General features: G+C 39.1%; 5 protein-coding genes across 7 annotated transcripts in view; 2 read left to right on the top strand and 3 right to left on the bottom strand.

Annotated features, from left to right (window-relative positions):
• Nucleotides 1-17,153: 17,153 nt before the first annotated feature.
• LOC121745585 (glycerol-3-phosphate dehydrogenase [NAD(+)] 2, chloroplastic-like) lies at nucleotides 17,154-20,023 on the top strand. Its single transcript, XM_042139541.1, has 9 exons — nucleotides 17,154-17,505; nucleotides 18,063-18,199; nucleotides 18,291-18,396; nucleotides 18,465-18,666; nucleotides 18,746-18,833; nucleotides 18,930-19,077; nucleotides 19,205-19,354; nucleotides 19,433-19,582; nucleotides 19,662-20,023. Exons 1-9 carry the CDS (start codon nucleotides 17,197-17,199, stop codon nucleotides 19,674-19,676), a joined length of 1,305 nt encoding a protein of 434 aa, XP_041995475.1. The 5' UTR covers nucleotides 17,154-17,196; the 3' UTR covers nucleotides 19,677-20,023.
• Nucleotides 20,024-20,749: 726 nt separating this feature from the next.
• On the bottom strand, nucleotides 20,750-39,343 carry LOC121745103 (probable inactive serine/threonine-protein kinase scy1). 3 transcript variants are annotated; one of them, XM_042138883.1, is made up of 21 exons: nucleotides 39,123-39,343; nucleotides 36,690-36,788; nucleotides 35,116-35,267; nucleotides 34,723-34,795; nucleotides 30,714-30,836; nucleotides 29,489-29,597; nucleotides 28,540-28,619; nucleotides 28,267-28,348; nucleotides 25,843-25,982; nucleotides 25,653-25,763; nucleotides 25,408-25,524; nucleotides 25,227-25,316; nucleotides 24,656-24,709; nucleotides 24,466-24,540; nucleotides 24,278-24,353; nucleotides 23,965-24,064; nucleotides 23,470-23,539; nucleotides 23,332-23,399; nucleotides 21,900-22,009; nucleotides 21,531-21,788; nucleotides 20,750-21,234 (listed from the first exon to the last, which is right to left on the bottom strand). In XM_042138883.1, the coding sequence occupies exons 1-21, from the start codon at nucleotides 39,246-39,248 to the stop codon at nucleotides 20,897-20,899; spliced, it is 2,451 nt and encodes an 816-aa protein (XP_041994817.1). In that variant the 5' UTR covers nucleotides 39,249-39,343; the 3' UTR covers nucleotides 20,750-20,896. The 3 variants fall into 3 exon arrangements, with proteins under 3 accessions (XP_041994817.1, XP_041994818.1, XP_041994819.1); XM_042138884.1 differs by having other exon boundaries at nucleotides 36,679-36,788; nucleotides 39,123-39,139; XM_042138885.1 differs by lacking the exon at nucleotides 39,123-39,343 and having other exon boundaries at nucleotides 35,116-35,152; nucleotides 36,690-36,787.
• A 13,733-nt stretch (nucleotides 39,344-53,076) lies between these two features.
• Nucleotides 53,077-55,445, top strand: LOC121743401 (WRKY DNA-binding transcription factor 70-like). Its single transcript, XM_042136701.1, has 3 exons — nucleotides 53,077-53,526; nucleotides 54,294-54,395; nucleotides 54,928-55,445. Exons 1-3 carry the CDS (start codon nucleotides 53,201-53,203, stop codon nucleotides 55,403-55,405), a joined length of 906 nt encoding a protein of 301 aa, XP_041992635.1. The 5' UTR covers nucleotides 53,077-53,200; the 3' UTR covers nucleotides 55,406-55,445.
• Nucleotides 55,446-64,866: 9,421 nt separating this feature from the next.
• LOC121745840 (probable inactive receptor kinase At5g58300) lies at nucleotides 64,867-66,213 on the bottom strand. Its single transcript, XM_042139786.1, has 3 exons — nucleotides 66,084-66,213; nucleotides 65,786-65,886; nucleotides 64,867-65,677 (listed from the first exon to the last, which is right to left on the bottom strand). Exons 1-3 carry the CDS (start codon nucleotides 66,211-66,213, stop codon nucleotides 65,069-65,071), a joined length of 840 nt encoding a protein of 279 aa, XP_041995720.1. The 3' UTR covers nucleotides 64,867-65,068.
• A 4,466-nt stretch (nucleotides 66,214-70,679) lies between these two features.
• The window catches only part of LOC121744867, a 4,268-nt gene continuing 3,572 nt past the window's right edge, over nucleotides 70,680-71,375 (bottom strand). Inside the window, exon 3 of the mRNA XM_042138544.1 lies at nucleotides 70,680-71,192. Within this exon, the coding sequence (XP_041994478.1) occupies nucleotides 70,923-71,192 (270 nt within the window). The 3' untranslated portion in view covers nucleotides 70,680-70,922. The remainder of the gene's footprint in view (nucleotides 71,193-71,375) is intronic.

Genomic DNA, 71,375 nt, shown 5'->3' with positions numbered 1-71,375 from the left:
AAAAGCCATTGGATATAGATAATATGCATGTTGTGGATGTAATTAACCCCCTGGTCCAAGAATTTCTTGAGACATAAATGATGCAGGAACAGGTTGAAAATTCAGAGTTGAGTCACTCCATCGGCAAGGAGGTGGCCAGTTGGTGTGAGGCAGTCAACACACTGGGAATGACTGATGAAGAATTAGCAGAAGCAATTCTGGAGTTTTGTGAAAGTCTAGATTTTGCCAGGTCTAAGGAATTAGCTTGTGTCGCTAGTGGGGAACATTTACCAGCACCTAGAGGATTAATAACCAGAGAGCAAAAGAAGAATCCATTACCCCAGGAGATAAGTGCAACAAAGAAGGAACTGAAGACATTGCCCCCAGGCCTCAGATATGCCTATTTAGAAGAGAACGGGATGTTCCCAGTGATTGTCAACAGTAACCTAACCAGAGAACAGGAAGAAGAGTTGCTGGAAGTCCTCAGGAAGAATAAGACCGCTATAGGATGGACTCTATCAGACCTGGTGGTGATCAGTCTTGATCTCTGCATGCACCATATCTGTCTGGAGGATGGAGCCAAACCTCACAGAGACCCACAGAGGAAGCTGAATCCGAATATGAGAGAAGAGGTTCTTAAAGAAGTACTCAAGCTGCTATCGCTGGGTATCATATATTCTATTCCAGACAGCAAGTGGGTAAGTCTGGTCCATATGGTACCTAAGAAGTCAGGCATCCAAGTGGTTACAAATGAGAAGAATGAGTTGGTGCCCACGAGATTAGTAACCAGGTGGCGGATGTGTATAGATTACCGGAAATTGAATGAGGCTACGCGGAAGGACCACTTTCCGTTACCATTCATAGATCAGATGCTGGAAAGATTGGCAGGCAAGAAGTTTTTCTGTTTTCTGGACGGATACAGTGGATATTTTCAAATTTACATTGATCCGGAAGATCAGGAGAAAACAACCTTCACATGCCCATTTGGGACGTACGCATATAGGAGGATGCCCTTTGGATTGTGCAATACGCCAGGCATTTTTCAGAGGAGCATGATGAGTATTTTCTCAAACCTGTTGGAGGAGTGTATCGAGATTTTTATGGATGACTTCACAGTCTACGGGAATTCTTTCGAAGCTTGCCTAGCCAATTTGGATCGAGTGTTACAGAGATGCAGAGAGAAGAATCTGGTACTAAATTTTGAAAAGTGCCACTTCATGGTACAGGAGGGAATTGTTCTAGGACATGTGGTCTCGGAAAAGGGTATTCAGGTGGTTAAGGCGAAGGTAGACGTGATCTCAAGGCTTCCATATCCTACGAATCAGAAAGAGATAAGGGGATTTTTGGGTCATGCTGGATTCTACCGGAGGTTCATTAAGGACTTTGCAAAAATCGCAAAGTTACTTACCCGCATCCTGTAAAATAACGTAGACTTCAACTTTGACGAGGCATGTCAAGGGGCCTTCCAACTTCTGAAAGAAAGACTTGTATCAGCCCCTATCATTAGAGCTCCAGATTGGAATTACCCTTTCGAGGTAATGTGTGACGCCAGGGATTACGCGGTCAGAGCAGTCTTAGGTCAAAGAATTGAGGGGAAAAGCTACGTGATCTTCTATGCGTCCAAGACCTTGAACCAGGCCCAGAAGAATTACGACACTACAGAGAAAGAGATGCTAGCTGTCGTGTATTCCTTTGAGAAATTCCGACCATATTTGTTGGGGTCAAGGGTAATCGTGTTTACTGATCATGCAGCGTTAAAATATCTATTGGCAAAGAAGGAGTCTAAACCACGATTGATCCGATGGGTGTTGTTGCTTCAAGAATTCGATTGGGAAGTTAAGGATAAGAAGGGTATGGAGAACAAGGTGGCTGATCATCTCAGCAGAATTTTTCAGGGAGATATTGAAGAGGCTATACCTAGGTGTGCACAAACCGAACCGGACCGGCGGTTAACTACCGATTCGGGCCCGCCGGTTCATGAACCGGAACTGGGACCGGAATCGGCGGTTTGAACCGGCCGGAGGTTTCACAGTTCATAAGGGCCGGTTCAGGTTCGGCAATATATTGAACCGTGAACCGGTGGTTAGAACCACCGGTTCAAAGGGTCAAATAGTGTTTCGTAGGTTAGGGGTTCGTAGGGTTCAAGTAGGGGTTTAGGATAGCCGGCGGTTTACAGTTGGAACCGGCGGTTTTCGGATTGAACTGCCGGTTTGGGAGCCGGTTTCCGCCGGTTCCAGCAACTTTTCAGAGGCTAGGTCATAGATTCAGTGTTTAGGCCTGCAAAAACCGGTCAGAAACCGCCGTTTTCGGTCAGAAACTGCAAGTTTTCTGACGCAAACCGTGGACGAACCACCGGTTTCGGGTTGAACCGCCGGTTTCGGCGGTAAACCGGTGGTTTTCGGCAGAATTCAAATTTTCAAAAAAAATTTTATTTTTTTTTATTTCATCCAACTTTACTCCTATAAATACCCCACTTCTCCTTCGTTATTCCTTGCCCCATTCTTGAGTTTTTAGAATTTCATTCTCAATCTCCATTTCTCTATTCTCTCCTCATTCTCTCTAATGGCGCAAGTTTAATTCTACACTTTCTACTCACTACTATATTTGTTGTGCTCATAATTTGCCACTTCTTTTATACTTCATACATATTTCATTCCAAGTCCATATTACTTTCATTTATCAATATATTCAATATGTCTTCTTCTCGTGGTGGATCGGGACGTGGTGATTGGGGCAAGGGAATAGCCCAAGATCAAAGTACTACGCGTCCCTCAAAATCTCGACAACCTAGTCGTCGAGATGTTATGGAAGAGGTTTCCCGAGTGGCAGCCGAACGCATGCAAGTAAGTAATGAAAAATTTGTTTTCCAATTCATATTTCAAAATTTCATTAATTTTTTTTTACGTTCATACTTTTAACTTCTACGTACATAATATTTGTAGATGGAAGAAGATCATAGGACCGCCATGCTACTTGCTGAAATGCAACAAGGTGGGGCCGTGGGGGTAGGGGAGGTCGTTCCCAACAAGATGAGGAGTTCGACGTTACTATATCGTCGGACTCGGACAACAACGAGGATAGATTGCATTCTCGTATTCCTTCTAGCACCAGCGGAAATGAGGAGATGCCTCCCCCTCCACCCGCTAACCCGGCAAAAGCTTTGAAATCGGACATTTTTGTCAAACACTACAAGAAGGTCCCGGTGGTGATTCCAAGTTCTCACGATCCGAACTCTCAAGAAGAGACTTCGGAGTTTCATGTTTACTGCAACTATTGCGATAAAGTGTACAAATGGTCCGTCGGTGGTGGATATGGCACCCTCCGTCGCCATTTGGTGACAAAGCATCTGGTAGAATGCGGCACTACCTCTACCCAAAGCCAACTAAACTTCCAACCCGCCGGCTCGGGTTCGTCAGGTACGCCTCTATTTAAATATGAGAAAAAGAATTTTGATGATACAATGACTAGATGGGCGGCTATGAAGCATTTGCCCTTTAATGTTTTTGATGACAAAAATTTTGAGGTTACTATGCAAAGTGGTTTGAATGTAGCAATCAAAAGAATAGGTAGAATGATCGTGCAACGATCTACCGTTCGGCAATGCTTGGAGAAAAAGGTAGAATTATCACGTTATTTAGTTAACTTGGGTCACAGGGTGAACATTTGCTCAGATGTTTGGACGAATTGTTTTAGCCGTCATTCATACATGGGTATTACGGTTCACTTTGTGGACAATAGTTGGACTTTGAACAAGCGTTTAATTAGTTTTAGAGAATTTGAAACTCCACACACTGCACCCGAAATTGCTTCTTTGATTATACAAGTGTTGAATGAGTTTCAGTTATGCAACAAGATATTTTCTATTGGTTTTGATAATGCAACTGCCAACACCGCAAGTATCGCCGATTTGATTGCGGCTTGTACACCGGTAATTTGAGGTAAGTATTTTCATCAAAGATGCATTTGCCATATTTTAAATTTATGTGTACAGGATGCGCTTGAATTATGGCAAAAGCATGCTTCTCCTATTAGAAATGCAGTTAGATTAATCCATCAAAAGCCACCTATTGGCAAAGCATGGAAGAAATATTGTCATCAAAAGAATTCAGGTACACGAATTTTACTATGGATGTGTCTCATAGATGAAATTCGACATATGATTGTCTGAATTCTACTTTGACACATAAAGATGTTTTATGTGATTTTTATAGAACTAATCCCTACCGTGATTTATATCTTTCGCATAGTTGTTGGGGATAACAGTTTGGCTTTATTTAAATTGTTCAAATATTTTAAAAATGCTACTGTTGAATTGTCGGGTGTTTATTATTGCACTGATGTTCGTGTTTTGGAGCATTGCATGTACATATCCCTTGGTTTTAAAACTGCAATGAAAAATGCCTCCTCTTCTCCCGAGTTAATGTGCATTTTGTATTATATGATTGAAAAATGGCTCAAGTATTTCAGTGAGATTCCTAACGTGTTTTTGATTGCAAAGGTATTGGATCCAAAATGGAAATTAGCAGGTACCTCTAGAATTTTAGATTTTTATTATAACAACTTGAGTTCAATTGATCTTGGTCCCCTTCAAGCAATCCAATCCGATACCAGTGACGAATTTGGAGTCGACCTCTCAGAAACCTTTCAAATAAACCTTCCGGACCGGTCAGTTGTGCAACAAAACCTCGAGTTTAACTTGCGCTCTCTCTACACCGAATATGAAACCAAGTATAACACCACTCACCAAGTCAGAAGACCCCCTCCTTCACAACATAACTATGGCTTTGCATTTCAAGCCGATTATGATGACCCCGACGCGCAATCCCAACTAGCCGACCTATACAACTACAGCACCGGCGGAAGGTCCTCAGGTATGGTCAGTGAATTAGATTTATATTTTGATTCACTCTTTTCCTTTGGTGATGAAGGTCCTACTCCTCCCGCCCAAATCGACGTCCTCGATTGGTGGGGAACCCACGAGAATGATTTTCCCATCCTTGCTTCAATGGCCAAGGAGATTTTTTCTGTTCCGGTTTCCACCGTAGCCGTCGAGTCTGCTTTTAGTGTTGGCTCGCGCGTGTTGGATGAATCAAGAAGTAAGCTCTCGACGAAAAATATGGAAGCCGTGATGTTACTTGATGATTGGGCCAAAGCTGACGTCCGAGAACAAGAAAATGATTGGGATGATTGTCAAGAGGGATCACAAGATGAATTCACCGGGGATGAAGCTTAGGCCAACCGTCAACCGCCGCCGGCCAAGCCAAATAGGTAAGTAAGGTAAGAGAACTACGTGGACTTTGATTCCCTAATGCAAATGAGCAATTGGGATACGTAGGCACCTCAACTTAAATTTTAAATTTAAGTTGAGCTCAAATCCTTTTTCTTTTATTTCTTTTTTTTCCATTAATTTCTACTTTAAAAATATGCAAATACAATTACATAATTGTATTTGTATATACTCTAGTCGATGAAGTATATTTCTCTATACGGCTAAATGAGGGAAACTTTTGACAATTCTACTATAATTGTTGATTGTTAGACGAAACTCAACATTTAAAGTTGAATTGCTAAAGGTGTCCTTAATTTGGTTATGTAGAAAGATCTTCTTCGCCGGTTAAGAGTATATATAATACACTTATACGTTTAAGAACTTCAACGTCGTTCTTGTCATTTGTAATTAGTTGTTGACTAGTAGTCTCATTTGTATTTAAATTTTGTTTAAGACTTCAAGACCGGCACATGTTTTCGATTTATAATTGTTGTAACTTGTAAACATGCAGTTTCAATAAAATTACAACTTTAGTCGTATTTTTTTCAATTTTATTTACTCACATTTCATACATAAACAACTTTGAAAGTGTAATGTAATTTGATTAAAAATTGAATAGTTGAAAAATGCAAAAAAAAAGTCGACGAACCGTCGAACTGGCCCGGAACCGGCGGTTCAAGCCGAAAACCGGTGGTTTTGAACCGCCGCGTAAACCGCCGGTTTTTTGAACCTGAACCGGAACCGCCGGGAACTAGGCGGGCCGGTTCAGGTTCAAGCATTTCCTGAACCTTGAACCGCCGGTTCGTGAACCAGAACCGGCGGTTCGTGACCCTTGTGCATGCCTAGCTATACCAGACGCATTCCCAGAGGAGCATCTGTATTTCACATGAGAAACCTCAAGCCTCATTTGTTGGGATAAGGTAATGGCTGCGACTGGAGCTGGAGTTTCTGACAAAGGGAAGTACCCACTGAATGTGGAACCATGGTTCGCTGACCTAGCAAACTACTTAGTCACACGGGAACTGCCCAGCACTCCAAAAGTTTCCCGGGCCCAGAGGATGAAAATCAGAAGTGAGGCCAAATATTATTTTTGGGACGATCTGTATCTATGGAGAATGGGGTCCGACCAAGTAATCAGAAGATGCATTCCGGAATGGGAGCAGCGAGACGTACTAGACCACTGCCATGCACTGGCGTGCAGTGGGCATTTCGGTCCTAGGAAGACTGCTCGGAAAATTTTAGACAGTGGATTTTATTGGCCGACATTAAATAAAGACGCTTACGACTACTGCCAGAATTGTAACCGGTGCCAGCAGACCGGGGGAATTTCTACCCAAGATGAGATGCCCCAGATCCCAGTGATCGTCTGCGAAGTTTTTTGACGTCTAGGGGATGGACTTCATGGGTCATTTCCCATCCTCCTTTGGTAACTCATACATTTTGGTGGCAGTAGATTACATATCAAAATGGATAGAAGCCAAGGAAACTGCCACCTGTGAGGCAAAAGAGGTCACGAGGTTCCTCAAGGCAAACATTTTCAGTAGATACGGGGTGCCAAGGGCGGTCATTTCTTACCAGGGAACGCATTTCTGTAATCAGACGATGAAGGCGCTAATAAAGAAATACGGGGTACATCACAGACTTTCCACTCCGTATCATCCGCAAAGCAACGGTCAAGCAGAAATCTCTAACAGAGAGATCAAAGGAATTTTTGAAAAGACCGTCAACCCGTCGCGAAAGGACTGGAGCAGAAGGCTAGATGATGCGCTTTGGGCCTATCGTACTGCGTTTAAAACCCCCATCGGTATGTCGCCGTATAGACTGGTGTTTGGCAAGATGTGCCACCTTCTTGTTGGTATAGAGTACAAGGCCTATTGGGTCGTCCGAGAAATGAATATGAAGCCAGAGGTCTGTGGAGAGGAAAGGAAACTGCAACTGCAGGAGCTGGAGGAGCTGAGACTCGAGTCTTACGATGCCGCAATGTGGTACAAAGAAAAAACTAAGTTGTGGCACGATAAAAATCTCCGGATGAAGGAACTGCAAGTCGGGCAGAAAGTACTCCTTTTCCAGTCAAGGTTGAAACTCATGCCAGGAAAACTGAAGTCCAAGTGGGCAGGACCCTACACCATCGTGAGCCTTAGAGCTAACGGAGCAGTGGAGATTCAGGGATGTACTCCTAACTCTGTTCCTTTTCTGGTAAATGGTCATTGAGTCAAGAGGTATAGGGATAGTTCATAGTTGTGTGTGGTGGAAGAAGTTCCACTGCGCCTGCTCCCCACTATCGCCTAAGTGATTGAAGGTTTTAAGTATTCTTTGGGAATTCTTTGGTCAAAGAAATTTTCAAGACAAAACCTAATTCCCGAGAATACTTAAACAGTTTTTTTGTACATATTGTGAATATTTCTTTTTACGTTCTCTTAAGAAAACTCAAACAAAGTAGAAAAATCTTTTCAACCCAAAAAATATTTTCGAACCACCGAATAACCCTTGGAAGGTCAGTTGAATTTAAAAATGTTTTTCAATCTTATTTACTTGACCTGGGAAATTCGGTGTTTCAATCTTTTGTTTAATTGTTTTTAAGTTTTGTGTTGAAAGGACAGCAGTTACACGGTTGTTAAGCAGAAGGGGGAAGTTTCAAATTTGAAATTCAAAATTCAAAAGGAAGGATACTGCAACACCACCACCAAGAGGAGCACCTCAGAATCCTGGTCCCCGCAGGGGCCAGGGACAGAATTAGTCAAACACCCCCCCCCCCCCCACCCCAGAGTAACCATGTAATTTTTAGTTTTGTTTTCAGTTCTTTTTTGTTTTTTCAGCTTTAGTTTTTTTAGTAAGCATGTTAGGTTGTTGTTTCTGTGCCTTCTCCCACTTAGGCCATGGCTTGGCCTAAGTGTTAGAAGTTTGTATGCCTAGTATGTTCTGTTTCTTGTGTTTTTCTTGCGCTTCTTCTTACACTTAGCCCATTGCTTGGCCTAAGTGTGAGAAGATTGTTTTGTTTTTGTTCGGTGTGTGTTTGTCTTCTTACACTTGGCCCAATTCTTGGTCTAAGTGTGAGAAGTGTGTGTCTTGTTGTTTTTCTGTTTTTCTGTTTTGTCACCACTAACTGGCTTGCTTTCCACTTCATGAGGATTGCTTGGGGACAAGCATAAATGAAGTGGGAGTGGGGAAGCAGTTAGTGCAGTCAGTGTCTTGTACATATTATGTTAGGTCTAGGAGTTGTTAGTTTTTTTTAGGTTCTGTGTTTTGCATAACTGGTATAATAGATAGCAAAAGCCCCTTAGGAAAAGTAATTGAAGAGGAAATACATGTTGATTTGTGAATCCTTCTTCCTTAATAAATCTAAGTCAGTTGGAAGAAGTAAGGACGATAGAAAATGTCTGAATTTAAGCTTACTGTGAAGCCCTCTTTAAAGTGAGTTATAAGCCTAGAGTAGAATACTGATAAGGTTCGTTTCATGCATTGATTTTGGGTGATATTACATGTTTTTTTTGGGAGATAATGCGCAAATTTGAGATTAAGTGTACAGATATTTGTTGGGTCAAGCAGATGCTGCAAATTGACCGAGCAGATGCAAAATGAGCAGAAAAGGAGTAAAAGGTGTCAAAAATCCGCTAGGTCAAAGAGAATTATCAGGAGAGCAGGTGCGTGAAAAATCTGTCGGACCCAGGAACGCACACAAATTACCCGGGGCGGGGAAAATGGAGTAGAAAAGGTGAAGAAAGGAGCAGATTTAAAAGATCCTATTTTAAGGGTACAAACGTCAAATCATGAAGAACATACCCTAGGGATTCGAGCTTGAAGCCTCCCTATATAAAAGGACCAACATGAATGAAGAAAGCAGCGCTTAACGCTATGGTAGTTAGGTAGGAAGTTCTCGGTAGCGCTTAACGCTACCATTCTCGTAGTTTAGGTAGGAAACTCTCATAGGCGCTTAACGCCACCGCTTTCTTAGCTTAGTTTAGTTGAGTTGCTGATTCCTTAGCTTAGTTTAGATAGTTCACTGCTTTCTTAGCTTAGTTCAATGGTTTTGACGGTGGAATTGACGACTCTGGCGTTGGATCCTTGTTTTCTTTACCGCTTTTGAGACTATGTAGTTAGATCTCGAGTTTCATCGGAGGAATTGATGACTCCGCCGTTGGATCTCGACTTATTTCCAGTTTTATGAAGCTTTGGTGTTTATTTTCATGTTAATGATGCTATTTACTCATGTTTCTTGGATGCTTTTCGCAATTGGTGGCTTAGACGTTTAGATCCATGATGTTTACATGATTTCCAGTAGGTTAGAGGTTGAGATCTAGTTGTTCACGTGTTTGAATTTTGAGATTTGTTAGTTTAGGTGATGCATGCAAGGTTAATCTGTGTTTATTCCACTTTCTGCTTGACCCAGGAGAGTAGATCTGGCAGTTCTAGCTTGAATTTTGTGTTTACGTCTCGTTTTGAAGCATGCTCAGTTTTGTTCTGTATTTCTCGTTGGATTCATGAAGAAGATGAAGTTTGCTGGTAGTTAGGATCAGATCTGCATCTGCTTGTCCTCTTTTTGCTTTTACAGCTTTTCTGCCAGCCCCAGCCAGTTTAGGAAAAATGGTCCCCACTTGCCTTTGCATCTTTGTCTGCCTATTTTAGGAAAGTCTTTATCTTGATTGGTAAGTTTCAATTGTTTTCTTGAGTTGCTTTCATATTTTATTAAAATGATCAAAAATGTTTTCGTGTTTTATTTTCCCTCCGTACTTCTTCAGTCTCCTAGGTCAGGTAGATAGTTCCAGTTTAATTCCGCCAGGTCAAGTAGATTAGAGTCTTAACCCACTTAATGAATGTGTGGCAGTAGCCGACCCCATTTCTATTTGTATCGTAGAAACAATCTCGAGTAGGTCCCTAGTCTCTGTGGTTCGACCCCGCTCTTGCTGCTTATACTTTGTAATATTTGTTGCATTAGTGGGAAATTATAAATCTTGTTGAAAGGAGGAACACGTGCACACGACACACATGCAAAAAACCTCTCTTCAAATACTTTCTACTAAACACTTAAAGAAAAAGAGAGTGGTTGCCATTGATACTAGAGGAGAAATGACATAGATAGTAAGGACTAAAGGCAATAGGAATAACCATTTTGAGCTTTATTCTTTCGAACCTGCTGAACCTGCCTCACTGGAAAGGCACCCCTTGGTGAACTCTTTGGGCCTGTACAAACTAAATCCATTTGTTGGAACCTTTAGCCTTCAAGCCATGTGAACAAAGGGGCAGGGATGGAGTAGCTCGATGGTAGGGGTATAAGACAGATTGAGAAGCAAAGGAAAAAAGAAAAAATATGTTAGAAATAATAAACAGGCAAGGAAAGTTTTACCTGACCCGAGAAAGATAGTTAGGATATGGGTAAAAAAAAGAGATATACAAGTTACTAGGCCCAAGAAAAAAAAAGAAGTTGGAAAAATGGGCAGGAACAGTTTTACCTGACCCAAGAAAAAAAAGAAAAGAAAATTTTTGTGGCCCAGATAAGTAGGGAAAATAAGGCTAATTAGCCAAGGGAACATCTCCAATATGGTGGGAAAGATAAAATCATACATGGGAGTTGTTACTAAGCTTTGCCCCTAAGTTCACGTGTCCGTGTCATGTTTCATCTATACTGTTGAACTTAGATCTTTAGGATTCTCACCGTTAAACATTGTGAACCCCTAGCCCCATTACAATCCAGTGAAAGACCTTAAGGAACTATTCTATGGCATCAATCTTAAGGCATCAATGGTATGGCAGAATGAAGAGCGAATGATCATTACGTCCCTGGTGAGGAATGAGTGATTGTGTGAACCTAACAGAAGCAAAAATTTTAGGCTATCTTGACGAACTGACAGCTTGACTAAGATAGAAAAAAGGGAGGGGGAATAATCTGAGGCTGTAAAAACTTGGATCGACCTTAATCTTGTGGGGATGGCTGCTAGAAAAAAATACCAATTTATGCGTTTCTATGTTTTTCTTTTCTATGTCTTGTGTTTTCTGTGTGTTTTCTTTTTCTGTGTCTAGGTCTAGTAGTTTTTTTAGGTTGTTAACAGGGGAGGATGCATTGAAACTTGCCTTATTTCTTTTTCTTGCCTTTCATACTTGAGGACAAGTATGGTTTAAGTGTGAGCAGTTTGATAAGGCTCGTTTCATGCATATATTTTATGTATGAATTTTGTGATTTCTAAGGTGCTAACATGCATTTATAAGTCCAGGTGCGTGACAAATCTGCCAAACCCAGGAATGAAAGACGATTACCAGGGCAGAGAGAATAGAGAAGAAAAGTGAAGAAAATGAGCGAATTCCGCGAGGGTACAATCGTCAAATCAAGATGACCATTGCCCTAGGGATTTGAGCCAAGCCTATAAATACCAGGAAGCTTACAAAGAAAGAGGAGAGGACACGAAGTTAGAGAATTTTCCTTAGTATTTTTAGGCTCACTCTTCACACACTCACTCGCGCACTTGGTTCCATGAAGATTTGGGGTAGTTAGTGGTGGTTTGTTTTTGTTCAGCTGAAGGTGTAACACCACTCCGAGAAGGAGTAAAGAAACAATTTACTTTCTGCACGTACTCTTTCCTCGTCGATTTCCTTGTCGGAAATTCAGCGATTGCTTTGTGACTCATTTCAATTTATGTTTAATCTAGTTTAAATTTCTGTTTTTGTTTGATTTTGTTGTTTACTGCTCTGATTTCTGCTTTGGGTGCTTTTCGCAATTGTTTTGTTGATCGGAGCTGAGATTGGTGTTGATCGGAGTTGGATTTCCGAATTGAGGTTGAATCGGAGTTGGGATGATGTTGAGAATGGTGGATCTAATTTGTTTCGTGTTGATTCTGGTAGATCTAGCTTAGATTTTTGTTAATCGTTCGAATCTAGAATACGTGTGTTCGGATCTGCATGGAAAACTCTGTTACCGCTTGTTTACTTAGTCCAGTAGTTTAGATCTGATAGCTTTCAGTTTAATTGAAGTGTTCGGCGTTTGATTTGAGGTATCCTCTGTTTTTCCATGTCTACTCTGTTCATTCAGTGCTCGTTTGTTGGAGAAGATGAAGTCGATCGGTAGTTGTAATCGTACAGCTTTAGTTTGTTAATCGCAGCTTTTTGTCAGTAGATCATTCGAGTAATCTGTTTTGCTGTTTACTTTTGCTTGCCTTGTGTTTGGTTTATTTAGGAAACTCTTTTACTTGACCTAGGAATTTTGCGAATACTCTCAAATTACTGTTTGATACAAATCATGCATGCATTTACGTTTTACGTACTTTCAATTCTCCAGATCTGGTAGTTAGCATAGACTAGATTTTATTTCCCAGGCCTAGTAGTTTAAAACTCGACCCTCATGTTGCGTGGCAGCAGCCAAACCCCTCCAAAAGTTCTCTCTATGCATTCCAACCCTTCCGTCCTCGTGGATTCGATCCCGACTTCCCTATACTAACCAATAGTGTAGAGGGTTGAGGTTTTAAGGCAAGGTTGTTACAACAACGACTGTATTCTGAAGGTTCACGATCTCCTAGACCCTGTGCTCTAGTGAATCCCCTGGACCTAAGAATTAGGCACACACACAGCGTAACGAAAACTTGCAGCTTCACATCACGTTTGAGTGACACATTCTGTGATGATTTAATATAACTTGCTACATAATCGTGAGAGGAGGTTGGCGAGTTAGGTCCACTTAGTAGAAACTACAATTAGCTTCCCTTAAAACGACACTGTTAATTGAGAGTGAGGACTTTTCAAGGGTCTTAGGAGCTTTAAGGAGTTACGGATCTAGGATTGACGCCCCTAGTGTTAGTAATCTACGTTTGTATCATATGAGCATAAATTAGCCGACTCGTTCTATCAAAGTAAGAACTGTGCTATGGTGTTGTAGTTGGAATTTGTATAACCATAACTGTGAACGAACATCCCTGGAATTCTCCTATCTCTCATATATTTATCTTTGTGATTTACTTGCAATTAATGGTCTGTTTACTTTATTTGTTTTTGCTTAATTAAACCAAAACTCTTGTTTCTCTAGATAGTATTTGATGTTTAGTACATGATAGCCAGTTGTAATTATATTCCATGTGTTCGATATCCTGGTACTGGCCTTTAGCTATACTATTTCTGCCTTGTATACTTGCAAGTAGTTGTAGTGCTAAAAATAGTGCATCAAGTTTTTGGCGCCGTTGCCGGGGAATATTATTGCTTTAAGCTGAAACAAGTGCAGCGGCCCACTGTCCAAGAGTCAGAGAATTCAGATCAACCCGCAGTGACTGCTGGGAAAAAGCGGCGAACAGAAATTGCCCTACTTTTTCTCCAAGACTTACCATACTTTGCAATCTTTTTCCTTGTTTGAAGAGGGACGAAATTTCCCCTATAAATACCTACTCAAGCTTCATCAAAAAGAGATTTTCTCTTTGCAAAATATTTCCAGAGCTTAAAAGTGAGAGTACTTCATAGTGCAAGGGGTTGAAGAAGGAATCAAGACGAAGATCAAGGCTACAAGGATTCAACCTTTGGGTTTTATTTGTTTTAGTTCTTATTTTCTCTATGACTTCCCTACCACCTATGTTTTTAGTTTTTTCAATTATGTGTAACTAAACTCATAGGATTCTAGAGATGTGTTAGTAACGACTTTGGTTATACAATTCCATTTTCTATTTAATATTTGTTTTGTTATTACTTTGTTTCTTAAGTAATTGGACAATGTTTCACGTTTGAGTGACACATTCTGTGATGATTTAATATAACTTGCTACATAATCGTGAGAGGAGGTTGGCGAATTAGATCCACTTAATAGACACTACAATTAGCTTCCCTTAAAACGGCACTGTTAATTGAGAGTGGGTATTTTTCAAGGGTCTTAGGAGCTTTTAGGAGTTACGGATCTAGGATTGACAACCCTAGTGTTAGTAATCAACGTTTGCATCGCATGAGCATAAGCTAGGTGACTCGTTCTATCAAAATAAGAACTGTGCTAGGTTGTTGTAGTTGGAATTTGTATAACCATAACTGTGAACGCACATCCCTATAATTCCCTTATCTCTTATATTTTATCTCTGTGATTTATTTGCAATAAGTTGTTTATTGCTTTCAATTGTTCTTTGTTTTCAAAAATTCTCAAAACTTTCGGTTTTCCAAATAGTAATTGAGTTTTAGCATAAGGTAGTCAGTTGGTGATTGTTTTCCCCATGATCGATATCTCGTACTAACCTTTAGCTATACTAGATCTACCTTGTATACTTGCAGGTATTTTTAGTGCTAATAAAAAGTGTATCAATAGTACATAGATAAATTATACCCATGATTCTACAAAGAATCGAAGATGGCTTGCTCCTTTTCTATGTGAAGATCTTTAGTACTAGACCACAGATGTTATAACTGTATCCCAAACTTATATTTGATCGTAGGGTGGACTAAGCTTATCAAAATATATAGGACTTAAATAGAGAAGAGACAGAATCCCACAAGGTGTGGGAGAGAAAATTTCGATCCCTACTCTATCAGAGGGACGAAAATTATGAACGGTGTACTCATTGTCTCTCATATATTCTCCTTTTTATAAAGTTATGTATTTGGCCAGACATGGATCTATGGGGATTTGGATTCAGGCCACATCTATTTGGCTTAAAATAATTAAATTGAGCCCCAATTTAATCTAGGCCTAAATAGAATATTATTTCGCGTCAATACAGTATAATAATATTGACTGTTAATCCAAATCAGAAATTACAAGTAATTCGGGATTCCTCGGTGATTTAATTATTTCTCGTGCTTAAGATATAAATGTCAATTAAAGAATTGAAGTCTGTTATTGACTTAATTATTACTCCAAGAGTGGACTTTGTAAGAAATTTTTATTTATTATTTGTGGATAAAATTCCAACTAGCTAGATTCAGAATAATAAAACTTTATTTCAAGCTCCTCTTGAGAACATTATCAAACCAAATTCACTGGGGCGCGATTCAACATAATAGTCATCCTAGCATCGCTAGATACTAATCACCATTACCTAAAATATCAAGATTCTTAGAATGCGAAAAATTTGCACATTTTGATAGATCAAAGCAATGCATAATTAATGTTGTATGCTCAAGGCTAAATACATTGATTAAGAAATGTTGGTAATCGAGACATTCGTCTTTCAGTAGATAGCAATTAAGACATGTATCTCTGTTAGATCCGTTCAGTGTTATAGTGCCATCTTATTTCGTTAAGGCTTGAAAATAAACGAACTCACATTTCAACCCTTTCACGATAGGTAGTCAGGTGTATCTAGGTTTTTTTTTTTTTTTTTTTTTTTTCAATTTTAGGAGGATCGACGATGGTTCCCCATCTACCCTCCGATGTGACTCGGACCCCCGACCAAACAGTTGGAGGTGAAGCGTCTTACCCCGTAGGTGCGCTTCGTTGTCATGCTGGGGCCTGTGCCCAAGGAGAAATTAATCCCCAAATCTGCACTTCCTAGGATTCGAACCTGCGACCTCCTAGGAAGTGAAAGCTCCCTGATATCAACTCCCAAGCCACTAGAGCAGCTTGGTTGGATAGTCAGGTGTATCTAGGTTGTGAAACTTGTTTTTCCTTTTATCAAGAACTGATTGTGTTACCTTAAACTGAACGACGCCCACAACCAGTCTACTTAAAAAAAGACTCATACTCGCTCTGTTACATAGTAATAGAGTCATTTTGGTACGTTCCATAGTAATAGAGTCATTTCCGTTTTTAGTAAAAGTCAACACATTTCTCCACACCTACTTTACTCTCTCTTACTCTATTCTCTCTTCATCTCTCTACCTTTTTCATTTTCCACTTTATTCTTCTTTATTTTAACTCACCTAACATAATTTTCTTAATCTCCGTGCCGAAAAGAAACGCCTCCATTACTATGGAACGGAGGAAGTACTTGTTTTGTTTCTTATACATTTAAATATGTAAAATATCCATTAAATGTAAATACATAACAAATTGTAACTAAAATAATCTGTTTTATTCATTGAAAAATAAACGAAGAGTTTTTACATTATATAAGCACTCAAAAAATGCTTTACAATAGTATACAAAAATTCTAACAATCTCTCATTTATACTCAAGCATGCTTTCAAGTATACACTAAATGAATGCAAAAATACCAAAAATCTCCCACTTATATTGAAAGCGAGTTGAGGTCTCGGATTAGGTGAACTCCTATTCCATCCACGAGACGCTCGAACGTCTGGGCTGGTAGTGCCTTTGTGAATGGATCTGTCAGGTTGTTGTCTGACACAATCTTGAATACTTGAATGTCTACTCTCTGCACAATATCACAATGATATGATATTTCCTTTTTATATGTTCGTTCGCTTTGTAAGCTCGTGGTTATTTTGAATTTGCCACAACATCATAATTAAACAAATATAGTGTGTGAATACACATAAAGTTGAACACATGTAAAGAGCTACATGAGTAAATCTCTCAATGGCTTGAGAGCATTTATGTCAAAAATATAAGGAAAAAAGGTAAAATAAAAAAAAATGCGAACAAATATCAAACTCTAAATATCATTCACGGTATTTTTAAAGTTCAGGGACTGAGTATGTGCAAACCCCAACACTGAGAAACTATTTTGGTAACTCATATTCCCTCCATCTGTCAAAAAATGTCTGATTTTGCTATTTTAGGATATTCGTGATTTAAAGTCATATTTGTTTTTTTTTTCATTTTAGGTAAGGGGACACATCATCACATTCTATTATTAAATTAATATATAAAAGTAAGGTCCATTTTTCACTAACTCATTTTTTTATATAAAATCAGATAATTTCTTAAAATCAGTAATAAGTTAAAATGAGAATATAAATAGCAAAACACTTAAGAAAAAGGTGAAAGAGAAGGGATTTGTGAGCGTGGACACGTGGGGTGCAGATATTAGATAAAAGAAGGCACATCAATATGGAGTATTTGAAGAAGTGAAATCAGAAACAAAAAAAAGGTGCTGCAAATGGCTGCTTCACTCTTCGAGCCGCCATTTTCACCCAACAATTCACTCTCTTCTTTCCCACCATTCAGACGCAATCCCAATAGGTTCTTTCTCCCTCTCCCCCGCTCCTCCACCGCCGCGCCTCCCATCTGTCTCTGCGCCGCCGATGACGTCATCGTCCCGCTTCCCCCGCAGCTGCCCGCGGACGAGCAGAGCGAGAAGACCAGAGACCGAAGAAAGGTGGTCCGTGTGGCGTGGGAAAAGCTCCTCCGGTGGTCCCGCTCATTGCGCTCTAAGGCCAAAACCGACGTTCTTGAACGCACCAAAAAGGTCTCCTTTCTCTTCCATGTTTTATTATCTCTTGTCTTGTGTTTCTATCGGTGAATTAGTAATTCTTGTTTTCTAAAAATACAAACTTTTAGAAACACGAGTTTCAATATAAAATTAGTAACAGGATTGTGCAGTTCAATTCCTAAAACGGAGAGTTTCTAATTCTAGGAAACGGACTAAAAATGAAAGAATTTCTATTTTTAGGAAACGAATGAAGTATTATTCCTTCCGCTCCTTGTTAATAGAAGCGCTTCTTTTTGGCACGAGAATTGAGTTTTGGCACGAGAATTGAGAATAGTATGTTAAATGGATAGGGAATAAGGCAAGAGAGAATAAAGAAAGAAAAATGAAGAGAGAATAAAATAAGAGAGACGGTTACTTTTTGTAAAAAATAGAAATGACTCAATTATCTTGAAACTTTCCAAAATAGAAAAATGACTCAATTAACATGAAACTGGGGGAGTATATAAATATTTTTCTTTGATTACTTATTTTCTTGTTTCTTTGGTCATTTTCCTTGTTTGGCAAAGTTATGTAGTAATGGTTGGTGGGCTTAGGTTGTGGTGCTTGGAGGTGGTTCTTTTGGAACTGCTATGGCAGCTCATGTTGCTGATAGAAAATCTCAGCTACAAGTTAATTTGCTTGTAAGAGATGCTCAAGTTTGTCAATCCATTAATCAGACTCATCTTAATTGGTACTCCGCTACATACAGTAATTCTTATTCATTCAGTTTTGTTATACACTAGGAGTAATACATATGCATGTGTGTTCCTCTTTTGCTCCAGTAAGTATTTTCCAACACACAAGCTGCCAGAGAATGTTGTTGCCACCACAGATGCTAGAGAAGCTCTACAGGGTGCTGACTTTTGCTTCCATGCTGTGCCTGTCCAGGTTGTTGCATTTCTTCTTCTTTTTGCAATTAGATTGTCTTTTTTCTTATCGAATGCCTCTTGCTGCAGTTCAGTGCCTCGTTCCTCGAGGGCATTGCTGAATTTGTTCATCCCACCCTGCCTTTTATTTCCCTCAGCAAAGGCTTGGAGCTTAATACATATAGAATGATGTCTCAAATAATTCCCCGTGCACTCAGAAATCCTCGCCAGCCCTACGTGGTTCTATCCGGGCCTTCGTTTTCTCTCGAGCTGATGAACAAGTTGCCCACAGGTGCCTTGCTTTAGGTGCTACATATTAATTACATGATCTCAACCGACTTCAACTTGTGTTCGTGTATGTGTATGTGCAGCGATGGTGGTGGCATCGAAGGACAAAAAGATGGCAAATGCTGTTCAGCAACTTCTTGCTTCTAGGAACATGAGAATCAACACTTCAAGGTTGTAATAATAGAACTAATGATTTGATCTTCACGTGCACGCTTCACAGAGTGTGTGAAATGTATGTATGCGCAGCAGTAACACCTGATGTTACAGTGATGTTACAGGGGTTGAAATTGCAGGTGCTCTTAAGAACGTACTCGCTATAGCTGCTGGGATCGTAGAAGGGCTTAATCTCGGAAATAATTCCATGGCAGCTCTTGTCACACAAGGGTGCTCTGAGATAAGATGGCTGGCAACAAAGGTTTGTTTGTTTACAAATAAAATTTCACATTCAATGGATTTGTTAAAGGCTTTTGAATCTTGGAGTTCTAGTCCTATGTGCACGTGTTTTTCGATCAATTTCTTGATTCTTATTAATCTCTAATCAGATGGGAGCCAAGTCCACGACACTGACCGGTTTGTCTGGAAACGGAGACATCATGCTCACGTGTTTTGTGAATCTTTCAAGAAACAGAAGGGTTGGTGTTCGTCTTGGATCTGGTGAAAAACTTGATGACATTCTCAGTTCTATGAACCAGGTGCCTTGAGAACTACCACTTGAATTAAACCCAAAGTTGATGTGAAGTCCTAACAAGTTGAGCAACTATGATTTTCAGGTGGCTGAAGGCGTATCCACAGCAGGAGCTGTGATTGCATTAGCACAGAAATATAAGGTTAAGCTGCCGGTGTTGACAGCAGTCGCTCGCATTGTCGATAATGAGCTGACTCCAACAAAGGCTGTCTATGAACTAATGAATCTGCCACAGGTTGGTTGGTTTGTTTGTTTATTTAATTGTTGTGAGAGAGGGGATTTTTAGGATAATCCTTTGATTTCATTGTGTGTAGGTTGAAGAAGTTTAGGGTTGGAATATGAGGTAGCACATTATACTTCATTCACACATTATTTGACATGGGAAGATAGGCTGAAAAGTTTTGGCTTCTTGATGATTACTTGTTATTGGGTTGTAAAGAAGAAGCAAGTTTTACTGAGAATCATCAATTGGGCATTAAGTTTCGAGATTCCAGTCGTTCGTAGGGATGTTATGTTGTACGTACGACCTTCAGTTGAGCCGGGATCCATGTTGTAGTTGTAGTTGTAGGTATATGCACATTACTATAAGCATCCATCATCATTCTCTTTTTGTCTTCCTCAACATCTTCCCTTTAACCAAAAACATGATCCAATGCCTTCCTTTGTTTCCTTTCAACTTTTGATGCCAACTCTCCACCAACTACTACTAGACATGCCCACGGTTCGTAACCGGCGGTTCCGGTTTCGAGAAATGTGGAACCGGAACCGAACCGTGAGGCTATTTCACGGTTCTGGTTCCGAACCGCCGGTTTTCGGCGGTTTTTCACAGTTCTGGCTAGATTTCACGGTTTTTCGACGATTTTTCACGGTTCCGGTTTGGAGCCGTCCAAAACCGGCGGTTCCGGCACGGTTTCGGTTCGAAAAATTTAGAACCGCAACCGGCCAGCGGTTCAAAATATGGCGGTTCCGGTTCAAGAAAAAAGTCACGGTTCTGGTTCGGAACCGGAACCGGCGGTTACGGTTTCACGGTTAACCGCCGGAACTGAAACCTTGGGCATCTCTAACTACTACCGTGGCACCGGTCAGTGATATGCTCTCCTCGTCGTCTTAACCGGTCTCGTACGCGTACCTAAACTAAATCAATTGGTTCACAAAGATAAAGTCCTAATCTTGATATCAATTATTGACTGTTGCAGTGGTGCTTACAACTTCTGTGAAGTGCTACTGACCACTTTTTGCATTTTTAAACTGCAGACTAATTTTATATACCAAGTAGATGTAGAAGTATAGCACAAACACATAATCGAGTTGAGAAAGAAAAAAAACAGACTGTATTGCATTACTTGACAAGTCTTCTCAAGCAATGAGTAAAACTTCTCGAGTTGAAAGAATAGCAGTAGTGTTTTTACAAGGTAAAAAGAAAGAATATGCTTTTCATTGAAATGCATTCTATTACAATTGACAAATGGTTAAAGTAGACAAATACAACACAAAATCATCTAAATAAAAAAAACACACAACATTTACTGACTCGTCTAAACTGAGGCACCTAATTTGGATTACCTGATGATGTTCTGTTTATCCTTTGAGCACCTAGCCTTGGGGCAGCAGGTTTGGCCCCTCGGCCTCGTCCACCTGACATTGGCTTGTGCCCAGCTGTAGGTGGAGGCGCAGCAATGGACGCCCAAAGTTCATCGCTGGAAGAACCACTAGATTTCAGATTCAAAGACTTGGAAGATGATTTGGGAACAGGTGCAGCGATTGCGCCCCAAGGATCATCCTCATCCACTACTTTGCTGGATTTTGTATTCGAAGCTACATCACCCCACAAGTCGTCGTCATCATCTTTACTCGCCTTCAATGTGCTCTTTTGTCTTGAATTTATAGCTGAAAAAAATACCACAATTCCAAAGTAACTTCTGTAATGCTCTCAGAAGTTTAACAGGAGAGAGGCGTGGAAAAGGCAGGATAAAGTCGCTATGCCTATTTCGGATTTCTATTAGCATAACTCCTTTCTAGAGCACATTTTATGCCATCTCTGATTCGTTATTTTATTTATTTATTGGCAAATAAACATAAATTTTTAAATGCCACACCACGGTGAACGTTAATCCCTCTACCGCTTGGCCAACACACACACTTATTATTTTCGTTAATGATGGATGTAGAGATGAGGATATTACCTTGGGTTTTTGGTGCGGAAACAGGTCGTTTTTGAGCTGCTTGGATATTTGCAAGAGCTGCTGATGGTCTGGCCTCTTCCAGTGGTTCAATGTCATCCCAGCCATCTTTGTCATTATCCTGCTCTCCACGAATCCCATTATCAGTGTCTCCCCAACCATCTGTCGACGTAGGTGATGCAGGTTGAGGGTTATCAGATAAATCAGCTAAATCTGTCCTGGAATTTACTCGGCTTTGTGCTATGTTTGCATCATCGGTCACTGTGACATCCAAATACAAATATCAGTACCGACCATGTCCACCCAAGAAATGCACAATGACAAGCGTAGGTAAAAAAAGAATTTTCCATAATGATCCAGTATCCCACGCACCGGAGCTTGCATTGGAGATTGAAGATGAAAGAGGCACGCTTGAGCTTGTTGAAACAAGGGTACTCTGTTCAGAAGGTTTGCCTTTCAGAGTCAAAGAACTCATCGCCCATCTGCATCACCATTTATAATGACTATAAGGTCTGAGCATAAATACATAAAAACTAAAATACTTAGGTAAAATTTCTGCCATGGTGGAAGGTGAACATGTATATGTTTCACTTACTAGCCAAGCATTACTTTATAGCAAGGCCAATCTACACAAACATGAGAATAAGAAAGAGTACCCATTGAAACTGAAAGCTAATATCTTAATAAAAAAGAACAGAAGGTGCACAGGTCTTTACTGTACCCCACAGCAAACGGCCACCAGACATTTGAATTAGAAAATGACACGTGGCTGCATATCTTTAGAAGAGTTACAGGAGCAACAACTTAAAGGTCATGGATGAGACTACATATGCTAAGTTCAAAACCACTTGTATTTACATATGGCACCAGAGCAATTTTCACAACAAACTAACAAAGCACATTGTTATACCACGAGCATAATAGTTTATTTGCCCTAAATTTAAAATGTGCATATCTATATCGAATCTCAATTAACTTTTCCCTTTTCCCATTCTTTATTCATAATTTAGTAACTTCACTGCTCCCCATTTAATTGATGGACGTGATAGTCATCCTTATACCATTTATCATTTGAAGTTTTATTCATAGTTATCTGTTAATTCCTTTATATATATAGTTATTTGGGATTACGTTACTTAGGGCCAAAACAAAGAGACGGATCAGGCTTTTGCGTGGGGTTCAAGTTTTTAGGTCTTTCAATAGTTATTAGTTAGCGTTGTGATTATCCGTTGAGTATTTTGGGAAAGCATCAGCTGTAGGCCTCACAAGAGGAATTTGGGGCAGCAGATCACTGTAGGGCCTCGCAAGATGAGGATGTCTTTCTGTTTTCTTGCTCAATATTTATTTCAATCAATTTCTTTCTGCTTCCTTGTTCCTTCCTGCTTCCTTGTTCCTTCTTTTATCTTTATCACCATTTTGACTCATATTACAACCATAATTGCGCTAAAAAGTAAAGATATCATAGAATGGGGATTTTTTACTTTTCTTCCACTTCATTGTACTTTGTTTTGTCGCAATGTATTAACAAATCCCTGTAACCTTAAGCCTCATAGCTCCGATTAAAATGATTTATCTCTTAGCATATTCCTTTCAGGTTCTAATGCTTAATGTGTCTATATATCGATGTGCATTATGCACGTCTACAACTGTAGTTTCAAGAAAAACATAAGAGAAAGGGGTGTTCAATAAGAAATGGTGGGATGACCTCCAATTTCTTATTCGCGCTGATGCTTATCAGACTCAGCAAAGGTGGTCTCAGGATCATTGATATATTAAAACAGAGATTTAGAAAAAGCTCACTCACCCAAGTAAACTAGCATTTGCAGGCAGAGATGAAAGTGTTCCAGCTGCACTCGTGGCATCCCCAGATGTCTGCGAACAATCAAAAGAGCAAATAAATACATCTAATTAAAAAGAAGGGTGGGGAAGAGGGGGTACAAACCTTCTCTTGGAATTGTTTCACTAATAGCAGAAATTGTTCAACAGCTTGGAATGCTTTTGACCGGACATCACTGCAACAAGCAAATGAATAACAGCACATGCAGCTCGATTAGGTATCGTAATTAAGCAAGATGAAAATGAAGAAGACAACAAACAAGTCCATATGAAACTCTTGTTGACATTATTACAAGCCACGAAAGGTATCAGGAATGCTGATGAATCATATAATGCAGAAGACAGAACCATGGAAAATTTTCCATTCAATTTTTACTAACCAAACATCACTCAAATATATTTAAGGAATTCTGGTAGCGTAAAGTATAAAAAGAACCCTAAGTCATATCAAGACATGACCCCCAGCAAGGCATGAGGTATATATTTGATGAAAGAATCTAAACAATATATTGGAGAGAGTGAGAGAGAGAGAGAGCGATTAGGTACATGATACTGATCAAGGATCCAACAAATAGATTAATCAATTAGAAGAGAATACTACCTGTCAGGGTCAATTGTCAGCACAACAATGTTTGGTAAAATGCGAGTTGCAATCTCAGTTGCATCATAATAAGAACTAGTGGCTGACAAGGCCATAATACCTGACAGGAAAAGATGTAGCATGAGTGCAGAGGAGAGGACACAAAAAAAAGAGGGGAGCCTTTTAAGTCCATGGGGATGAACATGCTGAGGAGGAACTTGCCCTAGCCAAAAGGCTAAAGACAAATACAAGAAAGACTCTAAGAGGCTAACTAAAAAATTTCCTTATTACAGAACCTGATAATATAAGGTCAAGAAAACAAGTAAGGCTCTACCTGCTCCACGGGCCGGAGAGAATGTATCACGCAAAGCTCGAGCTGTGAATGCATTTATCAACACCCTTTTCCTTGTCTGCTTTCCAACAAATCAAAGGAATCAAAGAACCAGCAAAATGGTCAAAAAGTAAGGTTTAACTTCTTAGAGGTCTACAAAGGATAATCAGGATGGAAAACTTACTACTGACCCCGTCATTAAGGTGACTAGCAATATTGCCAAGTAGTATGGTAGTATTTGTACGAATGGCAGGTTCTTCATCAACCTGCATCACAAACAAATACAGACACTAAAATCCTACCCCAACGCTTTAAAGACAATATCATAGGATACAGGCAAAACTAAGGAAGAAGTGGTTGTCAAACACATAGAGTGCAAACCTGTAGCTTCGAAAGAAACTTCAACAATGACCTTGATACTGTTCTTTGCGACAGCTGCATAGAAAATAGATAGAAGATTAATAAATTGATAGGTGGAAAAAGTCAATGAACCATGCAAAGGAAATAACCATTGTTTAACTCCTATTATCAGCCTATGCATATTAACTATTGTAATGATTCGAATTGCTATGTCTGTGCTTCACTTAAATGCAAAACCATTGTACCCTCATATTGGCATGTTAAACTGCTCAAAAATTAAATTACTATATATATATATATATATATATATATATGACAATATCATACTATAAGTTAACGGCATAGCAATCAAGCTTCAACGAAAAATCCTTGACAACCAAACAGTATCATGGACTTCAGGATTGTATCTACTCAAGAGTGGAATAGGGGATGCAGAAAAAAAGTTATCAAATAGTAACACCGAATGAGCATGATAGGGAAAATTCATCCACAAGTTTGTGATTAACCTTAAACAGACCCTACAAGTAGCAGGTGCTACTGGACACAATGTAGTTATGTATGAGTTAAACATGTACACAGAAGTTGCACTTACCTTTGGAGCCAGGACAAGCATGGACTTTAGTGTCAGTTCCCTTAGGAAAGCAGATGTATCGGAAAACCCATTCGCAACATGAGGGTAAACCTAGAACAGAACAACAATCTTCTTCACTTCCCAATCTTGTAGATAGCATATTTGAACTGTGCGCATTACAAATAATCACATAAAAGCTTACTTGCTCATCAACCATTTGTGCAGATAATGACTCTCCATATTGATCAATATGTTGAAGAAGACCAACACGAATAGCACGGTCATGTGAAGCAAAAAGTTTGATAATTGTTGGTAATATCTAAAAAGAAATAAAGTGATAATAAGTTCAATAACAAGAAATTATGTGCCCCATTTTTAGAGAATACAGCTCACACAAACCAAAGCGAGACACAAGAACCTCCCACTGGAGTATTAAGAAATAGAAACCTTAGCACCATATTCTTCTGGTGAAAGGCAAGAGCCCATTTTTAACAATGCCGTCAAAGCGGGTGCAGTAGCTGAACCAAATTCTAATGCTGATGCTAGCAACGGAAGCAGCTAGAGAAAACAAAAAATTGCAGTAAATCAGAGACAGGGCTAAGATTAACATTAAAAGATTTCAGAATTAACGAGATACCTTCTTCTGAACTATCGGGCGAGGCAGCTGGTCCGCAAGTTTTGGAAGCTTGCGGAAAAAGTTATCCTTTTCTACGCTATCCTTCAAGTTAAGGATTTCCATAAACTGAATCGTGTCCACCAACTTATTTTGGATATATTCTGTCAATACATAGCCAGACTACAGTTCATGAAAAAGATTCTACATTACGAAGTAAAGAAAGAATATGCAAAGTCATGTGCAAGAACATTCTGTGTTGCATTAATTAGGATTGCTAATCTTGTAAGAGAAGAAAAAAAAATATTCCAAGAATACAAATTTTAAGATTAGTGGAAAACTCAAGCAACACAGTGGATGCAATCTGATTAGCAGAAAATTTTCCCAAATGAAGACAAACAAAAAAAGTAAAACTCAATTAGAAGCTAAAGATTAACATACAGAGAATTCAAGGATATTCTATAGTTGGTCTTTTAATAGAAATATTAACTAATTTTATTGTTCATATACAGTTGAAAACAAGAATCAGCGGAGCTTTGGTTGGGGACGTGACAGGTTCCAGGCGTATATAGTTATTCAACAGAGCAAAGGTGCTTAGAATAATGAAATGTTACAGCAAAACCTGCCCCTACCCACCACTAAAAAGAATAATATAGACCCCCAAAAAGAGAGAGAGAACACACACAACAAACACACTCACAAAGGGAAATGAAACCCCTATTGAAGTACTCATTTAAAAACAATCTATAACAGCCTCACTTATGAATCAACTCAAGAGAGAATAGATGATCAATATATATTGTTGATTTCATAAGAAAAATCTAACATACGTTATATCCCCATTAGCATGTGATGTCAGCCAAGGCTACTCTGTTGATAAAAAGCAGGCTCCAGATGGCATCAAAGGCAAATGTAAAATGTATATCCAGTAATGAAATAAAAGACTTTGGAAAAATTGTAGATCTCAAAGAAAAAAGAAAAGGGTTTACAGGTCAGTCACAAACTTTAAAAGAATTATACTGGTACGGCGGTGCCATGGCACTATGGCGTGGCGTTCGGTGGTGGAAACGCCAACCCCACGCCGGTTTGTAGCATTTTTTTGTGGCGTCCGCCACAGGCGTGGTGCCATGGCGTTGATTTTGACTATTACCTCCAATTTTGACTTTTTTATCTCCAATTTTGAAATTTTTTTTAATCCAATTTTTTACTATTCAGCCCAATAACTAGAGACCGGCTCAAATTAACCCTTATAGACCGACCCATTAAATTAAAAAGATGACTCATTAAGTTAAAAGTTAAAATCTGAAGTAAACCCTATTTCCACCATCTCTCACATAAAATCAACTCAATGCTGCCTCCCCCTAGCCCCTGTTGTCGCCGGCCAGCCACTAGGCGCTGCTACCCACCGCCACCATGCCCTTCTGCTTCGCCCAGCACCGCAACATATACCATATTGATGAGGATGAGGATGAGGATGAGGATGAGGATGAGGATGAGGATGAGGATGAGGATGAAGATGAAGATGAAGATGACTATGTTGGGAATGATGATTAATGACTATTGAGTATTGATGATGATTTTAATTTAGACATTATTATTATTATTGTTAATTATGATGGCTTTGTGTTTTGTTGAACTAGAGACTTTGATTATTGGACTTGAATTATTAAACTTTTATATAATTGGTTGTTATTTTATGCATTATTAATTGTTTTAAGAATTTTAGATATTATATTTTTATTATTTTCTAATTTTTTGAATTATTATATAAATATATAAGTATTATTTTTATTTATTTAATTATTGACCGCCATACCGATACGCCATATCACTATGACGGTAATCGGGCAGACCATCATAAGCCGCCATACGGGATTGACAATTGTCCGGGATCCAATCAACCAGAAAAGGAGGTTTTGGCAAGGCAAGCGTCTCTCCAACCAACTTGTTTGGAAGATATCCTAATATGGTTTCCAGAAGCAAACCCGAACAAGAAATAAACCCATAACATATCAAGTTGCAGAACGTTTTTTTGTGAAGGGGGCATAGGTTCACAACATGCAATACTTGGCAAACTAAAAGGATAATCAAGCACTAAATTATATGATCAGAATAGAAGTTTTTCAAAAATTCCAAGCTACATCATATGCTGAAATGATTAAAACAAATAGTAACATACAAAGCAACAGATGTAGGATAAGGAAGATGATATCTCATTAAAGAATAATAAAATTGGTAGGTTCCAAACATTAATACTGCATGCAGGAGTAAGAGAAAAGATAATGGCGGGAGCTATAATAAACTGCATCCATTGAGATTACAAAATATTGGAAAGCTAAAAAATGCATCCATCAACATGCAGAGTACAAAGACAAAATGAGACAAACTTAATTATAACAGGACTAAACTGAAAGATGAAATCTAGAACTCAAAGTCAAAAGAACTCACCACTATTCTCTAGAAGCTTTGATGGATTCAACCTGCGAGAAGGCATAGAACTCAAGAGACGCTGATAATCTTGAAGTAAGGACTGTCATTAAAGGAAGAATAAACAATTGCTAAATGAAAATCAAACTATCAAATTAAATGGATGCTAAAGCAACTCAAATTAGTCTTTGCCTTTTTATTAAAGACAAACAATAGCAGAAATATGTTTCAAAATGACACTGAAGTTGGAAGAATGGTATGGTAAGGTAAGGTAAGGTAAATAAACAATCTCACCTTTGGAATATTAGTTGTATTCCGCAATTCCTCAGTTCTACCCAGTTTTACTCCAGAAAAGAGCTCGTAAATCAGGCAGCCTAAGGACCAAAACAAAGAATAATATTTTAATAATCCATATAGAACCTCAACACTTTTGTGTAAAAAGAAAGAAAATGAAAAGATAGCTGCATAGTGAACAGGAAAACCATATAACCCAAGAAACAGTTTTCAATTGTGGAATAGCTTCCAAATAAGGGAGGTAAATGAGATGAACTCATAAGGAAGGATTGAAGTGTAACCAGTGGCATTATTTTCAAACAGACTTTTATAGATCCAGCGTTACTAGCACTGAAAATATTTTCACGAGATTTCCCAGAGATGCACTCAATGAGTTGTACTTGTAGACAGTAGGTTTGCAAATGAGAATATGTTGGTTGTATGACCTTATGTATTGAAAAAATCGTTGTGTCTATGTATACTAGAGAATTTTGTTGGGTTCGTCCGTTCATGAGAATATTTCAAATGATAGTAGATTTGGAGATTGATTTTGTGAATTGACAATAAGTTGTGCTTCTAACTACATCAAATGAATTTCCCATTTATAACAAATAAAACGCAGAAATTTCTATATTAACCTGAAAATTTAGTTCAGATACCATCATAAATCAGCAAACCCACAATTAAGTTAAAATAAACCTTACATCACATCCAATTAATAATTTCGAGGATTAGGAATTTAGGATAAATGTTTCTTTGACTAGGTTTCTTATATAGACGAATGAGTCGTAGTTAAATGTAACAAGCACTTCTGATTCAGAGAGATCACTAAACTTCTGCAAGAACATATGAGAGCAACTTGGAAGTGCACACACACAGACTCTACTCATATTTTACTATTTTTTCATAGTTTACAGCCTCTGTTTCACATATATGCCCATTCAAGATTCCGAAATACGTGCACACTTACCCAAGCCCCAAGAATCTATAGCCCAAGGCGGAGACTTTCTGATAGCTGACCAATCTGATTTTGACAACTCCATTGATTTGTATTGGGAACCAATAAGCCATTCATATTGCTGTCTCCCGAATCGTGCAGAAACAGAAAGCAGAAATAGCCATTAGATCATCTAACATAGCCTTCAGTGAAAAAGCAGCAAGGCAGCAGCAATGAATTTTTCACTAAGCATATATTAAATGAGCAATATGCATTAGAAGGCACAACATATGTTGTCTGTTAAAATGCAGAAAAGAAAAATGAACAAGGAAAAAATAAACTTATTGCAATAAATCGCATTGTTCCAAACAGGTTCCATTTACAAAATTCCAGAAGTTCTAAATATGAATCTCATTCATATTTATAAAATTATGAACTTCTGTACGAGAACCTCTTCATATTTTCCAGCGTGAAATTTCATCAGCTTTGTTTATTTTCAGAAAACATTTCCTGAAGATAATTTTAAAAAGCAATAGCTATTTGGAAAAGGTCAATATACTCTTCTTAAATCAGGGATCGTATCAATCTCCACATATTTTCAACAACTAAACCAAATAGATTGCAGATCGGAGGTCTAAGTAACCTATTAATTATATACTAAATCAATGAAACAGTGCATCCTCTCTATTCCAATTTCCAATATGTTTTACAAGTACATTTGGAGCATGCCATGTGCGCTAATGAAAATGAATTGGTCTACTTATATACATGAACTAGATTTTCAACAATGACTGGAAAGTGGTTGGAGAAAATATCAGAAAGGACTTCTTCAAATTCAGTAATAATATTTATGACATTATCAATTCCATGAAACACAAAACCTAAGGGAAATGGGGCCAACTAAAGCTAATGCCTTCAGGCATGATTTCACATGTTTCACCAAATGCATATGTCTGCAAGGGTCAGCTTTTCCCCCTGCATACTTAGATATGGAAATCTTAAACTGATTCTGAAACAGCAGACTAGGACATGTTTAAACTAAACATATAAAGAAGGGTGACAGTAAAGCCCTTATTAACAAATTACAGATCCAGATTGCAAATTCTTTTGATAAGATGGTGTTATGAGTTGTCATAATATCATTCATATCTAGCAATCAGTTCTATTTTTCTCTTGACTAGGCCAAGAAAATTTTTAATGTCCCAACGTATTGCAGATGAAGAATGGCAAAAGAAGAGTAATTAAACCGAGAACTCACAAGCATTGGTCCTGTTGCAGCTTCATTGTTCCCATCATACTCAGATAAAACATCAAATGCATGGAGTTTCCAGTCCAAAGTTTGGGTGACAACAACACTAGCCATGCAAACATTACCATGAACCTGATGCAACCAATACACCAAAATATCATGCTTGAATCTTGATATAAATTAAGTATTTCCAATAACTGGAATTGATCACCACCAAATAGTTTTTGTCCTGGTAATACTAAACCATATTTACTTCAACAATTCTACGAAGGAAAATTTGTTAAGAAAATATGATACGGATAATGGAAGAGAGATAGTAGCCCACAAATCTAGTTGAGTGGTTAGTTTGTTCAGCTAACTAATGGAGAAGATATGGGAGAAGAAATAGGCAATCTTGTTAAGTTGTTTTTTCAGTTTCATGATTAGTTTTACTGCATTAAATCATTTATAAATAGTGAGATTCTTGGTAGATTGGGGGAGGCTTGGAAAGTATCAGTTTAGGACGAGTTATCTCGTAGGCCTCTGCGGAGGATTATCTTGGGCCTCTTCGGAGGATTTCTTTTATCATTTGTTACTTCCATTCTTGTTCATTTCCTTCTATTTTAATAATATCAGCCAAAGTGTGAGTTAGATATTCTGTCAAGCTCTCTTCATGATTGGTTAATTGAGTGACAGTCTTTACTCCTATCAATTTGGTGCGGTGAACGTGGACGATGGTTAATTCTCGGACAGAAGCCACTCTTGCTGTGGTTGGATTGGAGAAGGCTATATTGCAGATGCAAAAGACGACAGATCGAATCAAAGCTTTGAGTTCTCAGATTGAGGATTTCATGTTGGAGTTTCGAGAGTCTTTTGTGTCTCCAACGATGACGTTTCCAAAGTTTGATGGATCTGAGGCTCTTGCCTGGCTTGCACGGGCAAACCAATATTTCCTCATCAACAAGATACTTTTGGATACATGTGTCGACGTAGCCATCAGCGCCATATCCGGACCAGTAATACCCTGGTTACAATTACTCCTCATGCGTTGTTCTTCGTTGTCGTGGGACAAATTCGCACAAGAGTTGTTGCGCCGTTTTGGTGATTCAGAAGGATGGAAACCCAAGAGTGTTGCTGTTTGCAAGGAGATACCAACTATTACCACGTCAGCAATCCACACTGATATCGATACTAAAGAGATCAATAGCATGCCCATGCCCCTGCCCTTGCCAGTGCAACTGCCCATTCCACCTCCAGTTTTGGTGCCTCTACCATCTCCTACCAGTCCACCTTCACCAGCAATTCCACCTACACTATCAACGGTGACAGCACCGCTGTTGTCCACCTCCAGCCCTGATATTCTGCAGTTTCAACCTCCTTTCTTGACTCCGCTGCAGCGTTTAGTTTCTGCGGCTACTGCTGACCATACCAAACTCATGGTTTCATCGACTCCACTGACAACAGCCATGATGACAGCACCTCTGTTGTCTGCCAACCCCAATAATTTGCAGATTCAGTTTCCGTTCTCCCTGCTGCGATGTCTAGTTTCCGCTGCCCACAAGTCCACGCCTATGGTGGTTTCCTTTCCGGGGTCTCTATTCTCATCAGCAGGCAACCCATTCTCCTATCTGGATAGGCTGCAACTCCTTCATATAGTTGGCCATCTTCTATGGTTCAATGCTCTAGCTACTACCCGAAAGCATGAGTTTGAACCTCCACCGGACAAAGTACTTGGTTTCCATTTTGACCTCCGCCTTGAGGGCAAGGCTGTTTTGAGGGTGAGGCAGTTGATACGGATAATGGAAGAGAGATAGTAGCCCACAAATCTAGTTGAGTGGTTAGTTTGTACAGCTAACTAATGGAGAAGATATGGGAGAAGAAATAGGCAATCTTGTTAAGTTGTTTTTTCAGTTTCATGATTAGTTTTGCTGCATTAAATCATTTATAAATAGTGAGATTCTTGGTAGATTGGGGGAGGCTTGGAAAGTATCAGTTTAGGACGAGTTATCTCGTAGGCCTCTGCGGAGGATTATCTTGGGCCTCTTCGGAGGATTTCTTTTATCATTTGTTACTTCCATTCTTGTTCATTTCCTTCTATTTTAATAATATCAGCCAAAGTGTGAGTTAGATATTCTGTCAATCTCTCTTCATGATTGGTTAATTGAGTGACAGCCTTTACTCCTATCAAAATATGCTAAGGCTTGACTGATACGGATTGGAGGAGGGGGAGAGAGAAAGATGGTTGGGCCGGCAGAGAGAAAGGAGGAAGCAGGTGGAGAAGATTAAGGGAGAGAGCTGATTCCTATTTTTATCCTTTTCAAATATTAGTTATTCGGTTTCCATTATTTTAGCACTAGAATTGCCTAATATAGAGAGTCTCCTAATATAGAGATCATCTTGGAGAGATCATTATTGGACGAGTTTTTCTCGTAGGCCTCCTTCGTGAGGATTAGGCCTCTGCGGAGGATTTCCCTTTCTTGTTTTGCAATTCAGTTTCTTTCAATAAAGCCGAGCATTTCTGATTCCAGATTCTATATTATATTCTTGTTCATCAGCCTTTACTCCTAACAATTGGTGCGGTGAACGATGGTCAACTCTAGGGGCGATTCACGCCTAGACGGTTTGGAGAAGGCTACTGCAAAACTCAACGCCCAGCTCCAGCAGACGAACGAACGGGTCTCGGCATTGGGGTCAAAACTCGACTCCATGATAGAGGAAATGCGTGCGGGTTTCGCGGCCCTCAACCACAAGTTCAGAGCAAAGCCGGAGGACGGTGCATCCTCTGAAAATCGGGAATCTAATTCGGTGTCAGCCGGAAACAAATCAACGTCGCCAATGCCAACTTTTGGTGGATCTGAGCCTCTCGCGTGGCTCGCGCGGGCAAACCAATTTTTCCTCGTCAACAAAACATCATCGGATAGACGTGTCGACGTTGCCATGCTCGCCATAGACGGACCTGCCAAGCCTTGGAAGCAATTGCTCATTCGTCGCTGCCCCTCCTTATCGTGGGACAAGTTTGTTCAAGAGCTCTTGCAACGTTTTGGTGATACCATCACATCAGGAAGCTGCGTCACTGGCAATTCATCCAAGTACAGTAGTAAGGATCCTTTTTCTACTGTCTCTGTTGCCAAAAACCAGCCAAAAATTCCACCCAGAACCAGCAATAATTCTGCAGCTATCCTACCCATCGTGACAGCACCATTGCTGTCCTCTAGCCTGTCTACAACAGCCCTCCCGGAGATACCGCCTATTACCACGTCAACAATCCACCCTAATATCGATACCAAAGCGGACAATAGAACACCCCTACCCTTGGTAGTACAACAGCCTATTCATATTTCTGTTTTAGTGCCTCTGCCATCTCCTACCAATCTGCCTACACCAACAGTGGTGACAACACCGTTGTGGTTCTCGAGTGCTGATATTTCACTGTTTCAGCCCTTCTTCCCTTTGCTACTACGTACAGTTCATGCCGCTGCGGCTGAGCTGGCCACAATCATGTATCTACTTCTTCTTGTTCATGGGCACATTCCTTGGTTCAGCTTTTCACCTCCTGTCCAGAAGCATGAATGGGAGCCTCCACTGAACAATGTAATCGGTTTCAGTTTTGAGCTCAGCCTTGAGGGCAAGGCTGTTTTGAGGGTGAGGCAGTTGATACGGATTGGAGGAGGGGGAGAGAGAAAGATGGTTGGGCCGGCAGAGAGAAAGGAGGAAGCAGGTGGAGAAGATTAAGGGAGAGAGCTGATTCCTATTTTTATGCTTTTCAAATATTTGTTATTCGGTTTCCTTTATTTTAACACTAGAATTGCCTATATATAGAGAGAGTCTCCTAATAGAGAGATCATCTTGGAGAGATCATTATTGGATGAGTTTTTCTCGTAGGCCTCCTTCGTGAGGATTAGGCCTCTGCGGAGGATTTCCCTTTCTTGTTTTGCTATTCAGTTTCTTTCAATAAAGCCGAGCATTTCTGATTCCAGATTCTATATTATATTCTTGTTCATCAGCCTTTACTCCTAACATTGACTTTTAAGATGCATACCAATTTACAGTCGTTATTCAGGAAGCTCACAGCTTTAGATATCCGGTGCAATCCCCAAGCGTAATATTCGTCCCTGACAAAGGCAGGAGTAAACTCTTTCAACTTTTAATTCCAGAAAACATGAGGAGAGAACCCAAGGATAAGTTCAACTTAAATATCTCAAAAATAGGTTCTCAGAAATTCTGAATTGTTATAATAAGGCCAGTGATTTAAACAATTAACAATAAAAATGTTAACCATCTATCTGACTACATTTTTCCACTTTCCAAAAATCATGGCACAAGGTACATCAGATCAGAGTATACACGATTTATGTATCACCAGTTTAAACAAAAGAAATATTGTCAATAAAAAATTCTTGAAACTGCAATTAACAAGAACGATTCAATTCACCTTTGGCTGCCTTCCAGCCCCAGTTCCTTAATCTTTTCTGAAAGAGGCATAACAGGTTCAGTCACAATATAAATGGTCACCTTAGTAGTAGAACCATCTAAAGATTCAGCCTCAGTACTGTGTAAAAATGACAAAATATTTGGATGTCTAACCTGAAAGGAAATTTACATGAACTGTGAGAATAGTAGAAAGTCAGATTAGTGCCTGAGTTAACCAGATTGCATTCCAATCCCAGAACTGGAATGATATTGTAGAAAATGAAGGCATGTTGTCAAGAAAAAGATGTGAGCAGTTGCATGATCCTCGGTTGAGAAACAACATCATAAGTAAAGGCTCCAAATTCAAAATATACCATCTATAGGTATTTAAGGTATCTTTTTATCATGGGTTTCATTTATGAGAGGGTGTTTGCCCAAGCTTATTTTAGACATCTTATAAGATATTTCAAGATCTCATAAGATGTAATATCTCAAGAGCTTATAAGTTGTCTTAGTATTTGGATAATGGAGCTTATAAGTTAGACACAGAATTGTGAGTTAGAGAAAGAGAGGGGGGTAGATGAAATGGGAGGGTATATGTTTGAAGAAACAAAACATAATAGGGTTATTTTTTAGTTCTTGTAAATTAATTGTGGATTATAAGATCACAAAAAAATAAGATAGGGATTAGGGACTTGTTTTATATGGGAGCGTATGCACTGTTGAACTTAATTTTAGATCTCAGAAGTTTCCTAGTACTCCCTTTGTCCCTAATAATTCGTCACCATATGACCCGGCACGGGTTTTAAGAAATGTAATAGAAAGTGGGTTGAAAAAGTTGGTGGTATGTGGGTCCTATTTTTATAGTATATTAGTTTTATAATTAAATGTAAGTGTGAATGAGTTAGAGGAACGTAGGGTCCACTACCAAAAATGGTAAAAGTGAAAGGTGACAAATTTTTAGGAACAGACGGAAATGGAAATAGATGACAAATTTTCAGGGACGGAGGTAGTAGCTTATTTTGCCAAACACTTTTGAAGAGATTATGAGCTCCTAAACCTAAACAACTTGTAAGTTGTTTCAAAGAGCTTATAAGCTCAGCTATATACCCCCCCTTTTTGCTTCTATTTGGAAAGGTCTTAGCAAACTAGGTTAAAATAGTAAATTGTATATCATTAACAAAGGAAGATAAATTTTCAAGTCAAATTTCAAGCAGGACATCATCTATCTTTCATTTGTAATTAAGATTTTTGCTTACATCATAACATTATCATGCAAACTGTCCAGATCTATTTAATCTTAGCTCTTAGATACTTGAATATATGGCAAGTTTACAGCAAGTGAAGAAATCAGCAGTGTTCTACACACTAGTAATAGGTCATTTTGAGAGGCTGGCAATGTATAATAAGTAGCAAAAGAATTTAGTAAAATCAAACTACAAAAGGATTGAATTTCGAATAGGATATTTAAGTAAATGATTAGAAAGACACCTGCTATGGATCATGGATTCACAATTGAACAATAAACGAAGGTAGTCAAACCACAATAGTGCAAAAAGAAGAAACATCAAATAGAAATACCCACCAGAAGCTTACCGTTCGCAAGCGTTTAACACCATTACGGCCAGCAACCAAATGTCCATCGTTTGCACTGCTCCCTGAAAGAGAAAATATTGAGACAGGTGCTCCATCATCCTGTAAAATAAATAGAGCAGAAAAAGAAAAGAAAATAGTAAGAGACGATCTGAATAGTTAATGCGAATGCTAATTAAGAAGTACCAACAAATTTTCAACAAGAATATGCACAAATTCCGAAACAAAGGCACACATCAACAGTAAAATTTGTGCAAACTACTAAATGAGTGTCTTAGTCATTTACATATGCTGTAGTGGAGATGCAAAAACAAAGTAGTTTCTTAAGCAAGTGATTATGATAATCAAGATAATAAAGTTTGATCAGCAAAGTGATAACTTCTGGTCATTTTCTGTCATATCTTCAGAAAAAAATATTTTCCTAATTTCAACATATTTTTCTTTTTCATTTTGTTCATTTTGTATGTGTATGTGTATATGTGTCCTCATCAAGGAAAAGAACACAGTTCAACAACAAGAATCGGAAGATAAGATGTGTGGCTCATTTCAGAAATAAAACTGCTCTCACAGCATTTATGCATATAAGCTGACAGGAATTTGCATTAAATTCATGGTGCAAGACCAAATAACTGAATGCAACTCCTTTGCATCCATCAAGCACCAAGAAACCATCATGGTCACCCCATCTATGTTCCCTGGGTCTTCAGGTTCTAGATCATAAATTAAGGTTTTCTCTGAATATTGAAGATGCAATCCTTTCATCAATTGACTACAGTTGGCCCTGAGGGGATTAAGGAATCTTTTAACTTATCTACAAGACCTGAATAGATAAGTAGCATTGAGTTTTGCATGTTACACAGTAGGTCCAGACCATGTTTTGGTGGTCTTGATTGGGGGCCCTAAACTCAGAACACTTTATCATCTATTTGTAGGGAGAATCAGCAGCCCCACCCCCAATTTAGCTCTTACTAAGTTTTAGGGAGAATCAGAAGCCCAGATGACAAGTGCTGACTAGGGTCTTGAAATATTGTTGTGCATGAAAATGTCAATCAAGTCAAATATACACACCAATTCAGGTTTTTTTTCTACACACCAATTCAGTTTAGCCCCAAAATCGCAACACTTATATAAAATTTTAACTATCTATCATGTTAATAGAACTAACCAGATATCACAGCTACGATCCCTTTCTCCAATTCTTTAATCAACACTTACACCACAATTCAGTAGAATGAACATTACAAAAAAGACGATTCTAAAGGTTGTGGCATGTCACATGTGTGTACTGTGTAGTCATGTAGTGGTGACTGGAGTACAATTTGTGAAGCCAGGAATAATCCCTAGTCACAAGCATACCTAACTAAACAACAACCAATTCCAATATTTATTTCAAGGGACATGGTTTTATTTTGGTTTCCTTCTTTTTAAGTTGTGTATAGAAGATGGTTATTAAGAACGCTACAGTCAAATGTGCGAACAGAGAGTCAGTGACATGTAACAATTACCTTCAAGGCTTCAAAATAAATAGAACTATGTGAAGGTGAAGACAGTTGACACTAGACACTAGACAGGTAGTTCAGAAGAAGGTACGGAGAGAACTATTGGACCCCTCTAAATCTCAAGGATAAGGAGATTACTATCACTAATCTCATTTACTTAGACACTCTATGGCGGTTTTTTGGTCTAAGCCAACATACGCCATTGATAAAATTGTGTATATAACTCCAAATGGACACAAATTAGATATTAGGATCCTAAAATGGAAATTGTATTTATCTAGCCTCGTCATTAATTTTTCGTCCTTGATAAACTACGGTACAGCAAAAGGGGAATTCTATTGTGTCAAGCTACTCTAGTTTCATTAGAGACCGCAAACTTCCAGTTACACTCAAGTGAGCAAGCCTTTTACACTTATTGGAGGAACAACAAGTGAACTGCAACAGATGATCTAATACAAATTAGAATGATCCAGCCAAAATAGGCTAGAGCATTTTCAGATCTCATGGAGATAAAAATATACTCAGTCCGAATCCTTATCTCTTCAACCCCTAGTTATGCACGGTGAAGATGAAAATTTCCACAAGAGACTACTACTCTCTAATACTATTATTTTGCAATTGATCTCAGTACTTCAGAAAAATACATATATAATCCAGTGCCCTGTAGACATCCAGAGAACCACAAACTTCATTTTACGGCAATGCAAATCCGATCTAATAAACGATCAACTTTTTCCAAATTGCAGCTCGACAGCCATCCTCAAGTCATAAATTTCCAGCAAAACAAGTAAAGCCGTCCCTAGAGAAACTACTCAGCTTCGCACAAGCAACCTTGATGTCGAGGAATCAGAGCATGTGAAAAACCAGTGAAAGAAAAGGCAATTCAACTAGCAAAGCAACGTAATTTCAAAGGATGAAATGGAAGCGAGAGGGGCACCTTAGAGGTTCCACGATAGTGCACCCAGGAGCCCCACGCAGAAGAGTAGGGCTCGCCGATGTTATAGGGAAGATCCTTGAGGCCGGCGCCCGATCCGGCGACGACTTCTTTGAGAAATTTGAACATCCTCACGGCGCAATCGAGAGAGAGAATTGATTCGAGGGGAGATTTGCGAGAGAAGTGGAAGAGCTGGACACTACGGTGACAGTGAGATACAGGGGATAAACTTGTTCTTAAACCGCCAATGAATTATAGATTTATAGTAGTAATTCATAATCATCAATTCTATCATTGATGAATCCGCGAATTTATGATGGTGATGAATGCAGGAAGATGCAGATCACGACACAGAGATTTTACGTGGTTCGATTTACTGAGGTAAATCTACGTCCACGGGAAGAAATGAGGGCAGAGTTGTATTGCTTGATCTGTTTTCTTACAGCTTACAATACAGACTTGCTATTTTGTATTTTCTCTAGAGAGTGAGAGAGTCTAACAGAACTTAACCCTATCTATCTGATCTAGGTTCTATTTATACATTGAACCAAGATCGTGGCATGCAGCCATTTACTAGGTAGTGGATGTCGTGGAGATCGTGGCGATCTTGCATGGGTCCACTATCCTGCATGAGTTAATGACTGCTTGACACCACTAAATAGATCGTGGGTGTAGTGGAGGTGGAAATCCTGCATGAGTCCACTGTCTCCTAGTTCGGTCGAATACTGAGACCGAACTGCTGAATTATTGCCGAGCAGCTTTTGCCGATCTGAGAGTAGAGCTTGATGCCGACCTGAGAGCAGAGTTTGATTGGTTGGCTTTTACCGAGCTGTAGGCTGGGGCCGAACTCTTTGGTTGTGCCGAACTGAACTCTTTAGTCATGCCGAACTGATACTCTTTCTTGGGCTTTAGGCTGATGGGCTTTACTGCTGTTGGGCTTGTTTAGTACGTACTCCATCACTACCCCCCCCCGGAAAGCGAAGTGAATTACTTCGGCATTCTGGAAAAAGGTACGGGGTAAGTTGATGTTTGTCCTCGGTCTTATGAAGTGAACTCTTCTTTGACCGGACTCGTCTTTGGTCTGATGAAATAAACATCTTTGACCGGACTCGTCTTTGGGCTGATGAAATAAACATCTTTGACCGGACTCGTCTTTGGTCCTAATTTGGCGAGTTTTATCGCTCGGATCGGACTTTCCGTTGTCCTAATTTGGGGATCGGACTTTCCCTTGTCCTAATTCGGCGAGTTTTATCGCGTGGATCGGACTTTCCCTTGTCCTAATTCAGGCAAGTTTTATCGCGAGAATCGGACTTTCGTTGCAGTTCGTTTCAGACGAAGTGCTTGATTTTTAAGCCGAATTGTGGTCTTGTATCCTCTTTAGAAGCTTGGACTTCACAATCGTTGGCTTATTGCAGTTCGTTTCAGACGAACTGCTTGTTTAAGCTGAATTGTGGTCTTGTATCCTCTTTAGAAGCTTTGACTCACAATCGTTGGCTTATTGCAGCTCGTTTTAGACGAACTGCTTGTTTAAGCTGAATTGTGGTCTTGTATCCTCTTTAGAAGCTTTGACTCACAATCGTTAGCTTGTATATGTTCTAAGAAGGGGATCAGCCTTCGAAGAACAAGATACCTCAGTAACATTTGTAAGAGACGACACGCACAGAGACAGACAAAACACACAGACAAAACGCACAGAGACAAATAAAGACCAAGTAAACCAAATAAAGCACATTGACTGAACAGGACTCAAGACTGACTGACCGGACTGTCTCTTACAAATGGAACTTTTTGAGGTTGGAAATGTGCCATGTTCGGGGTACCTGTTCTCCTGACATGTGAGCCAATTTGTAAGACCCTTTGCCGAGGACTTCTGACACCCGATACGGACCTTCCCATGTGGGTTCGAGCTTGCCCAGCTTTTCTGCTCGGCTTACTTCGTTGTTTCTCAAGACGAGATCTCCCACTTGAAATTGCAGCTTCTTCACCCTTTGGTTGTAATACCGGGCTACTTGCTCCTTGTACTTGGCTGCTTTTATGCATGCCAATTCTCTTCTTTCTTCGGCAAGATCTAGCTCGGCTCTCAGTCCGTCGTCATTCATTTCTGCTGAGAAATTTAGAGTTCGGGGACTGGGTATGCCGATCTCCACCGGAATTACGGCTTCAGTGCCGTACACAAGACTGTACGGAGTTTCACCGTTGGAGGTTGTGGGTGTAGTTCGGTAGGACCATAGGACTTGAGGGAGATTTTCTACCCATTGTCCTTTGGCTTGTTCTAACCGAGCTTTTAACCCTTTCACCAGGATACGATTTGTTACCTCCGTTTGTCCGTTTGCTTGTGGATGAGAGACCGAAGTGAACCGCTGTTGAATATTCAGCTCTTGGCACCAATTCTTGAACGTCTTGTCGGTGAACTGAGTCCCGTTATCCGAGATGAGGATGTGGGGTATGCCAAATCGGCACACTATGTTCTTCCAGACGAAATCCAATGCCTTCGAGCTCGTTATCGTAGCTAATGGTTCAGCTTCCACCCACTTCGTAAAGTAGTCCACGGCAACGATTAGGAATTTCATTTGCCGAGGAGCTTGAGGAAGTGGTCCCACTATGTCTATGCCCCATTGCATGAAAGGCCAAGGGCTCTGCATAGTGGATAGATCGGTCTGCGGCATCCTTGGGATATTTGCATGGATTTGGCACTTCGGGCAGGTCTTGACGAGCTGCACTGCTTCTTGTACCAAGGTTGGCCAATAATATCCCCATCTTAGAACTTTTTTAGCTAAAGCTCTAGCTCCGATGTGGCTGCCGCACGATCCTTCATGAACTTCTCTGAGGATGTAGTCCGTCTCTTCTGGTCCTACGCACCGCAATAACGGCTGGAGGTAAGACTTTCTAAAGAGGACTCCTTCATGAAGTTCGTACCGAAGTGCTCGGCACGTGATCTTCCGAGCTTCTCTCTTATCCTCGGGCAATTGTCCTTGATCCAGATACTGCAAGATCGGCGTCATCCAGTTCGGCGAGCTGGATACTGAATGTACCTCAGCTTCATCAATGCTTCGATGCATTAATTCTTCCGCCTTTGAGCTCGGATCTGAGGCCAACTTACTTAAGGTATCTGCTCGGCTATTTTCCGCTCTGGGAATGCGGATTATCCGAAAATAGGAGAAACTTCGGCTGATGCTTTGCGCTTTGTCCAAATACTTCTTCATTCTCTCGTCACGAGCTTCACTTGTACCCAACATGTGATTTACTATGACTTGTGAATCACAATGGACTTTGAGAGATTTGATGAGCAGACTTTGCGCTAACTGGAGTCCGGCCAGGAGGGCTTCGTACTCGGCTTCATTATTAGTAGTGGGGAATAGGAACCGAAGTGAGTAGGTTACCTCGTGTCCGTCGGGAGCGACAAGTAAAATACCAGCTCCACTTCCTATCTTGTTTGAAGCTCCATCTACGAATCCGCTCCAGCAGTCCGGCGGCTCTACTTCGGATTCCAAGGGCTGTGCTAGTTCGGCATTGGCAGAATTCTTCTGTTCGGCAATAACAGGAATTGCTTGATCGAACTTTGCTTCTGTAAGAAAATCTGCCAAGGCTTGTCCCTTGATGGCTTTCCGAGGTAGATACTCGATTGAGTGTTCTCCCAGCTCTATGGCCCATTTGGCGATTCTGCCTGATGCTTCTGGCTTGGTCAAAACTTGCCGAAGAGGCAGATCGGTTAAGACGCATACCTTGTGAGCATAGAAGTATGGCCGCAGTCTCCTTGCTGCATTTACTAACGCCAGAGCAATTTTTTCCAGAGGTTGATACCTTGTTTCTGGACTTCTTAATGCTCGGCTTGTAAAGTAGATGGGAAACTGCTTTAGGCCTTCTTCTCGTACAAGCACCGCGCTAATGGTTTGATCGGATGCCGCTAAGTATAAGAATATTACTTCGGCTTCGGTTGGAGCAGAGAGAATAGGAAGCTCGGCTAGATAACTTTTGAGCTCGTCAAAGGCCTTTTTCTGCTCGGCTCCCCACTCGAATTTTGGTGCCTTTTTCAACACTTTGAAGAACGGCAGTTGCTTTTCGGCTGCTTGGGAAAGGAATCGATTCAGTGCGGCTAGACATCCGGTTAGCCTTTGCACGTCATGTATGGACTTCGGCATTGCCATGTTCTGAACGACTTGAACTTTTGAGGGGTTTGCCTTGAGTCCGTCCTTTGAAACCCAACAACCCAGAAACTTTCCCGAATCTACCAAAAAGGTACACTTTTGGGGATTAAGTTTGAGGTTGGCTTTCTTGAGCACGTTGAGAGTGGACTTGAGGTTGTGCTCGTACTCCGAAGTGCTTTTGCTTTTGACAACTATGTCGTCGACATACACTTCAACCTGTTTTCCGATTAGGTGCCGAAAAAGCTTGTCTACCATCCTTTGATAAGTGGCTCCGGCATTCTTTAAACCGAATGGCATCTTTTTATAAGCGAAAATGCCGAAATCGGTAATGAAAGCTGTTTTCGGAGCGTCACTCTCATCCATCAACACTTGGTGATATCCTTTGTATAAATCAAGAAAACAGAAAATTTCGAAGCCGATCAAAGCTTCTACTTTTTTATCTATATTCGGAAGGGGATAGCAATCTTTAGGACAGTGCTTGTTTAGATCGGTAAAATCTATGCACATCCGCCATCCTCCTTCTTTTTTCTTGATCATCACAGGATTGGCCACCCAAGAAGGATATTTCACCTCGAATAGTACATCCGCTTTTAGCAATTGGCGGACTTCGTCATGGATGACTTGGCTTCTTTCTGCCGCAAAGAGTCTTTGCTTCTGTTTTACTGGCCGGATTGAAGGATCAATATTTAACCGATGAGTGATTACCTCGGGGGGCACTCCGGTCATGTCCAACGGAGACCATGCAAAGACATCTTTGTACTCCTTGAGGAGCTGAATGGTCTTTTCCCGGAGTAGAGGCGTTCCTGCGAAGCCGATCTTGACCGTTCTGGATGAATCATCTTCGTATAACTGAACGGTCATTGAGTTCGGCTCTGAAGTGACTTCGGTCATCTCGCTTGCCTCTGACTCCGGTTGCTGTGATTGCTATGCTTGATGGTGCCGAACTGATTGTTCGGCACTTTTAAGCGCAATCTGCAGACATTCTTTTGCTCTCTTTTGATCACCTCTGATGACCGCTATCCCACCTTTAGTGGGGATCTTGATGGTGAGGTGATAAGTAGAGCAAATGGCCCGAACTGTGTTGAGCCAGTCTCTCCCCAGGATGATGTTGTACGGGGACCGAGCTTTCACCACAAAGAACTCGATCATCGTATTGGAGCTTGTAGGCGCTTTTCCCACCGTGATCGGAAGGCTGATAATACCTTCAGGGCGGGTGTCCTCCTGGGCGAAACTTTTCAGAGGAAGTGGAGCCGGACTGAGCCGAGCTGGATCCACTTCCATTTTATCGAAACATTCTTTAAAAAGAATGCTGACTGACGCTCCTGTATCCACAAATACTCTGTGGATCAGTTTGTTTGCCACTCCGGCTTGAATGACAATAGCGTCTTGATGAGGAGAGATGGCTGGGACGGGATCGGCATCTGAAAATGTAATCACTTCGTCTTTCTTCAGCCTTTTATGTGTTGGCTCCTCTTGATTGGAACCTCTGCGTTCTGCTTTTAGGGACGACTTAGTCTTCCCGGCAGGGAGAGCATCAATAGTCAGGATTACTCCATCATATTGCGGCTCGTCGTCGTCTTCGGGATCCTCATGCCTTTTCGGATCCTGAGGATTGCAGTTCGCACCTCTCGGCCTTTTGTTCTTTTTCGGCTGCTTGCTTTGGTATTTTTTTAACGTTCCTGTTTTCACAAGAACATCAATACCTGCAGCCAAATCTCGGCACTCCTCGGTATCGTGTCCGTGGGCTTGATGGAAGGAGCAATATTGATCCTGAGGTCGCCGCGCGGCCGATTTCGTCATCCGCCTTGGTTTTTCGAACATATCGGAATGTAGTTCGAAAATTTCCGCTCTTGACTTGTTTAAGGGTACGAACTGAGCGGGCGGCTTCTCAGGATTGAGACGTGGAACAAGCCACTCCAGGAGTCATCGCACCGAGTCTTCCCAGCAGCCCGATTTAAATGAAGCTGTCAAGCTGTTCTTGGCCGAGAAGCAGGAGGAGTTCTTAACCTTCCTGCAGAAGAGCCAACAGTCGGAGAAGACAACGGCGGATTCTCCCTCCTCATCCAGACATGAAAGTCACTACCGCAGTAGTGACGTGTCTTCCAGGAGAAAGAATCCTCAACCCCGACATGTTCCTGTTCCTCCTCGGTACCGGAACCACAGGAGAACTCCATCTCCTCCGTACCGAAGAAATATCGGGTTCGCCATGTACGGAGCATTAAAGACTCCGTTCTCGGACGATATCACCCGAACTCCTTTGCCGCGGAACTACCGGACACCGTCAATGACTTATGACGGGCTAGTGGATCCTCATGACTTCTTGGGACGCTATCAGTATAATATGGCGAACCAGGGTCTCAATGAGGTCCATATGTGCAAGCTGTTCCCCGAGCTGCTCATCGGGAACGCCAGAAGGTGGTTCGACAGCCTTCCTCAAGGCAGCATTAGATCCTACCGAGATCTAATGGATGCTTTCCACAGGAGGTTCTTTCAGAAAGCGGAAGCCCGGATCACTTCGGCTCAGCTGCTTTCTATACGTCAAGGTCGCGACGAAAAGATCAGCGACTTCATGACAAGATTCCACAAGGAATGCCTACAAGTAGATGATCTCAATGATCTACTTGTCATTTCGGCATTCCAAAATGGAATCCTGCCCGGAGCTCTCTACAGAAAGCTCGTGGAGTGCGGTCCGCAAACAGCTCAAGAAATGTGGGACATTGCGGACCAGTTTTCCCGTGCGGATGAGGCAGACCGTCGAAAACGGTCTTTAGACAGCTCATCCCGAGGAGACGAAAAGAAGCCCGATCATAGCGATCAGAGGCTTCCTCGCCGAACTCCTTTTGAAAGAATTCAAAGGGCACCGGTACAAGGCAGATTGAGACGTGGTCCCAATCTGCCTTGTACCGGTGCCCTTTGAATTCTTTCAAAAGGAGTTCGGCGAGGAAGCCTCTGATCGCTATGATCGGGCTTCTTTTCGTCTCCTCGGGATGAGCTGTCTAAAGACCGTTTTCGACGGTCTGCCTCATCCGCACGGGAAAACTGGTCCGCAATGTCCCACATTTCTTGAGCTGTTTGCGGACCGCACTCCACGAGCTTTCTGTAGAGAGCTCCGGGCAGGATTCCATTTTGGAATGCCGAAATGACAAGTAGATCATTGAGATCATCTACTTGTAGGCATTCCTTGTGGAATCTTGTCATGAAGTCGCTGATCTTTTCGTCGCGACCTTGACGTATAGAAAGCAGCTGAGCCGAAGTGATCCGGGCTTCCGCTTTCTGAAAGAACCTCCTGTGGAAAGCATCCATTAGATCTCGGTAGGATCTAATGCTGCCTTGAGGAAGGCTGTCGAACCACCTTCTGGCGTTCCCGATGAGCAGCTCGGGGAACAGCTTGCACATATGGACCTCATTGAGACCCTGGTTCGCCATATTATACTGATAGCGTCCCAAGAAGTCATGAGGATCCACTAGCCCGTCATAAGTCATTGACGGTGTCCGGTAGTTCCGCGGCAAAGGAGTTCGGGTGATATCGTCCGAGAACGGAGTCTTTAATGCTCCGTACATGGCGAACCCGATATTTCTTCGGTACGGAGGAGATGGAGTTCTCCTGTGGTTCCGGTACCGAGGAGGAACAGGAACATGTCGGGGTTGAGGATTCTTTCTCCTGGAAGACACGTCACTACTGCGGTAGTGACTTTCATGTCTGGATGAGGAGGGAGAATCCGCCGTTGTCTTCTCCGACTGTTGGCTCTTCTGCAGGAAGGTTAAGAACTCCTCCTGCTTCTCGGCCAAGAACAGCTTGACAGCTTCATTTAAATCGGGCTGCTGGGAAGACTCGGTGCGATGACTCCTGGAGTGGCTTGTTCCTCCTTCGTGAGAACCGGAGGTAGATGTCTCCCGAGGCCGTTTTTCAGACCTGCGAGCTGGACTAGCTTCCTCACGGTGATCACGAACGGTATTACGGGTGGTATGTGATCTGGTATGCATTTTTTTGGGGTGGAAAAAGGGTCAAAAATTCGCTTTATCACAAATTTGGTTCTCTGTTTCCCACAGACGGCGCCAGTGATGAATCCGCGAATTTATGATGGTGATGAATGCAGGAAGATGCAGATCACGACACAGAGATTTTACGTGGTTCGATTTACTGAGGTAAATCTACGTCCACGGGAAGAAATGAGGGCAGAGTTGTATTGCTTGATCTGTTTTCTTACAGCTTACAATACAGACTTGCTATTTTGTATTTTCTCTAGAGAGTGAGAGAGTCTAACAGAACTTAACCCTATCTATCTGATCTAGGTTCTATTTATACATTGAACCAAGATCGTGGCATGCAGCCATTTACTAGGTAGTGGATGTCGTGGAGATCGTGGCGATCTTGCATGGGTCCACTATCCTGCATGAGTTAATGACTGCTTGACACCACTAAATAGATCGTGGGTGTAGTGGAGGTGGAAATCCTGCATGAGTCCACTGTCTCCTAGTTCGGTCGAATACTGAGACCGAACTGCTGAATTATTGCCGAGCAGCTTTTGCCGATCTGAGAGTAGAGCTTGATGCCGACCTGAGAGCAGAGTTTGATTGGTTGGCTTTTACCGAGCTGTAGGCTGGGGCCGAACTCTTTGGTTGTGCCGAACTGAACTCTTTAGTCATGCCGAACTGATACTCTTTCTTGGGCTTTAGGCTGATGGGCTTTACTGCTGTTGGGCTTGTTTAGTACGTACTCCATCAATCATCCAATCCAATTGTATCAAAATCGTTCATTGTAAAACGTAATTAATAGAAATGTGATCAATTGCTAATTACTTATTAATAATTTAAAATTAAGTTTAATTCTTAATTATATTATTAAAAGATTTAATAGTAAATATAATGTCAAATTAGTTATATTTTAAATTTAAATAACTATTAAATAAAAGTAAAGAGTATTAATATCAATTGTCTCTTATCAAAATTATATCAAAATTTTAAATTTATGTAACTCTCTTAATTTAAATTATTTTTTTCACAAAAAGTTATCATATTAAAGGTAATTTTATAAGGATTCTAACGAAATTTGATCATTTTTATTTCAGTTTTCATGTGTTGATAAGCAAATTTTTTATCAATAAATACATCAAAAAATTACAATATAATGCATGTAAAATCTCAATAAAACTGTGTTGATATTTTCGTGTACTTGTGTTGAAATACGCATGTCATTGTGTTGATATTTGTAATACACTATTTTGATGTAAAAAGAAACACGAAAATTATGATATGATAATAGAATGACGATCTTACCCCTTTGTTGATATTTTTTCTGCTATTTATTGAAATATTCATGTCATTGTGTTGATTACCATTGATTTGTGTTCCTCCATGGTATGAATGATAATATCCCCAAGAGATGTTTGGAAAATAAATTTATTATTCAGTAAAATTAACCAGTTGGAATCTGATTTCATGAATAACAAATAAGGTTCCAAACTAGAAAATCCTAGGAAAAGATATGAAATTTAATTCAAGTCTATAATAGACAAAAAATAATAATTTAATAGATATTGACATTTTAGATATAGGAACTATTATAAATCAAAATAGAATCCAGATTACTCGTAAGTTTGGGATTGGACGGAAAGTCAATATTATTTTCTATAGTGTTACAAAATAATATTTCATTAGATATATATTAAATTATAAATTTAATTAATTTAATTAAGACATATGCAATGGGTCGACTCAAATCCAACCTCCATGGATCCCTAACCTAGCCTATATTCAACTCTACAATTAGAGAGGAATGGAAGACAACCATAGCCTCCACATTGGACAGAAACCCTAGAGTGTAGATAGTAGAGAGGCGGGGCCACTTTTGTGTGGGAGATAGATTTTTGATTCTCTCCTAATTCATAGGAGATATAGAATGTAGGGTCTTCTTCTTCACTAGATCTAAGTTTTTGTATTCATACCATCAATTCCTATACGTTTAATACAAGATTTGCCCACACAAACGGATGCACGTGAGTTTGAGAATAAGTTAGAAGATTCGAGGTATAGTACCGACACGATATGCAGAGAAGGCGAGAGCCACGTTAATTCTTTGGAGTAATACAAGATATTCATCTACTACAAAAAAAAGCGCCAGATAGTGACAGAAATTAGTGACGGCGGATGCTAGCTCAACAACTAGTGACGGAAAAATGACTGAAAAGCGTCAGTTACTAAATAGTGACAGAATATTCCGTCACTAAAGCGAAGTAACTGCCTTTATTTTTCATCATTGAGTGGATTAGTAGCTTTAGTGATGGACAAATCCGTCACTAATATTTTTTATTGACAAGCTTTTTACTGGCGGATTTGCCGAAACTTACTATGTCACTACTCTGTTAAGTGAAGAAATTTCACTGATTAGTGACGGATAAATAACGAGTTTTGTAGTGATCATCATATCACGTCTAATTTATGTATTCTATGTAATATCATAGATCTATTTATTTTACACAAAAATAGAATTAATCTCATAATCACATAAATAGATCATTAGGTATCTGTTTGTTTTTTGCATTTTTTTCGCTGCACAACCCAACAATTATAACACACAATAATACTATAGGACAAAATATAGAGTATTTAGACCACTGTATTCCAGAAGAAAAAAAAGGGATCATACAAACTCCTTGAAATTGAGAGATGACTTCAAAATGGGACCACAAAAACTTCTCATGAATGTAAAAATAAATGAGTAGCTAACCTTCTTTATTTTTAATGGAGGGATGACTTTTGCAGTGTTTGAACTTTGTCCTCTTTAGGAGAGACGAATGTCACGTGTGTCGCCAGGGGAATGGTAAAAAGGGAACGGCGACTCGAAGCTCATGAAGAAGACGATTCTAGCTAACGATTGACTATTAGGTTCAATAAAAACTCACAAAACAGAGAGATCTAAGGTTCGTGGAGTATTTTTGGATTAAATGAGAAAGAAAAAAAGATGAACGGGACAAGAGAAGTGTTCTTTATGGTTTGAATTCAAAATTTCATTTTTCAGATATAAAAAAAATACTAGTAGTAATTAGTTAAGGGATGGATGTTTAAGTGCCTATTAGGTTTTAATCTAAAATTTTTTCAAATTATTTTTTCTTTTTCTTTCTCATACATTAATCACTCATACTACAACCATTATTTTTCTTTTTCTCTCGTAATTTACCAATTACATGTTAAAACTTGTATCGTCCACTATTAATATTAGTATTGTGTTTTGATTGATTGATTGCTGTGAAGGATATATTGAACTATTTTACCAAAAATGTAAAATGTATATAGAAAAAATATAATATTTTTTTATGATTGTGAATGTATAGTTGACTACAAACATTAAAATAATATTTTTTTTAATATATTTTAAAAATTTGTATTATAGCAAGATTTGAGAATGAAACTAATCAAACATTTCATCACTCGAATAAAACGATAGCTAGCAAGTAATACTACTCCCTCCGTCCCAAAAGAATATGTATTTTTTTTCTTTTTAGTCTGTCCTATTAGAATATATATTTTCTAAATTTAGAAAAATTTCCTCTTTAATGAGATGAGATTCATTATCAACTAACAATGTTTGAATTACTTTTTCTTTCTACTTATCTTTTACTTTATTAATTGTACATTAAAACTCGTGCACAACCTAAAAAGCATATTTATGTTGGATGGAGGAAGTAGTACACAAGGGTGGTGTTCAGTGTCCTAGATAAAATAGTATTATGATATAATCTAGAATTGAGTCGTGGGATTATTTTATATAGAAGTGGTTAGCTATGACTAATGGGATGTCCTAAGGCGCGCCCTAAAGCCCGCCCTATGCACCGCCACGTCATCATTTTATCCTCCTACCCTTCCACCTGCAGTGGGGCGCCCTAAGGGGTGCCCTAAGGGGTGCCCTAAGCATTTTACTATTGTTTTGTTATTTAATTTAAATGTTTTCAAATATATAAATGCAAACTTATTAAAAAACATAACGATTAACTAAAAGAACGACAAAAAATTCATTGATTTTAAAAAAAAGTTACACGAGTTAGAAATAAAAAAAATGACTATCCTACAAAAGCCCCAACTTCCGGCTCAACTCATCGCTCAACCTCTGGAGGCGCTCGGCTTAGGCCGGATCCGTACACTTCATAAGGGCGTTATACGTATCCAACAACGTCCGCGCCATCGAGGCTGTTGCCAAATCCGCGTAGGCAAGTGTCGCCTGGATCGTCGCTGGGGTTGGGGTCGGGATCGGTGATGGGGCGGCGGCGGCCGAGGAGGATGTCGCCTTCCCCTTCCCCTTGTTCTTCGTAGCCTTGACGCCTATGGGACGCCGCCGGGAGGACATCGGTGTGCCGGAACTCTCTTCCTCCGTGCACGTCTGGTTGAGGTCCACCGGACGAGTTCCGCTTTCGCTAGTCATGTAACCACCAGTGTCGGTGGTCTTCATCCTCTTCGCCGCACCGGTGTGCAGAATTCCTCCTTGGAACTTCTGTTTGTCCCTCAAGAGCGCTCAGATGTTGAAATGCTTGAAGTCGCCGTACATGGACTGGTACGACAACAGCGCTCTATCCCGCACGTCGCTCAAGCTCTCGTCGCTTCCCTGATCCCTCGAGCACTTCTCGTACTCCGCCGCGAACAGGTTGACTTGTTTCTTCACCTTATCCCAGTGCTTGCGGAGCTGCTCCCGTTGGCGCTTGTACGCGCTCGGCGGCTTCGCCTCATTGTAGCGCTCGGCGATGCGCTCCCAGTACGCGAGCTGCTTCTGGTTGTTCGCGAATATTGGGTCCTCCGATATATCCACCCAACACCTCGCCAAGACGAGGGTTTCATCCGGCTGGTAGTTCGTACGGCCGGGGGCGTACTCTTCACAAGTTGTCAGAGGTGGCAACTTGTGCGCCCGGTGCTTGGTCCGCTTCTTTCTGGCGGGGGCGTCGGCGGCGGCGGCGCGACGGGAAACGGTGGCAGGGCGAGTTGGAGACGGCTCCATGTCGGAGAGACCGTACGAATCCGTACTGAAGTCCGGATCATACTGCGTGTTGGCGTCGAACGACCGATATTCGCCAGGTTGTGTACCCGGCCACCGTGCACCATCTCCAAATATCGGGTGTACTAGGACTTGAGTATCCACCGGAATCCATTTTATAGCGTAATTTGAGAGTTTAAAAGTTAATCAAAAAGTTACAAATGAAAAGTGAAGCTGGGGTATATATATAACAAAACTTTCGAATTTTAAAAAAAACTAAAACTAAAACGCGTTGCATCGTCCGCGTAACCCACAGTGGACGGATGATGACGCGGACGATGCCCTATCATCTGCGCTTCGTCGCGGACTAAGCGTCGGGAGCGGATGACGCATCGTCCGTCGTCCGCGGTGCCACAGTGGCGGCGTCCGCCCCATTGTGGATGGCCTGAGTTGTGAGATTGAATCTCATGAAACAAACGCACTATATTTTTAATCCCGAGATACAATATTGCAAACCGGATATAATAAGATAAGATCAAGCGAAAACAAAAAAAGAAAAAAACAAAAGACAAGAAAACTCAAACCTAGTTAACAACCGCCACCATCATTGTTTAACAAATCGCAGATCTAGAAACAAGGTCCACCAACGGCACATCTCCACCGTTGATTTAGTCCCCACAGCTGCACCCAACGGCAGAGAACTGCCGACCATGACAGGAGCCAATCCCAAAACAGTTCACTTCCAAAGCACGTAAGCACGTGACGTCGGAAAAGTGACGTCACTCCCGATTCCACGCCCATTTTCTCCTCTCCATATATTATTTGTATATCAAAATTCAAAACCCTTGAAAATTTCGAGGGTTAATCCCTACCTCATTTCGTCCCTCTTTCCTCCTCCAACCCAAACCCCCTTTTTTAAGCCCAAAATAGTACCAACTGCAATCGCAAAACGTGTATTTTATATATAAATATAGAAAATGGGGAGTTTGAATATGGATAATTTTCATGCAAGGAAAAGAAAAGCTATGGTGAAGCTGGTGAAGGGCAAGCAAATCGCTGTCCACCTTCAATCCCTTCTCCACGAACCGGTTCGAAATAGCGAACCGGTTCTGGAGCAGCAACTCGCCTTCCAAATCTACAGATCTTTCTCCGAAACTCTCTCTGATCTTAGCTCCTGCACCACCCAGATCCCGGCCGTAGAAGGCGGCGCCTCCGCCTCCTCCTCCTCCTCTGGCGACACTAGGAGGAAGAAGAAGATGAAGAAGCGCGGGGTCAAAGATCTGAGGGGTTGCTACAAGCGGAGGTGAGGAAATTCTTAAAAATAACCATAATTATTTATTTAGTTATTAATATAAAAGATTCCCGTTCGATTGTCCTGCCTATGATCATATAAAAATCCATCTATAATTAAATTTTGAGGTTATTTTAATTGAAAATGTGACTATGCCTAATTATTACATGATTATCCATTTATAATACTGAACCAAACAATAGACATATTTAATACTGATATATAATCTTACAACCCGAACAACTCCCTTGGAGTACTATATTATGTTTTATTTAATTCCGGGTTTTGTACACTAGGGCTGAGATTTAAATGGTTTTCTTTTCCATAAACTTTGAGCTAGGGCTTTAATTGATGAACACATAAAATCTCTTCTTTTTCTGGTTTTTTTTTTGAAATAATCAATGTTACAAGTAATCCACACATTTAATTTATCTACCCTATTTATTTTTTACACGTTGGTTGTGTGCACATCAACTTGATTAGTAGCTCATCATTACATAAACATTGTTACTGTGTTAGCAACTTGATAGAATACAACAAAACAAGGGAGGTCGCTGTTTGCTTTCTGCTTTTTTGGCCATTTATATTACACTTTTTACTAGATCTTTTATCCTGCACCAACCAAAAAAGTTGTTATTGCACAGTGAATGTTCTTACTAATTTCGGTAATTCCTATTGTCTTTATACTCATCAGTAATTATTAGTAGTATAACTGTATACTCCTTCTTTATCATTTTTTTTCTTCTTATTAATTACTCCTACTATCTATATGGATTCAGAAGGACCTCGGATTCATGGGTGACTCTTTCTCCAACTATGGAAGATAATTATGCTTGGAGGAAATATGGACAGAAGACCATCTTGAATTCCGACTATCCCAGGTAATTCCTCATATTCTTTCAATCATCAATTGAATTATTTTCGAAAGAAAGGAGAGAAACGATTATGAATACTAAGAAGTTGTCAATAGAGACTGAAAATATTTTCAAGATTAGTTAGTTTCCATCATACTTTATCAACTTCTTCTCACCACAACTAATTACTTGATCTCTCTGCAACTAAAAAATCGGATAATGACACTTTTCAATGCTAATAAGGATGCTAATTTGTGTCTCTAATTATACTACCTACGCTTCAAAAAGTGTCCTTATTGTTATTAATTGTGTCCTAACTAAAATTAAAGGACGCAAATAAAAGTGTTCTAAAAAAGCAAAAGTATAAGATAATTAGTCCTCAACTTAAGGGCACTTTCTTTTGCGTCCTAAATTATGGTTATTTTTTAAAATTTTTGAAAACGCTAGAAATTGCGTCTCAGTTTTTGTGTCCCTAAAAGATAGTAAGTTTTTTGTTGTGACCTATATCAAAGATTGGAACAGCACTAACGCAAACAAAATTTCTCTATCTTTGTACCAGGAGCTACTTTAGGTGCACCCACAAGCAAGATGGCTGCAAAGCCTTAAAACAAGTGCAAAGAATCAAAGGAGAGGAAATCATGTACCAGACCACATACTTGATCCACCATACATGCAAAGAGACGCTAAGGGCCAGACCACTCGTCGTGGAATATTCAGACCTGATTGACCCGAACCTAATCAGCTTTCAGACAAGCATGACATCGGAACAAGATCATCAGCATTGCAATCACTCCTCTAAAATACCCTTGATTATTTCATCAGTGAAACGCGAGGAATGTGTGAGCGAGGACGCGTCCCATGAGGCCAAATCGACGTTGGAGGACCCATGGAACGACATCATTGGGCTAGACACGTTTCCGGTCTGGACTCCCTATCAAGATGAAGTAGAATCTGCTAGTTTGGATGGGCTTCATATGGAGGTTAATCAGCTTTGCGACATACAGTACTTCCACTATTTTGATGATCACATGTATTGAGCTTGATTTTGTCATAAGTTTTTACTCCTTCGCTTGATTAGCTTCTTCTTCTTTTTTTATTGTTAATAGTACTTACTAAATATGTCACGACCGCCTTTCTAGGGTTAATAAATGCGGGTAGTTGAAACTAATGGGACTTTAAGAAAGGGAAATTATTCTAGGTTTTCAATAAAGAGTTTGACTAAATAATTAATATTCAAATAACGGAGGAAAAATCAGAGTAAATGCTTAACATTTGAATCCAAGATCAACAACTTATCATCATTAATAATTCAGGGGTAAAGGGTGAAAAATAGTACTCCATCCGTCCACCATTTAAAGAGTCATTCTGACTCGACACGGGTTTTAAGAAATTGTTTGACTTTGTGAAAAAAAGTAAAGGGAGAAAGTGAGTGGAATGTGGGACCCATTTAAAGTATTAGTTTTATATTGGATTGTGCGTGTAAAAAGTTGGTGGGATGTTGGGTCTGTATACTAAAAGTGGAATAAAGCAAATGGTTCTATAAATCGTGGACAAACCAAAATGGCAAAAGAGTTCTTTAAATGGTGGACGGAGGGAGTATTATCTTAGCAGAAACGTTCAAGAGAAAGAGTGACGTCATGTATGAAGACACGACGACACTCGGGATTCAATTAATAACCAGCAAGACTTCAATTTAAGCTCAACACCACCTAGCTCGTCGCCGCTCAACCTGCACATAGGGAAAACACATGTATGGCTGAGTACTATGAAATACTCAGTGGACTTATGCCGAAAACAGTTTATCAAAAATATTTATATTTATCATGCCAATTTTAGGTAACCATCGGTTTTAGCTTCAGAAATGCCTGAGGCACCAAAATATCTCATCATTCAAAAATCACGGTCGGCCGACCATTTTCTCATACACATCAACCATATCTGCTCATACATGACTTGGAATGTGGCCACAAACCAAGTCACTAGACCGGTCAACACGTACGCTGGCACACGGTCTACCATAGGTGTACACTAATCCAAGTAGGGTTTGCGGCCATATTAGGACTTGAATTCAATTTAAATAATAATGGAAAAGCCATTTCATATAGGCCCGTTAAAAACCAAAATAAGGCATGATAAATATATTCTCATTTCATTCCCATCGATAAATAGTTAGGACATTGTCCTTATTTGAAAGAAAGCCCACAATTTATTTTCCACATGATTGGACTTGTATTAATTATTTAATTTATTGTACCCAACACGGAATTGAGTCCAATAAATATTCCTCACGGAAGGAATTATTAAATTACATTGTGATTTCCCCATCGCGATTTCAACTCGTAAAACAAGTTTTCATGTGTTGTCAATAATTCCAAATATCCGAAAAGTGATTAAAATCACAAGTCATCAATAGCTCAAAAAGCCATGTCACGTAATCAACGAAGTTGCATCAGTCAACGCACAGTCAAAACTCCAAATCAAATTAGGTCTTAAGCAAATCAGATAGTCATTTCACTTGACAATTAATCCACGGACTTCGCGACGTTAAAAGCATTAAATGCATAAATAAAAATTTAGGGTTCGAAAATTAGGGTTCAAAAAATGGGGCGTTACAAAATATTCCATTTTTATTGTTTATAGTACATACTAAATACTCCTTTGTCCAATTAAAATATGAAACATTTCCTTTTTGGATTGTCCCATTAAAAATGAAACATTTCCTGAAATGGAAACAACTCAATCTCTACTTTTTCATCTCTCTTACTTTACTCTCTCTCTTCATTAACACACAAAACAACACTACATAAAATCATTTGCCGATTCTCAAATGTTGCATATTTAATGGGATGGAGGGAGTATTAGTTATACTTTGTTGTGTAATAATGTTGGCTTCCTCAACTGAAAAGTGTGTGCACTTGTAGAATTTTTGTACAGTTTTCTTTAGATTATGATTAATATTTACCTCAAGTGTTATTAGGAAAAGACGAGAGATTTAATAGGGGGAGATCCTAAAATGGAAAAGTTAGAAATGTAATAGATGTTTGATTATGTAATAGTGATAGCTAGTAATGTTTGGATTGGTATTACTATTAGATTTATGAACTAACGGCTTATGAAATAGTGTTAGTTCTAACAAATTTAAACAAAAAAAATGTAGTAATGTTTGGATTGTTGTTATTAGATTTGTGAATTAAAAGATGAATTTAGTTAGGGGCAAATATCATGGATGTTTAATAACGCAAGCCATTTTCGCAGCTGCACCTTAATTTATAGTAGTAGTAATGCTTAAAACTAGTTGATTCATAATGTCTGACCATAATAATAATACTAATAACTCTATAAATTTAAATTAGTGGTTTGAAGGTCATATCTTGTTATTCTGGTACTATATCAAGTTTTCATGACAACAAAAGAACAACATAAAAAATATTATCATTATGTACTCCAAGATATCAATATTTATTAGTACTTGCTTATCGGTCTCATTGATATGAATTTTTTTTTATGTCATGACTTTTCATACTGTATTAATTATTACAATTTACCGGAATATGATTAATTATTCAATTAGTATAAGGTGTTCAACTCGAAGGATGATGAGTAGGTCAATTAGGGGATAAACCTGCCCCATATGTTTATGGGGATAACTACTTGTGTAGGGCGTAGGGCATCCGCCTTCTGTGTGGGGACGACCACAAATAGCGACTATAACTAAAAATAATAACAATAATAATAGGGCAAATTGCCGGTAAACTCATGAGCTTTCACAATAGTTTCGTTTTTCCTGTGAACTTTAAACGTTGCATGAAAAGTCATGAACTTTATCGAACTGTGTAAATTTCCCATCCGACGCGACCCGATAGATTTCCGACACAAACTTTAGGGTTCAATTCGAATTGTGGAATTAATGCTACTTTTATGATGAATTCGATTTTTGGAATTCAATTTGTATGTTGAATTCGATTTGTATGTTTTCATTTGTGCTACTTGTATGTTTGTGATAAATCTGGGTTCAGAGATTGAAAGATAGAGGAGAAACAATCAAAATTAGTGGAGTTGCCAAGTCACGCCTCCGACGCGAGTACGTAGGATACATTTGTGTCGAAAATCTATCAGGTCGGGTCGGATAAGAAATTTACACAATTCAATAAAGTTCATGACTTTTCATGCAACATTTAAAGTTTACAGGAAAAATCAAACTCTTTTGAAAGTTTATGAATTTACATGCAATTTGCCCATACTAATATAACTAAGTAATTATATTATTCAATTTCAATTTTTTTTTTCTTGAGTTATGAAAATTTCACTTTAAATGATGAATGTAAATTAAGGCACAAATTGATAGGAATTAGCGTTTACAATGTAATTATTTTTACTCAAACTTATTTTAGTGATTCAGTGAATAATTTTGTGCACTCTATAATTAGGTTTTGTGCACTCCAAAATGGATGCATTTCATCCTTTTTCTTTTACTTCTTATTTTCATTAATTTTTTTTATTATAATTTGAACTTCGACTTTTTCTAATATGCATTGAGTTCATTAAAAGAGATATATCCCGACAAATCGTGCGGAATAGGTCGCCGTCATGCCAACACATCTGATAGGCTCAAATTTAACACAGCATAAGGAAATCCTCGACACTAACCGGGAAACGACTCACTTTATTCAAACAAGAACACGGCCTCCATACACGACCGATAATAATCCAATAACTATACAATATGATAAAATTTTGATTTCGTAGAATACGATAGTTATACAAAGTCTAAATTCTCTATGTTTAAAGACTAATACACAAACAACATAGTATAATAGAAAACTAAATATTAGATAAATAATGAAAAAATAATACTATTAGTGATAATGGGTTGCATGACCCAATGTGTAAATTTTTCTGTCCTTGTCGATAATGACACGAACACAATTAAGTTTGACATTATCAATTTTATGAGTGTTCACACTGTGCTACTCCCTCCGTTTCGCCATAGTTGAGTCATTTTTCCATTTCGAGAAGTTTCTTCATAGTTGAGTCATTTCCATATATGGTAACTTTTTTCTCTCTCTTACTTTACTCTCTCTTACTTTATTTTCTCTACTTTATTCGCTTTATACTTTATTCTCTCTACATTTTCCTCTCTCTTACTTTTTTTATTATTTATTTAACACACCCAACATTTCTTTTTAAAACCCCGTGCCGAAAAGTTCCGCCTCAACTATGGCGAAACGGAGGGAGTATTAATTTTATGAGTGTTCACATTATGCTTTCATGTCATTTTCAAACTTGTCAAACTTATCCTTGACATAATTTGATTCTTTACCGTGAGTTTTCTATAGTGATAATAAAATTAAACAAATAAATATAGGGATGTGCTTAAAAATTAAGTAATTTTAAAATTATAAATTACATCCAATCTCGTGTTGTCACGTAGCACAAAACATGCAATATTGTAAACACCGAAATGCAATATACATTTGTAGAAGTTGTAGATGGATTTTGACATATTGTATTTTAGTTATAGACATATTGTATTTTATACTGTTGAGCTTTGCATTGTAGACATAGACTGTTTAATTTGCATTTTATATATAGACGAATTGCATTGTATACAATTTATGTTAGAATGCTTAAACTCAACAACATAAAATGCAATCTGCCTATAACTAAAATACAATCTGCGAATATCCATCTACAGCTTCACAAATGTATATTGAATTTTAGTGTTTACAATATTGTATGTTTCGTAGGCAACACGAGATTGAATGTATGTTATGACTCTAATTAAGGATGCGCCCTAGTGCTCCCAATAAACATGTATTCATACATGGGCATATATTATAATTCATTATAAGTATATAAGTTTCATATTAATCTTTGCTATTAAGTACTACTAGTACTTTAAATTGATACTTCAAGTATAAGATATGATTTATAATACTACATTTTGCTATTATTTGACGGATACATACAATTATATAGTAGTGATTTGAGAATAGTCAGTTTGTTGTGTTATCCATTTTCAATGCTAGCTAGTGATTAGTGTGAACAAAATTTAGAGTCACCATCCAATAATAAGGTCATCCACAATAGGAATAGCCCAGCAATAGCCCAGCCATAGCCTAGCCACAAACTCCTCCTGCCACATCATCAACACTAAAAATCCTCCTGCCACATCATAAATAGCCCAGCCATAGCCTAGCCACATCATAAATAGCTCAGCCACATCAATAGCCACATCACTCAAAATTATATAAAACAAATAATTAACAATCACACAAAATACGCAATTTAATTTACGATACATATACGAGAAAATTCAATAACTGGCAAGTCGCGTATATATAGTGTTTCGGAAACAAAAAAAATTAAAAATTCGCGCTAGGCGATCCGGACGCTGCAATAGCGCCTAGCGCCACGGAACCGCCGAGCGCTAGGCGGTTTTTTTTCGCGAAAATCGCTGGGCGGCTGCAATAGACCGCCTAGCGCCGGCGCTCGGCTAGGCGGTGCGCTAGGCGCTATTGTGGATTCTCTAAGGAACTAGCATAGTTGTCCCTTTATACACCACTTATTAATTGTTTATATAATTAGATAAAAAACAATGTGCTTGCTACAGAGATATTTTTGTTTCTTTCTTCCGTTGTTACACTAAATCATAATGGAATTTTAGGGGCGTGTCCTTATAATTTCATTTTCCTGTTGTTTAATGTTTTTATTTCGGCCATAATACCTGTTACTCTCACCGTCACATAAAAATTGACAATTTATGATTGACATGAATTTTAAAGCGTAATTGATAAAGTAAAAGAGAAAGCAAAAAAATAGTTGAAATTGTGTAGTGGATGATGTCACAACGAGTAAAAATGGAGGAAAAAATTGTCATGAATGGATATGGACTATTTCTATAGGACGGACGAAAATGAAATTATAGTCTATTTCTATGGGACGGAGGGAGTACTATTCCCATGCACTGGAAAAAATACATTAGATGATTGTTCGGTTTGTTAGATAAAATAATCATAAGATGTATTCTAGAATTGAGTTATGAGATTATTTTAATTGAAATGAGTGATTATGACTAATTATCACATGATTATCCATCTAAAATTGAGTTAGTGAGATTTAATCTCATGAACCAAATATAAAACATCCCCTAATTTGACTAATGAGTAATGGTATTGATCTTTATAAGGTAAAGTAAATGTCTCATTTTGTGCGTTTACAAACAAACTGCTTTTCCTTGAGGACTTTGTTTAGATCTCCTGTAAGAAGAGAAACAACTGTACAACTCTTACAACCAAAATAGGTATGCTAAAATGTTATCAATGTATCTAAACAAAGGACTACAAATACAAGAAGCATTGGTTGAGTTGTTGAATGATGCTCTAGCTACTTAGCCTTTGTCAAGCAAAAACAGGAAAATTCAATGTGGCGAGCTTTGGTTGGCGCCACAAACGGACGCAACTTTCTTTTGAAGATCCGACTTGTAGATCCCACGAACTTGTCCAGCTGTCGCCCGTCTTTTAGGAAAAAGAACATTGGAGTTGCCTCGACATTCCAAGTAGCACTGCACCATCATTTACAAGTTCGGAACGGGAAAGGAGCTTAACACACTCCAAAATAAGATACATCCAAGTCATCGACATCAACTGTTAAAAACACAACCGATGTATATTTATCAGCTAGCTCGGAATAAGCAGGCGTATCGCTCTACAAGGACCACACCATGAAGTTCACAACTAACACAAGGTAGTATAAGAAAATAAACTCCTTAACTAACAATCAATTTGCAAAACATATTTCCAAGTTCCAACATATATACTTCCAATTTTCCTACAATTTTGCCTTCTTGTTTGGCTTGTGATGTCTCTTTTTCCCACTTGTCCATTGCATTTACAAGATTGACATTGTTTCCCATCGGGATTGATAAATCATACTAACAATGATTGATAAATTATAAGATTGGCGATAATTCGTAGTATTTATCAGAATAAATGCTCTCGTAAAGAAAAGGATGCATTGAATTACCTTAGTCCAAAACAGTCCGATCCACTCAAATATCAACACCAGTCAAGTCACCTATAAGGGTATCCACAGTGGTGATAGCTCAGCAATAGCCCAGCCATAGCCCAGCCACAAACTCCTCCTGCCACATCATCAATACTAAAAATCCTCCTGCCACATCAGAAATAGCCCAGCCATAGCCTAGCCATATCATAAATAGCCCAGCCACATCAATAGCCACATCACTAATAACACAATATACGGAATTTAATTTACGAGACATATACGGGAAACATTAATAATACTATTTTAATTTTTAAAAAAGTACAATAAATTTAAAAAGTACTAAAATTTTAAAAAAGTACATTAATAATAAAAATTACATTAAAAAAAAGTACATTTTACAAAATTACATAAATAAAAAAACTAACTCCGAGCAGTCCTCCGCGCCCATAACTCTTCAATTAAATCCTTTTGGAGTCGAATATGAGCTTCCGTTTGGCGCATGTCGGCATGTGCTTGGAGGAGGCCGGCTTCATCGTGAGGTACCCCACTCCGTGCGTTGGGGACGGCCACGCCGTGGCTTGGACCGGCTTCATTATCGTCGTTGGCCCAATCCGTCAGTTGTACACCTTCATCTTCGACAATCATGTTGTGCATGATAATACAGGCGTACATTGTATCAGCAATGCAGTCGACGTGCCACAAACGCGTTGGACCCCTAACCGCCGCCCATCGAGCCTGGAGCACACCAAATGCGCGCTCCACGTCCTTGCGCGCGGACTCCTGCCGTGCCGCAAAGTCGGCCTTCTTCTCATCTCCTGGGCATCGGATCGTCTTCACAAAGACGGGCCACCTAGGGTATATCCCATCCGCCAAGTAGTAGCCCATATCATGCCGGTTGCCGTTGGCGACAAAACTGATGGCCGGACCGACGCCCTGGCACTGCTCGTTGAATAGGGGCGACGAGTTGAGGACGTTTAGGTCGTTGTTCGAACCGGCTATCCCAAAATACGCATGCCAAATCCACAGCCGGTAATCAGCTACGGCCTCGAGGATCATCGTGGGATTCTTTCCCTTGTAGCCGGTCGAGTAGAACCCCTTCCAGGTAGCGGGACAGTTCCTCCACTCCCAATGCATACAATCTATGCTGCCTAACATTCCCGGGAACCCATGCTGCTCCCCATGCATCCTCAGCAGATCCCGACAATCTTCGCGGGTAGGCTTTCGGAGATACTGATCACCGAATACTTCAATCACGGCTTGACAGAAATACTTCAAACATTCCAGGGAAGTCGTCTCACCGATGTGGAGGTACTCGTCCCACATGTCTGCCGCGCCTCCGTAAGCCAACTGCCGGATTGCCGCAGTGCACTTTTGAATTGGTGTGTGGCCGGGTTTGCCAGCAGCATCGTGCCTGAAGCGGAAATACAGATATCGTTGCTCCAAGGCATTAACAATACGCATAAACATGGCTCTGCTCATCCTAAAACGTCGCCTGAAAATGTTGGCGTTGAACCGCGGCTCCTCTGCGAAGTAGTCTTCTTATAGGCGCTGATGTGAAGCTACGTGATCACGATCAATCGCTTGTCGGCGATGGACAACTGGCCGATGTCGAGGTACCGCCGGCTGCAAGGCTCTTTGCATCCATTGGTCTATCCCGCGGTTGGTATATGCCTCAAACGCTTCGGCCATTCGACGTTCGTACTCCTCAGCGTCCCCCCCACTACCTCCACTACCATCACCCGCGTTACTCATTTCTCGATGTTGATCTTGTATAGAAATTAAGATAGAGAGAGTACTCGTTAATACAAATGGTGCGAATGAAAATGAAGTGCAAATCGCGTATATATAGTGTCTCGAAAATTTAAAAAAAAAACAAAAAAACCGCTGGGCGATGCGCTGGGCGATCCCGACGCTGCAATGGCGCCGAGCGGATCGCCCAGCGCCCGTCGACCGCCTAGCGCTAAGCGATTTTTAATTCCGAAAAACCGCTCGGCGGTTTTCGGAAGCTGCAATGGTTCGCCTAGCGACCGCCTAGCGCCGGCGCTCGGCTAGGCGGTGCGCTAGGCGCCATTGTGGATAGCCTAATCACAATTCCATTAGATTAAATAGTAAGGATAAAATGGTCAATGTAGATTAAATCCTTGTTCCAAATCAACATTATCAAGCAGATATAGAAAATAAACAAGTTTATATCATGCTATACCGAACACCAAACTAATATTAGAAATGCAGTTTATTCTGGAGGACAAAGTTGCAAGATATAAGCTAAGCATCCAAAACCAATACCCAAATTTGGGCTATTGATAAACCCAAGTGAATTAATTAGTATGTTTCCTCCAAAAAGATCAATAGACGAAATTAATGTGAAATCTTTGACTCTTATCTAAGCAGCAAAAACGCAATCGTTTATTACATAGTACATAGTATGTTATTAATCTACTCTAATTCTCTAAACAGAGTAACTATTAAGCTAAACATAAAAGAAACAAGGTAATATAATAGAGAGATGTTAGCCCTCTTTAGGAAATGACAAAATGGTCGCTACACAACACAACTACACTTCAAATCTCATCACATCACAACCAACAAACACAATCAAAATCAAAATCAAAATCAAAATCAAAATCAAAATATTGTCTAGTAGTTGTACTAGTTGATATACATATTGGACACTACAATCCCCCTCCCCTGTCTCACGGCGTCTGGCCGTTGTCCTCGGACGACGGCCTATTCTCCACATCGGGATGTCGAACCCTCTCCATCATCCCGACCACCTCATCCATCGACGGCCTCGCCTCCGCCACCTTGGCCACGCAGCAGAAGGCGATCTGCAGCATCTGCACTAGCTCCTCCTCGACCCCGCCTTGCTTGATCAGCTCCACATCGAAAACCTCAGCCGTCCACTCCTCCCCCACCACGGACCTCACCCACCTCGGCAGATCAACCACCTTCTCGTACCCCGGGTACCTCACCGGGCTCAGCATCTCGAGTAGCACCACACCAAAGCTGTAGACATCCGACTTGTGCGTGGCGGCCTTCTTGGCCTCAATCACCTCCGGTGCTCTGTATCCGGCCACGCGATACTTGACGTCACTGTAGCCTGTTAGCATCGGGCTCAACCCCAAGTCGGAGATGCAGCCGTCGAGGCCTCCTCTTAGGAGTATGTTGGAGGACTTTATGTTGCCATGGATGAACTTCGCCCCGCCTTCTGAGTGAATGTGTGCCACACCTCTTGCTGCTCCGATCGCCACATTTAGCCTCGACTCCCAGTCCAATGCTCCCCCTCCTCCTATCTCGATTTCCTGCAGATAAAGGAGGAGGGTTATACAAGAATATACAGATGAGACAAAATCATTAACAAGACAATATTGGACAAAAATGAGGATAATACAAGAATATATAAATAAAACAGAATCATTATCAAGACGATACATGACAAAAATGAGGATTATACAAGAATACACAGATGAGACAAAATCATTAACAAGACAATATCGGACAAAAATGAGGACTATACAAGAATATATAAATGAGACAGAATCATTATCAAGACGATACAAGACAAAAATGAGGATAATACAATAATATATAGATGAGACAGAATCATCAACAAGCCGATATGGAACGAAAATGAGGATTATACAAGAATATATAGATATGACAGAATCATTAACAAGACAATATGAGACAAATATTCAAGAAACATACCTTGCAGGGCGGCAGAGAGGCTACCCGAAGGCATATACTCGTAGACAAGAAGCTTCTCGTCTTTAGAGCAATAGTAAGCGAGCAAGGAGACGACGTTGGGGTGGCGGCTGAGGCGGCCTACGTGCTCCATATACTGATCAAACTCCTTCTTCGCAACTCCGGCCCACGCTAAGCTTCCTTGTTTTCGTTACTGAAGAAGCCGATGAGGTCGAGAGATTAGCGTTTCCGACGAAACAGGAAGCAGGGAATCTACGGAGGGATTGAGGAATGGTGCCGGTAAGTGAATTGTAGCTGACATTGAAAAGATTGAGAGATGGAATGTCTAAATCAGGGAGATTTCCGGTGAAAGAGTTGGATTGGAGGTTGAGCACGGCGAGCCTCGGGAGGCCGGGATGGGGCCGGAGAGGTTGTTGCGTTGTAGGTACAGAGCCTGGATGGAAGGGAGGGACAGGATGTCGGAAGGGAGATCGCCGTTGAGATGATTGATCTTAGACTAAGGACTGAGGTCGGAGCTGATGTGTGTGGCCAGTGAGAGTAAGAGAATGGTGGTGGTGATGAGTTTTTTCATTGGACTTTGATTTTATTTTATTTTATTTTTTTGCTTCAGCTGAAAGAGCAACAAAATTAGACAATTATACCAATTGAAATAAAACAGGAAATCATCATTTTGTTAATCATGAAGAGCATCGTGATTGTTGCAACAAGCAAGTATAACTACCTCTTACTAGGTTGAGCAAAGGGAGAAAGACTCAAATGGTTGGAAATGTTGATATTTCACCTTTTGCAGATTCTGTGTAAGCTTTTTTATTCTACTACAAAAGCTAAACTACTATGTTTTCACTTTTATTTGACGTTCTTCACATTAAACTATGTTAATATTTCCCTAGCATGTGATTGATTAACAAAAGTATGCAATGCAATACATTATACTTGAAATTTGAGAATGTTGCAAATGTAATTTGCTGTTGTACTGAATTGGAATAGAGGCGTCGGCAAGATTAAGAGCTTTGCTTAGTGAGAAAGGCATCAATTATAGTAGTTAATTGCGAAGCCCTTTATTTTGAAAAAGCTAAAGTTGGGAAAAGTATGGTGGTGGAAAAGCAGGAGTTGCTTAATTAATTTGTTTTGTTTTTAGCTTGAGGGTTATTTGCATTTTCGGGTAAGAGATTGAGAAAAAATAGGGAAGAAGAAGGAATTAATTCAGAAATAAATTAAAAGCAAAAGCAAAAGTCTAGTTGCCACTTTGGTTTTTGGTGCTACTAAAGCTAAGATATGCTGGTTTAGAAAGTAGTATGTCTAGTCTTCCTAATTTATACATTAACCTAAATTCCCAAAAATTAATCAGATATGATGGAGAGATTTCAACACTCAAATAAGCCAAAAATATAATGTAAAAGAGGACTAGTTGAATACACACACTGAAGCAAAAAGAAAGATACTATTAGCTTAAAACAATTAAATAGATTCTACTTTTAATAATAAATAAAAAAACACCATTTCCCACCGAAATTACCGGCGCAGAAACATACAAAGAGACTATCATAGAAAGTAACATTAATATAAAAAAAGAAAAATGCTTTGGAGACATAATGTCTAAAACATAATGAGGTTAGAGTAGTAATTTTGTATTATATTGTGTTTATTATTAAATTAATGCTTTACATGTATACTATTTTACCCTTAATGGTATAAAAGGTATGTATGACTTCAATTAAGGAAGGTGTGTGTCTTAATGAGATTTGTGCCTAGCAATTAATTAAATTTCAAAGATTTTTAATTCATTTTTTTATTAAGTTTTCTCTCCTCTTTCTCTAATTATAAGTCTATCAATAAATTCTCTCTTTTTTCTCACATTATAATTCTCCATCAATGAATTCTCATTTTCTTTTTCTCCAAGTATAGTTTTACATCAACAACTTATCTCTTTTCCAATTTGCTCATTTCTAATTTTCTATAACAATAAAAAATTTATTTATATCATTTTATCACATACAAATTAAAATATGCATTTGATTAATTCCCTTTGCTTTGTCTCTTCACAAAATTAATACTACTAACTTTTTATTCATTAGAACAAAATTATTTATTTATGAGAATAGTAACTTTATTTTCAAAATAGTAACTTTTATTTGCAATAACAGTAACTTTTATTCCCAAAACATTAACTTTTATTTACAAGGATAATAAATGTTATTCATAAGAATAATAAATTTTATTTATTGGAACAATAATTTCATTTAACTAGAACTATAACTATTACTCCATCCGTCCCCAAAGAATATGCACTTTGGGGTCGACACGAGTTTTAATGTAAAATTGATAAAGTAAGAGCGATGTAGACAGAAAAAGTAATTAAAGTATTGTTAGTGGAGAATGAGTTACACCTCATTAGAGAGAAATGACTTTCCAAAATTAGAAAGTGCATATTGTTGTGGGAAGGACTAAAAAGGAAATAGTGTATATTCTTGTGGGACGGAGGTAGTATTTGTTACAATAATGCTTTTATTGATTTAATATTTTATTAATTAAAATGATTATATTTTTAACAATTACAATCTCTTGTCAAATAGCAAAAATAAATAACTTTTTTCTGCAATAAATAACTTTTATTTGCAACAAACTAAATTAGTAAATTTATATAGTATTAAACACTAATTTTTCATAGTAAATGTAAATTTTATTCCCAATAACAATACTCTTTATTCTATGGTGAAGTATAGTAAATAACAAGCTCTCTATTTATCCAATAGACCAAAGGATTTGAGTCATCACATGTTAAATAGAAACCTATTATTGATCCTTTTAAAATAATAAATTTTATTCAAAAACAATAACTTTTCTTGAAAATATCAACACAGTGACATTAAAATATCAACACAGTATATTGAAATGTCAACAAAATTATTTATTGTCATTTTAATGTCACTGTATTGACATTTTTAATTCACTGCATTGATAAGTTATCAGAGTTTGCAACTTAAGAAAGCCTCCCCTGTAACAAAAGCTATAGAAAATAACACAAAAAATAAGATAACGCAAAAATTCTTCATCATAATAACTATATTATTTTATTATAAAATTCAAATTTGAAGAAGAAAAATGTTTTAATTTTTATTTTTTCATATATTAAAATAAATTATTTCATTGTTGTATATTTAGAATATTTTTAAAAAAAGAACAAGATATAAAAGAATATAAAAGAATAGTAGTACTATATTAAGTTATCAAATTATTTTATAATTAAATATAACATTTTAGTTATATAGTGTGTTAATTAATACTACTATAATGATAAATTTATAATCTGAATTAATATTTTTTAAATAAGTATTAAATTAACATGACATAAGTATATATATACATATGATTTTTTTGAAATCCATTTATAACTTTAATGCATGATTCACGTTTATCTCTAATAAATGAACATGCATTTAGATAAATGTATTTAATTTGATACAATTTTCCTTAACTAGATATATATCCATTTAATATGATATTAGGGTAGATTAGTCACAATATAAAATATAGTTATGGCAAAGTGACATAGGGGCATTATGTCATAGAGACATTATGTCTCTAAATCACTACCCATAAAAAAATAACTAATTTTATACTTATAGAACTTACAAATCAGCTCTTGCGCCGTAGGCAATCAGTCTTCCAATCTAACTCTCAAGACTGTTTTTTTAATGTGTTTCAAATATGTGTGAATTGATATATGTTATGTGGTGAAAATTTGAAACACTGTGTTTCAACGGTCCACTATTCTTGAAAGGAAGTTTAGGGGTTGGCCATCATATATAATACTACTATAAATTCTATAATTAATGCCTCACTATAGAGAAAACATTATGGTATTTTTAAACGTTGGCTAAATTATGAAATATAAGGGAAAATACAATTACGAGCCGGGAGGTTGAGTATTATTCAACGTTAACAAAATGCATTTAATATTGTAGGGAATTAATATTTTATCATTATGTTTTGTTAGCTCGTGGAGGAGATGTTATGAGTATTGATTTGAATGACAGAACAAAAGCTGGAAGGAATTAAATGAACACATAAATGTCCTCTTTATATAGGTTCAACGATTATCTATGGGTAGATGAGGTGTTCCCATTTTTTAGATTTTTCAGTCAAACAATTTTTTATAAGTAATTTTACTAATTCTCTACTCCATTATTAAATACAAGTGCATAACGCTTAAATTAAAATTAGGTTACAATATCAGAAAACTACTCTCTCTGTCCACGAAAAATAGGACACATTGTGAATGACACGAGTTTTAATGTGGAATTAGTAAAATGGGAGAGAAGGGGGAAAAAGTAAGAGATAAGTAGTATTAGTGAAATGTGAGGTCCATATATTAGTAAGAGAGAGGGAAAAAAGTAAGAGGAAAATTGTTGATAACTTTCCTTTTTTAAACATGGTCTATTTTTCATGGACAACCAAAAATGGCAAATGTGGTCTATTTTTTTTTGGATGGAGGGAGTATTTTATAATTATTGTAAAAGAGATTGCGAGTTACCTATACCAGATTCGGTGCTAAAATGAAACAACATATGATGTCAATCCAATGCTTATAAACCACAATTATATTCAAAATTGATAAATCCTCTTTATTTAGATAGGAAAATGAAGGAAAGAAATGGTAAAGGGAAGAAAGGTTCTCCCTCACAGTATGATCCCTTTCAGCATGTCGATGATGTGAGATAGTGCTATGTTACAAAGGCAATTTCAGCTGCAACAATTGAAACAAAAGATTGAAGGGAAATGTTTGGTGACAAAAAAAAAAGACGAATCCCGGGGAATTCGAGAGAGGGAGTCAACAAACACTTATTTGGATTGCTCTTTTTGGAGCTTTTCAACTTCTTCTTGATGCTTTCTTTCTGCTTCTTCAAGTTCCCTTGCATCGTCCTCCTCATCCTCCTTCTCGTCACGTGCTTCAAACTCCTTAGCAGCTGCCAAGGCTTTGACAACTGGATCTCGCAGTTCAGAGATTAAACCACCGCCTATTCTGTACTCTTCTTCATCCCCGATCAAGAACAGGCGTTGGTCAGGTCCAGTTGCCACAGGAACATCCACTGCCAATAATTTCATATCATACTGCATAATAGTTATACATCCTGTAAGTAAAAGATTGAGAAAATATTTTCTTTCACTCCTATGAAAGTCTAATTCTCAAAATCAATCCAGACAAACAAGCAAACCATAAAAGGTAAGATAAGCTAAACTTGACTAGATAATTGAAGTCATAACTTGTAGAACATGAAGATCGTGAACCATTTG

The sequence above is a fragment of the Salvia splendens genome, chromosome 8 (assembly GCF_004379255.2).
Source record: "Salvia splendens isolate huo1 chromosome 8, SspV2, whole genome shotgun sequence".
Lineage (NCBI taxonomy): Eukaryota > Viridiplantae > Streptophyta > Magnoliopsida > Lamiales > Lamiaceae > Salvia > Salvia splendens.
The sequence above is the reverse complement of the archived record's forward strand: the minus strand, read 5'-3'. Positions and strand labels throughout refer to the sequence as shown.

Coding starts and splice junctions, on each gene's coding strand:
- LOC121745585 (XM_042139541.1), top strand. CDS start 17,197: ATGGCTGCTTCACTCTTCGAGCCGCCATTTTCACCCAACAATTCACTC. Junction 18,397..18,464: donor TCCATGCTGTGCCTGTCCAG/GTTGTTGCATTT, acceptor CTCTTGCTGCAG/TTCAGTGCCTCGTTCCTCGA. Junction 18,834..18,929: donor ATGAGAATCAACACTTCAAG/GTTGTAATAATA, acceptor CTGATGTTACAG/TGATGTTACAGGGGTTGAAA.
- LOC121745103 (XM_042138883.1), bottom strand. CDS start 39,248: ATGTTCAAATTTCTCAAAGAAGTCGTCGCCGGATCGGGCGCCGGCCTC. Junction 35,268..36,689: donor GTGTTAAACGCTTGCGAACG/GTAAGCTTCTGG, acceptor ATTTCCTTTCAG/GTTAGACATCCAAATATTTT. Junction 24,541..24,655: donor AGTTTCTTTCGAAGCTACAG/GTTTGCACTCTA, acceptor TTTGTGATGCAG/GTTGATGAAGAACCTGCCAT.
- LOC121743401 (XM_042136701.1), top strand. CDS start 53,201: ATGGGGAGTTTGAATATGGATAATTTTCATGCAAGGAAAAGAAAAGCT. Junction 53,527..54,293: donor AGGGGTTGCTACAAGCGGAG/GTGAGGAAATTC, acceptor ATATGGATTCAG/AAGGACCTCGGATTCATGGG. Junction 54,396..54,927: donor TTGAATTCCGACTATCCCAG/GTAATTCCTCAT, acceptor TCTTTGTACCAG/GAGCTACTTTAGGTGCACCC.
- LOC121745840 (XM_042139786.1), bottom strand. CDS start 66,213: ATGGAGCACGTAGGCCGCCTCAGCCGCCACCCCAACGTCGTCTCCTTG. Junction 65,887..66,083: donor CCTCTCTGCCGCCCTGCAAG/GTATGTTTCTTG, acceptor ATTCTTGTATAG/TCCTCATTTTTGTCCGATAT. Junction 65,678..65,785: donor ATCGTCTTGATAATGATTCT/GTTTTATTTATA, acceptor CTTTATCTGCAG/GAAATCGAGATAGGAGGAGG.